The sequence below is a fragment of the Vulpes vulpes genome, chromosome 2 (genome assembly GCF_048418805.1).
Source record: "Vulpes vulpes isolate BD-2025 chromosome 2, VulVul3, whole genome shotgun sequence".
In the NCBI taxonomy this organism is placed as follows: domain Eukaryota; kingdom Metazoa; phylum Chordata; class Mammalia; order Carnivora; family Canidae; genus Vulpes; species Vulpes vulpes.
This window is the reverse complement of record NC_132781.1, coordinates 158403544-158473982: the sequence shown is the minus strand read 5'-3', so window position 1 is coordinate 158473982 and position 70439 is coordinate 158403544. Positions and strand designations below refer to the sequence as shown.

General features: G+C 49.2%; 2 protein-coding genes across 6 annotated transcripts; one reads left to right on the top strand and one right to left on the bottom strand.

Moving 5' to 3' along the window:
* The first annotated feature begins 22145 nt into the window (after positions 1 to 22145).
* On the top strand, positions 22146 to 41670 carry PLA2G5 (phospholipase A2 group V). Of its 5 annotated transcripts, XM_026012057.2 has the most exons (6): positions 22152 to 22394; positions 34112 to 34369; positions 35639 to 35688; positions 37214 to 37358; positions 39535 to 39641; positions 40368 to 41670. In XM_026012057.2, the coding sequence occupies exons 3-6, from the start codon at positions 35649 to 35651 to the stop codon at positions 40490 to 40492; spliced, it is 417 nt and encodes a 138-aa protein (XP_025867842.1). In that variant the 5' UTR covers positions 22152 to 22394; positions 34112 to 34369; positions 35639 to 35648; the 3' UTR covers positions 40493 to 41670. The 5 variants fall into 5 exon arrangements, with proteins under 5 accessions (XP_025867840.1, XP_025867842.1, XP_025867839.2 ...); XM_026012055.2 differs by lacking the exon at positions 34112 to 34369 and having other exon boundaries at positions 22146 to 22394; XM_026012056.2 differs by lacking the exon at positions 22152 to 22394 and having other exon boundaries at positions 33589 to 34369.
* A 15228-nt stretch (positions 41671 to 56898) lies between these two features.
* LOC112929714 (group IID secretory phospholipase A2) lies at positions 56899 to 64024 on the bottom strand. The gene is made up of 4 exons (XM_026011892.2): positions 63943 to 64024; positions 60955 to 61099; positions 60137 to 60243; positions 56899 to 58517 (listed from the first exon to the last, which is right to left on the bottom strand). Exons 1-4 carry the CDS (start codon positions 63980 to 63982, stop codon positions 58372 to 58374), a joined length of 438 nt encoding a protein of 145 aa, XP_025867677.1. The 5' UTR covers positions 63983 to 64024; the 3' UTR covers positions 56899 to 58371.
* Positions 64025 to 70439: the final 6415 nt, after the last annotated feature.

The following is a 70439-nucleotide window of genomic DNA, read 5'->3' as shown; positions in this document are numbered from 1 at the left end:
ATCTGAGGATAGAAGAGCTCCTGGCTTGTCTCTAGAATGGAAGAAGGGCGTACTCTTCTTTGCCAGGGAGCTCGGCTAGGGTAGGGAGTGGGGTGCCAGAGAAGGAAGCTCAGTATTGGGTAGGTAGGAGGCTTCCAGGGTGAGGGTGCTCTCAGCATCCAGGGGCCCTCCCTCTGCACCACCGGTTGTTACCGCCCTGGTGCTTTTTCCTGGAGGCGATCCAGTGTCTTGCAAAACAGTGGGCATCAGTTTTATGGCGTTGACACAGTTGACTCCTACAGTGGTCCTATTAAGTTGAAATTATAAGAAATAAACACTGGATTGAGGGGGTGTTCATGTTCTCTGGCTTTTTGGTGGGAACCCCAGGGGAGAAGACACAGCCCCTGTCTTCTAGAAGCTTCAATCTGAGACAAGTGCCTATGCTTCAGATATTTCTGACTGATGGGGAGATAGAATTCTTGTCCTTGGGAAGCTAGGCCTGGTCTGATGGGGATGCACAGCAGCCGAGCACGGGGACACTCTGCTAAAGGCTTTCCTTGCATCCGTTGTCCTTTCTTTTTGATGACAGCTATGTCCAGGTGCAAACCCCCTCCTTTGCGGGTCATGATGTTGGAGCAGCAGCACGAGTCTTGGCATCATGAGTGTAGAGATGGCCAATACGGTGGAGCAGAAGGTTGGGAAAAGGCTGAGTCCTTGTAGACACGGTTGGGAAGCTGCCCCAGCCTTGGCGCTGCCCTCTTTCCAGACTCCTGTCATGTGAGAATCGGGCTTCCCTGTTGTGCAAGCCTCTTTTTAGCTGGGAACTTTGTCACTTGCAACCAAAAGCCTGTTAAAGATATATGACTCCATGAAGAGGTCGTGATGGGGAGACGTGATTTTTGCTCTTAAGTAACTCAGGCTGTTGGGCAGGAGCCATGCTCGCTCAGGATCCTACTCGTGGATCTGCTATCTGGGGACACTGAGCAGACCCTGCCAGCTACCACCCATCTCTCTCTGCCCCTTCAGAGCCCACATTTCTCCAGGAAGTTGTCTATACTTCCTGTCTCTGACCCCCCTCCCCATGAGCTCCCCTGCCCACTCTATTCTGACCTTGAACTCACCACCCCATGGAAATAGCCGCCTCCAAGGTCCTCCTGCCTCAGTGGTCTTCCTGCCCCAAATCCAAGCATGCTTGCCGGCCCTTATCCTGGAAGACTCGTCTGTGGCATTGGCCGCTGTGGGTCACCTCCTCCTTGCCAATGCCTTGACCTTCTCTCTCATCTCTCCTCCTCCCTCTCTGACTGTCTCTTGCCCTCTATCTCCTTTTTGGGCCTTGAAACATCAAAGGGGTGAGGGCTTCCAGTTTTTAGCTCTGCTGCCCACTCTTGAATCCGGGCCCCCAGTTGGCCCCTCCCGTGAGCCGTGAGCCCCCCGGGAATATCCATATGCCTCCTGCACATTGCCCTCTGTGGGTGTTCTGGAAGCCTCTTCAACTCCACGCTCTAAACAGAACTTTTCCTCCCCTCTCCCACCAGGACCTCCTCCTGGGGGCTTTACCTCAGTGGTTCCATACACACGGTCCTGGACCCACTCAGCTCCCCAACCCTCTGCCCCATCCATTGAGCTCAAGTGCATTTGAATGTCACCATCCACCCCTTCAGTCCTGACCACTCTTGTGGTTTTATATATTGTAATTAATTAATCAAGTAATTAATCATCGATTTGAAATGATAAGTGACAGCCAATTTTTTAGTTTCAGATGTACAAGACAGTGATTCAATATTTCTATACATTATGAAATGATCACCACGATGGGTCTAGTTACCCTCTGTCACCATATGAAGCTGTTACAGTAGGATTGGCTCTAGCCCCTGTGCTGTGCTTTTCATCCTTGTGACTCTTTTATTTTATAACCAGAAGTTTGTACCTCTTTTTTAAAAAATATTTTATTTATTTATTCCTGAGAGACACAGGGAGAGAGGCAGAGACACAGGCAGAGGGAGAAGCAGGCTCAATGCAGAGAGCCTGACACTGGACTCGATCTTAGGACCCCGGGATCATGCCCTGAGCCAAAGGCAGATGCTCAACCGCTGAGCCACCCAGAGGCCCCAAATTTGTACCTCTTAATCCTTTCCCCTATATCGCCCATCCTCCCCCACCCCCTCTGGCCACCACCAGATTGCTCTGGATCTGTGAGTCTGTTTGTCTTGTTTTTATTTTATTTTATTTTATTTTATTTTATTTTATTTTATTCTATATTTTTAAAGATTTTACATAGAAGTGAAATCATAGAGTGTTTGTCTTTCTCTGCCTGGCTTATTTCTCCAAGCATGATACCGTCTCGGTCCATCCACATGGTTGCAAATAGCAAGATCTCATTCTTTTTAACGGTTTGCGTGTATACATGCATCAAATGCGGGAGCACTTCCAGCTCTCTGCATTGCTGCCGATTCCCGAATCCGTGTGCATCGATTCCACGGTATATATACACACACCGCGTCTTCTTCACCCGTTCATCTGTCGGTGGGCACTTCCGTGGCTTCCGTATCTTGGCTACTGTAAATAGTGCTGTAATAAATGTGGGGATGCAGATATCTTTTTGAATCAGTGTTTTCATTTTCTTCAGATAAATAAATACTCAGAGGTGGAATTGCTGGATCTTAGGGTAGTTCTATTTACGAATCCTTGGAGGGGCCTCCTCACTGTGTTCCGTAGTGGCTGCACCAAATGGACATTCCCCCCAACAGTGCAGGGAGGGGGCCCTTTCTTCCATGTCCTCACCAACACCCGTTGTGTCTTGTTGATACCGGCCATTCCAACAGGTGTGAGGTGGTCCTGATGACCACTGTTCGGTGTCAAGCTCTTACTACCTCTTGACTGCTATGGCCACGTGGTTTTCTCAGTGGTGGCCCTCCACCTCCTCTCCATCCCCCCTGTAGCCAGAGTCAGTCCTCTGAAATGCAAATCTGTTTGGGTCACTCCTTTACTTAAGAGCTCTCTGTTGCTTTAGAACAAAGTCTAGATGCCTAAAGGCCCCAAAGGCTGGGCTGGGTCAGCTCCCTTCTCTCTTCCCAGAAGCATCCCTCCCCCCACTGCTCTTCTGCTCCTGCTCCTCACCGCACCCCTGCAGCAGCACACGCCAGCTCCCTCTTGTCCCTTTGACCCTACTGTGCCCTCTTGTCACAAAGCCCCAGCCCTCCTCTTTCCTCTGACTCCCTTAAGACTCAGCTTGGGCGTCACCATTCTCAGGAACCTTCCTTGCACCTCAGGCTGTGTGTTTGGGGCCCTTGCCCTTTGGCTTACCTCCTACTGGAGTCCACCATGTTGTGTTTCATTTCCTTTACTTCCCACTCAGCTCTGAGCTTCTCACAGCAGGGACACTGTCCCTTTGTATGCTGCTCTGGTTCCCAGCACAGTGCTTGGCACAGCAGACGCTCAGGAGAGCAAACAAAGGAGACTGGGTAGTGTGGTAGGACTGTCACGCAATTTGTGTCCTGTGGTAAGCAAACCTGTAGCTCAGAAATTTGGTGCCACAGCCATGTGACTACAGACAGAGTAGCAGTTGTCCTGGAGGGGTGGGGGCAGCAAGACAAGAAGACCATACTGGGGTTTCCCCCAACCCCCAATTGCTCCGGGGAGCCTGGTGCCCTGTGGTCTCATCGCCTTGACCCTGGGCCGAGACTCAGTGACTCTGGAACAGTCTAGAGCAGAGTTTCCACATGCTTTCCATTCCATTCCAGCCAGTACCTCCTGAGGTTCTGTGTGATGGGGCACCCACCTTACGCTTGCAGCTCCTGGGTGTGCTGGGGCCACCAGTGGTCAAAGGGAAGGGATGCCTGGGGCAGACTCCTCCTCTCTCTGCATCTCCGGGGGATCTTTCACTGTTGGTAGCAATTATAGTAGGCATAACTGGGCACAGCTTCCTTTCTGTTGCCAATGGGATCATTTCCAGAAAGCCAGCAGATCCGCAGGCTTAGAAGGAAATCGCCTAGTGATGGGGCCCGGCGCCTGTGTCCTCCCCCTCTGTCCCCCTCTGCTACCCTCCCAACCCTCCAGTGGCCTTTCTCTTCTGCCCACCAAGAGACAGCCTGCTGCCATGGGACAGGAAACTGAGAGGTGAGGGCATGTCCCTCCCCGGGCCAGAGATCCGGGTCAGCTCTTACCAAAGGCCATGCTTGCTGCCAACAGTAGGAGGGTCTTCATGTTGAGAGTTGCATGATCTCCTGGCCCCTCCCAGCTCTACTGAACATCTCATACACATGTAGGCCTCAGATCCATCGAGACCTCTTCACGATGCCCTAATGAGACCGCCATACTCCTCATTTGACTGAAGTTTCTGGAAGGTTGCCACTGAATCATCACAACAGACTGGGGAGATCTCTGAGATCATTGGTTATGTATCCCCCATGAGACACGTTGTAATTGTCCCCACCCTGGTTTCAAGGTTTGGAAATCTCATCCATGGAACTAGGTCTCCAGTGTTTTTTCTTTAGAATTAAAGCAGCACCCTTTCTTTGCAAGACTCTCCAACTCCTTACACATATATATGTGCACAAACACCCCCCCCCCCACATGCATATTCATGAGTTCACACACTCTGGAGCTCACCCACTGGTGCAGACGTCCTTTCATACAATATATCCACATATGCGTACAACACTTATGTGCACACATGCCCTCTCATACATAGCAAATCATGCACATGCGTGCTCATGCTCACATATGCCTCCTTACAAATGCATGCATACATACATGCACACACATGCACAATGCAGCCCCCCTCAAAGACAGCCAGTGAGCCAGGACTCATACTCCTGATGGAGCATTCATTTCTTTCTTACTTTTTTTGTTAAAGATTTTATTTATTTATTCATGAGAGATGCACAGAGAGAGGCAGAAACACAGGCAGAGGGAGAAGCAGGCTTCCTGCAGGGAGCTCGATGTGGGACTCGATCCCAGGACCCCAGGATCATGACCTGAGCCAAAGGCAGACTTTAGTTCAACCTCTGAGCCACCCAGGTGCCCCTGATGCCCAAATTTTAGAGATCATTTAAAAATATGTCCTATGGACCTCGCTCCTGACTGAGTGAACTCCCATGACCTGTCCTGAGAGTGACGGCCAGTCATCTCCCTGGCAGCGCTTGCAGGAGAAGACAGACGCCATCTGCCATTCTCAGGCCAACAGGGCCATGGGCTGAGTGAGGATCACTCTTTTCTTCTGCTAAATGTGGCATCTGGAAATAGAATACAGGGCATTTTGTGTTATCCATTCATTCATTCAATCAATCAATCACTTATTCACAGCAAGTACGTACTAATTCTATGAAGTTCCAGGACACATGTGAGCATCTCAGAATGTGAAGAGGACTTGTCCTGCCTCTGGGGGCCCCAGGAAGGAAGGGGTGGAGTGGGGCAGGTGGCTCCTGCCTAGTGATTTGGGCCAGTGCTTCCACCTTCTCTTCTTGTCCATCTTTCTTCTCTTCCTTCCCTACTCCCTTCCAGAAAAAGCCAGGGACTATCCTAGAATTCCCCCTAAAGTACTGCCTCCACCTTATCCCCAGTGCTCACCTGTTTGCAGATGGGGCTGATTAATGCTCTCGGGAGCCACACAGTGACTCCAGCTCTTATTTTTAAAGAGCTCTTATTTAAAAAAAAAAAAAAAAAAAAAGAATTGGGAATTTTTTCCCCCTGCCCTGCAATACTTGTGAAGAATTGAGTTTCCATGGCCTTAAACAAACACTCCCTGACACCAGTCCCCAAAAATTCAGTGTGGCAGAGGCTGTGGTGCTCACAGACTTGCCACCTGCTCCCCACCTTCTCTAGGTCCCCTTCCAGAGACACAGGCCCGGGGGGACCGGTTCTGGCTGTCGGAACCCCGGTGTCAGTGCTGAGGGCCAGGGCTAGGCTGAAACAAGGTAAAACCACGTGCCACATCTCAGTCTTTCTCTGCCCCTCGTGGCAGAACCAGAAATGAAAGTGGCTTGGGTCCCTGAGCCACGGCCTGGAGGCACCTGTCCCAGAGAGTCCCCTGGACCCTCAGTCATCTTAGCATGAGCCACATGGAGACTTCCACTGTTTTAAGCCACTGATCATTGAGACAGGTGGTGACTGCAGTACCCGATGCGCACCTGCCTCTCCATAACCAATGTTGTGGCTGGACCAGGCCTTGCGGTTCTTACTGTGCTTGCAAGATGCCCTTCAGCAATAACCACCAGGAAGCTTTTAAAAAATAAGGGTTTATTAACTTATAGGACTTGGGAATGACACAACACACCTGGGGCCACGCAGTGAGGTCATGGGTACAGAGAGTGTGTGTTGGCCTGGGGTTCTGCTGTTCTTGGGGCGAGGGCCTAGGTTTTTGCAGGCTCATTCTTCGTGGGTGAATTTAAAATATAAGAGGTGGGAGGGGTGAGAGGGTCCTGGCTAGCTCAGCTGGTGGAGCATGCGACTCTTGATCTCGGGGTTGTGAGTTCGAACCCCATGTTGGGTGTGGACATCCTTAAAAACATAAAATATTAAAAAAAACCCCAAAACTCCCAAATATAAGAGCGGAAATTTAAAGAGCAGAAAGAGAAAGCAAAAAACTACTCAAATGATCAGTTATCCAAAGCAACCAAGATTTCTAGTAGAAAGAAACTGAGAGAGGGGTGGGGGTGGGGGGTGAGTACGGGTGACCTGGCTCTTTAACTAGTCGTGTGGCTGGCAATGTGTTTATGGACATTTTGAGTTAGTCTTTGCAGTGGATGCTTTGGCAAGTAAAGTTCAAGTCAGGCACTTGTGTTATACAATAGAAAACCCGGGGCCCCTGGGTGGCTCAGTCAGTTAAGCATCTGCTTTCAGCTCAGGTCATGATCCCAGCGTCCTGGGATCGAGCCCCACATTGGCAACCTGCTCAGCGGGGAGTGTGTGCTCCCCCCACTTGTGTGCTCTCTCTCTCTCAAATAAATAAATAAATAAAATCTTAAAAAAAATAAAAGAGAGAAAACCCAACTGAGGGGACTCACACTACAATAACCCAATCTGTACTAACAACCCTTAAGCCTGTTTTCATCTCGAGGATACAACTTACTTTGGGTGCTAGAGTGGCTTATGAGCTCGGTTGTGTCCCCCTCCACATTCCTGTGATGAAGTCCTGACTTCCACCACCTCAGAGTGTGACCTTATTCAGACACAAGGTCTTTGCGGAAGTGATTAGTTAAGGTAAGGTTATAGGGATGGACCCTAATCCAACATCACTGGTGCCCTTACAAGAAGGAGAAATTGGACAGAGATGTGTGCATAGGGACAAGGCCGTGTGAAGATGAAGGCAGAGACTGGGGGGATGCTTCTATACGCTAAGGGATGCTAAGGATTGCCAGGAAGCCACCAGAAGCCAGGGGAGAGGCCTGAGACCCCCCCCCCCCCACCAACCCCACCAACCTCTTGACCTCTGCCTCCAGGACTTGACATGATTCTTTCCGTTGTTTGAGCTACTCCATCTGTGGCACTTGGTATCCAGTACAAATCCCTAGCAAATTAATACAACCTCCAGAGATCTCTGTTAGTCTCCTTTGATCTTTGAGATCTGGAATTTTCACTCTGAAAGCCATTTATTTTAAGTCCAAGTCAGGGAGCCGAGGTGATGGGCTTGGTGCTTGGTCTTCTGTTATCTGTTTCAGCTTCTGGAACACTGGTTCTACAGCTGGAAAACTGCCTCCTCCTCGTAGATCCTGGGTGGCCCTTGCAGTCATGTCCTGGCCCCCACACTCAAGAACTCTGGTGACATCACATGTGGCTTCCCCTTTTCCCATCTTTTCGGGATTTTTCCTAAGAATTTAAAGTCTATGATGGGTCCTTCTGTCCTTCATCCAAGGACTCATTTAAACACTTGAAGTACATCAGCGAACAAAACAAACATTGCTACCCTCGTGGGGCTTCCACTCTAGTGGAGAGACAGACCAGAAACTCAAGACACTATAAGGAAATCAGACAGCGTGTGAGCTGGTGATAATGCAATGTGGCAAGAGGGGGTGGCGGAGCTCGCCGTGAGGGGTGGGTTGCAATTTCTTAGGATGCATGTGCTCTAATGGGATGTGCTTTGAGCATGGTCAGCGCTCAGGAAACTTTTCTTAACTTATTAATAATTAAAAGAGTCAGCTTACTGGAAGTGGTGGTTTTCAGTATCAGGATTGTGGTTGAATTTTTCTACTAATTTCTGCTGTTTCCTGATTTTCCCTTGTGAGAAAAAATGACTCCTTGTTCTTTTTTTGGTGGGGGGAAATCCTTTTTATTTTGAAATACATTCGTATTTACAGAAAAGTTGCAGAAGCAGAGCTCCTGTAAACCCCGCTGCCAGCTCCCTGACCGTGAACATCGTCCACGGAGTCACAGTAGGACGCAGAACCCAGGAAATGAACGTGATTCACTCATCTACAGACCTTATTTGGTTGTCTCCAGTTTCCCCGTTAAGTCTGCTTCAGGTCCAGGATCCAGTCTGGGTCCCACACCGTGTCATTTTCGTATCGAGTTAGTGTCCTCAAATCTGTGACAGCTGCATTTTTCTTTGCTTTTCTTGACCTTGAGATTTTGGAAGTGCGCTGCTCAGATTTTGGTGGAGTGTCCCTCAGTTTGGGCTTGTCTGATGTTTTCTCATGACCAGACTGAGATGATGCATTTTTGGCAAGAATATCATGGAAGGAATATTGCGCTCTTCTTAGGGAGTCTTATCAATGGCACATGGTTTTGATCACTCAATCATTTGGTCAAGGTGGTGTCCGCCAGGTTTTTCCACTGGAAAGTTACTATTTTTCTCTTTGAAACTAGTAGGTATCTTGGGGGGAGATACTTTGAGACCATGCAAATATCCTTTTTACTCATTATACTTCCACTCATTAATTTTGGCATGGATCCATGGTTCTTGCCTGCAACAGTTTTTTTTTTTCTTCCAATCCCCTCATTCCTTATACATTAGGAATTCAAATTATGCTGTAAGCAAGAGTTTTTTGTGTATTTCCTTATTCAATTATTTATTTATATTTTATGTACTCATCATTTTCATCTATGGGTTATCACTTAATGCTATCATTATTTATTTTTTTCTTAGATTGTTCCATGTTGGCCATGGAATACACATTCAGGCTAAAACCTATGTCCTTTGGCACACCCTCATCATTTTTTTTTCTTGGCACTTCCTTAATTTCTGACACCACAAGATTTTCAAAGCTTGTCTTGCATAATCAGCCATTTCTCCTAGGAGCCTTGGTTCTCCACCCCCCTTTGAAGATGGTATTTAGAAACAGATTCAGGAGCCAGGGATATTCACTGCTACTGGGGTGTCCCTGCTTCTGGGCCTTCTCAGCAGTCACAGCTGGAAAAAGACACACACACATACACACACACATGCACATACATACACACACTCACATGCCCTCACACAATGAGTTCACACTAATGCCTCCAATTCCAACCTAACACCACAGGGTTCATCCTAACCGCCCCCCCCTTCCCTACTTAGAACTTTTTCTAACAGGAACTTCATTATTCACAACATATTTATGTATCTGTTTAATTCTGGGACAAACATAGTACTTTCAGAATTGCAAACCCATGCCTCTGTGAGAAACAAATATGTGAACTTTTTCTACATATTTTCTCCTGGTCTGTGTCTTGTCTTCCCATTTTCTTGACTGTCTTTTGCAGCACAGAAATTTTTAATTTTAATGAAGTCATCCAGTGTATCTCAAAAGTCATCCAAGCACAAAGTCATCTAAGTTTTCTCCTATTTTGTCTTTTAGGAGTTTTACAGTTTTGTGTTTTACATTTAGGTCTATGATTCATTTTGCATTAATGTTTGTAAAGCATGACTGATTATTATTATTATTATTTTTTTGCATGTAGATTTCCAGTTGCTCAAGAACCATTTGCTGAAAAGATGATCCTTTATCCACTGAGTTGCCTTGTTCCTTTATCAAAGGTCAGTGGATTCTATTTGTGTGGGCTTATTTCTGAGCTCTCTGTTCTATTCCATTGATCCATTTGTTCTTTTAGCAATACTACATTGTCTTGATTGCTATCGCTTTATAGTAAGTCTTTAAGCTGGGTAGTGTCAATTTTCCAAACAAAGTTGTATTGTGTTGATTATTCTGGATCTTTTGCCTCTCCACATAAAGTTTAGAATCCGTTCATCAATACCCACAAAATAACTTAGTGGGATTTTGATTAGAATTGCATTGAATCTATAGAATAATTGGGAAGAATGGGTATCGTAGCAATATTAAGTCTACCTATCCATGAACATGGACTATTTCTCCATTTATTTAGTTCTTCAATTTCTTCATCAGAGTTCTGTGGTTTTTCTTGTATAGATCTTGTACATATTTTTTTAGAGCTATATCTAAGTATTTCATTTTTGGAGTGCTTAAATGATATTGTTTTTAATTTTAAGTTTCAATTGTTCATTGTTACTATATAGGAAATCAATTAACTTTGATAGATTGTCTTCTAATTCTGCAATCTTGTTATAGTTGCTTATTAGTTTCAGGGTCTTTTGTTGTTATTGTTCATTCTTTGGGGTTTTGTATAAAGACAATGATGTCATTTGTGAAAAAATACAATTTTATTCCTTTCTTCCCAATCAATATACTTTTATTTCCTGTTCTTGCCTTATTGCAACAGTTAGGATCTCCAGAATAATGTTGAATAGACATGGTGAGAGGGGGTATCCTTGTCTTGTTCCTGGTCTTAGTAGGAAAGCATCTAGTTTCTCATTTAAGTATGGTTTTAGCTGTAGGGTTTGTTTGTTGGTTTGTTTGTTTGTTTATAAATGTTCTTTATCAAGCTGAGGAAGTTCCCTTCCATTCCCAGTTTGCTGAGAGTTTTTATCATGAGTGAATGTTGGATTTTGTGAAAGGCCTTTTCTGCATCTATTATAATGATCATGTGGTTTTTCTTCTTTAACTTGTTGATGTGATGAAATGCATTAAGTGATTTTCAAATGTTGAACCAACTTTCTATATTTGAAATAAATTCTACTTGGTTATGAGGTATAGTTCTTTTATACATTATTGGATTCCATTTGCTAATATATTTGAGGATTTTTACACCTATGTTCGTGGGAGACATGAACAGTCTGTAGTTTTCCTGTCTTGCAATGTCTTTGGTTTTGGTATCAGAATAATGCTGACCTTATGGAAAACATTAGGGGGTATTTCTTCTGTTTCTATTTTCTGGAAGAGATTGTACAGAATTGGTCTAACTTCTTCCTTAAATATTTAGTGGAATTCACCAGTCAAATGATCTGGGTCTGGCAGTTTCTGTTTAGGAAGGCTATTAATTATTGTTTCAATTTCTTTAATAGATACTGACCTTCACTAGGTAATGGACAATTGGTTCAATTAAACTGAAAGTGAATTCCACATGGAATTACCATATGGCCATGTTGAACTCCTCATGTCATTGGGAAAATAAGCTCAAAGAGGGACCACATCATTGAAAGTGAGGTACAAATATGGGAAGAAGAATGTGTATGACATTTAAACAAAGAGACAGACTATGAAAGATATCTATGGACTGGCTTGTTCAACATCTACTTCAGCTCCTTCTGGTGTATCTTCCTGTACTGTGGAGGCTTGACGGCTTAAAACTATGTTTAGAAGACTTTCTTGCAGCTAAGATTCCATCTATTTTAAGATTCTTCCTATCAGATACACCTGTTTGAGGTCTGAGTGGATGGGAAGAGGGCAGGACATACAGCATCACTTTGCTGGCACAGTGTCATGGTGGAAGCATGGTTCTGTGATGGGACCTGTGACACCAGCTTCATGATGGGTGAAGGAGCGCTAGTCATGTTGTTGCCAGAGCAGCAGCTCCCATGGCAGATCAGTTCTGTGATGTGACTCTGGGAGTTTGCTCGGAAACTCAGCATGCTTTTTGGCACTCCCAGTGATTCCATGGGATTCGCTGCCCTTCTGTAAATACTTTTCTTCTAAATAAGCTAGACTTCAAGCCTGAGGGGTGCCCTAGGGGAAATTTGTGAGGGGCATTCTAGGCAGAGGTGGCTGGGTACAGGAGGAAGTGTGCTGTTGGAGAAAGTGAGAAAAGGTCACATTGGATGAAGCACAGCGGGTAAAGTACAGATGGAGAGATTAGAAGGGCTCAGAAGACTGCAGACCTTCCCGCCTCGTCAGCTCAACCTATGGTTCAGTGAAGCCATATGGTGAACGATGGAATATTATTCATCAGCACTTATCTTCAATCAATTCCATATTTGAGAGAGAGAGAGTTTTGTGACAGATTTAGGCTTGCTAAACAGAATCTCATTTGAGGATAGTTTTAAGACTTACAGGTGAGCAAGAGGCTAGTGTTGGAGCAAAGTTAGGAACAAACCAAGAGCCCACTTGGGGGCTGGATAGAGCAAGTCATTCATGGTAGCAGGGGCTGGACTTTCAATGACCTTTCGTGAACTATACAGCTTGGTGATTCCATTCCTCCCTTCTAACTTGGGTGTGTGTCTCGTTGCTCACATCTCGCTCTGGGATTCGATCCAGGGACACAAATAAAACCACCTTTCCATCTTTGCCAGAGAGCACACTTCATTCTGTTTTCTGCTGTGAAGACTCGGCACCCAGCATGGCCTCCTCACACTTGCCCCAAGTAGGAGTGAGTGCTGCACTCATGCAAATCTCTCAGCCAACAATGAACTGAACAGGGCTTCTCCCCTGTGCTGGGAATGAACAGGGCCTAAAAGAACTCCTCTTCCCACACATTTTTTAAAGATTGATTGATTGATGACACGGAGATTGAGACAGAGACACAGGCAGAGGGAGAAGCAGGCTTCCTGCAAGGAGCCCAATGCAGGACTTGATCCCAGACTCTGGGATCACGACCTGAGCCAAAGGCAGATGCTCTACCACTGAGCCACCCAGGCATCCCTCTTTCCACACATCTAATATCGAAGCACCTCTCCCGGGGGACAGCCTCCTCCTTGCCTTCCCTCGGTAATAAACCAGCCCACTGCTTTTCAATAAAGTGCTATAAATCTTTGGATATTAGTATTTATGTGTCCATTCCATCTGCCAGATGAGGAGGTCTTCAAAGTCTGGGGGCTTTCCAAGCAGCAAGCCATGGCCCCTCTTTCCTTCAGACAGGAGGCTCCCTGCATCTCATATTCCTCTGTCCCCCAGGTCACACTTTGAGAAGCTGTAAAAAAAAACTTGTCCCTTTAATTCTAACCATGCAGATGGTACCAGGACACTGGAAGTGAGCAGGGAAGGCCACTGCAAGGGAAAAGCTCTGTTAGCAGCTGAGAGGCCAAGGAATTGCCCCCTATCCCCTCTTCAGAGCTGAAAACTCAGATGGCACTTGCTGTGGGCTGACAGGGTGAGGTAGTAAATGACCTGCATCTCATTCCCTAGCATGTGGCTCAGGCCCTGTGGAATGCAAGAGGCTCCATAAATGTGTGTTGAGTGAATGAATGAATGAATGAATGGATTATGAATATGTGGATATAGAGGGCCCATCCCAGACACCAGGCCCAATGCCATTAATTCTAGGCCCCACTTTTGGGAGGCGCTGAGCTTGCTGATAGGCAGCTTGTCTGGGTCGTGATTGGCTCACAACTGCAAAGAACTGTGCTCTGAAGTTTCCAGAGCCCCAGGACCCACAACTAAGAAGGTCCAAGGAAGGTTCAGGGAAATGTCTGCTCTTGGCTTCTCAAAGAGTTTGAGTTTGGCTTAAGTCAAGAGTTTGATTTCCTCACAGCAGGTAGGTGTTCTGGTTGGTGCTGGCTGTTGACTCTGTCACTCTCTTAGTTGACTTTCTGAATCTGTCACAACTGCAGCGAAATCTTTGACTCCAGGACAGAAACAGGAAATTCTCCAGCCAGCTGTCCCCAAGGCCATCTGAGGTCAATGGAGACTGTAGGTGGAAGTTGCAGGGGAGAAGGTGCTCTATCTGAGCCCAGGAAAGGCTGCCCATCCCAGAAAGGGACTCTCCCCAAGCTTTGAGATGTGAAGTCAGGCAGCCGGATAGCTGGAGCCTTGTCTGAAGGCTGCTCAATGGACCAAATGGAGAGATGAGCATGGGGTTGGGGCGGGCAGCGATACAGCTAGAAATTTGAAACCCTTGCTGGAAAAAGAGCCAAGCCCCGATTTGGAAGGAACATGCTCAGAATACAAGTAGAGGATGCAGTGTTGGAAAGGCCGTTAATGAGGATGGAGCTCAAGCATCCAAGTTTTACAGATAGGGAAGCTGAGGCTCAGAGAGTTCCTGGCGGAACTGGGACCCCCATCCCCTCCGAGTTGTTGCAATCTGGGAATATGAAGTTTGTAGAGTGCAGCCACCTCCCTCTTACGGTGTTTGCCACCTGACTCAAGACTCTCCTTCCAGCAAGCACCATGTCCTTACTAAACCCAAAATAGCCATTGTCTGGGCAACCCCAGGAGTGACCTTCAAAGCCTCTAGAATGCTACTACATGCACTTGGCTTGTGCATACACACATATTTGGTGGTCCTGTGGGCTGCCATTAAGGTGTGATCCACCTTCGTTTGAATTTCACTCAGGCATAGGAACTTCTAATCTCAGCTGCCTCATGTAGCTGAAACAAAAAGTTCCAATGCCTTTAGAAATGGAAAATACATGTGATTCAGAGAGAAAGGGCAGGGGAAACAGCCTTTTGAAGATGGATGTAAAAATCACCCTGAAAAACACTGATAAGCATTGCCATGAAATTGGGTATTTCTTCTCTCTTATTTAGAAAACAGGTTATAGAGGGTGGAGACTGGGTTTTCTGGTCCCATTAGGTTGTCTGTTTGCCTGTCCTGCTACTCTGGAGTGTAGACCACATGGCAGGAAAACTGGGATCTCCAGGGAGCTTGTTAGAAATGTAAACTCTCAAGCCTCACCCCTGATCTGTGGATCAAAATCTGCATCTTGACAAGATCCCTAGGTAATCTACAGGCACAAAAAGATTTGGGCAGCACTGCCCTAGAACATGAAAGCCAGTCAAGCACTAAACAGGCTCTGCACAAAGAAAGAAAATAAAATCTTTAGCATGTTTGTGTTGTAATCGAGAATGTATGTAACCATATAAAAGCATTTATTGCAACAATGGTTTTTGAAGAATGAGTTTTTTAAAAATGTGTTTTTTAGAAGGGTTTTAGGTTTGGACAGAATTTCCACATACCTCCTTCTAATCTGGATGTGCACATGGTATCCCCTACTGTTAACATCTTGTATTAGCGTGTCATGCTTGTTACAGTGGCTGAATCGATACTGGTACGTTATTACTAACCAAAGCCCACAGTTTATGTTAAGGTTGACTTTTTGTGTGGTATATTCTATGGGTTTTGACAGATGCATAATGTCATGTATCTACCATCACCATATCTTACAGGATAGTTTCACTGCCCTAAAGCCACCCCACATCCTATGCTTCACCTAGATATCCATTCTCCCCCTCCCAAACTGCGGGAAAACAATGATCTTTTTATTGTCTCCATTGGTTTTGCTTATTCCAGAATGTCTTATCGCTGATATCATAGACTATGTAGACTTTTCAGATTGGTTTCTTTCATTTAGTAACCAGCCTTTAGGACTTTTCTATATGTCTTTTTTGTGGTTTGATGACTCATATGTTTTGTCACTGAATAATACCCCACTGTATGGATGTACCATTGTTTGTTTATCCATTTACTCCTGAAGGACATCTTGGTTGCTTCTAGTTTTTGTCAATTATGAATAAAACTGCTATATACATCCATGTGCAGGTTTTTGTGTGGGTGTAAGTTTTCAACTCATTTGAGTAAATACCTAGAAGTACAATTGCTGGATCATATGGTAAGACTATATTTAGCTTTGTAAAAAAAAGTTTGGAAGCCAAAATGGCTTCCAAAGTGGTTGTACCATTTTGCATTTCCACCATCCTCACCAGCATTTACTGTTGTCCATGTTTTGGATTTTAGCCATTCTAATGGGTGTGCCATGGTGGTTGTTTTATTTTGCATTTCCCCGATGACATATGGTGTGGAGCATCTTTTCATCTGCTTATTTGCCATCTGCATGTCTTCTCTGGTGAAGTGTCTGCTCAAATCTTTGCCCATTTTGTAACTAGGTTGTTTGCTTTCTTACTGTTGAGTTTTGGAAGTTCTTTGTGTATTTTGGATACAAGTCCTTTACCAGATGTGTTTTGCAAGGATTTGCTTCTAGTCTGTGGCTTGTGTCTTTCACAGAGCAGAAGTTTTTAATGTTAATAAAGTCCAACTTAACAAATTGCTTTCCATTTCCACATTTGGTGGTGTCATGTTGGTAGCTTGAAATCAGTTGTAGTGGGAACACTTACTATCCTTCAGAACTGGCGAACTCTACACATCCAAGTTTTGTTTTGTTTTTTCCCCCCACAAGAGTTGGTTGTAGAACATTTGCCAACACTCCATTGCCTCTTACAGTCTTTTGAATCATTCCAGTTGTTTTACTACTTTTCTAATGATTTTTTTTATATGTGCCATCGAAGTTTTTCTGTTTTGTGAATATATGTAAAATACTGATATTTTTGTTTTCTTTTTTAAAATTTTTGTTTAATTGCTCTTGATTTTCATCTGTTCTCCATTAACATAGGAGATATGGGGATGGTCATTTCTTATCTGGGGATTTTAATCCTAAATAATATTTTTTTAAAGATTTATTTAGTTATTTATTAAGCTATTTATTTATTTAAAGACAGCAGCGGGAAGGGGGAGAAGGAGAGAATCTTTTTCTTCTTTTTTATATATACATTTATTACCTTTTTAATTTTAATTCTGGTGTAGTTAACCCACAGTGTGATGTTAGTTTCAGGTATATAATATAGTGACTCAACACTTCCATATATTGCTCAGTGCTCATCACAACAAAGGCACTCCTTAATCCCCTCATTTATTTCCCCCATTTCCCCCTCATGTACTTCCCCTCTGTAATCATCTGTTTATTCTCTAGGGTTAAAAGTCTGTTTCTTGGTTTCTCTCTGAGAGAGAATCTTAAGCAGACTCCATGCTCGGCACAGTGCCTGTGCCATCCCACGACCCCTGTGATCGTGACCTGAGCCGAAATCAAGAGTTGGATGCTTAATGGACTCTGCCACCAAGGCCTTCCTACAAGTTTTTTTTTCCTCCTCAATTTTTACTGTGTTATTTATTATAAATGAATTTTATATTAATAATTAGATAAAGTTCTGACTGTTGATGCGTTATCACAAATGATTATTTGTTTGAAAAATAACAAGTTTGCATCTAAAATGAATAATCACAAATAACTTAGTTAAACCAATTCAATAAAGGAGACAAGGAGCTTTTATAATTTCAGATAACTGATTTTTTGAACATACCTAAATGATTCTAAGTGTGATACTTATATTTTGCGAGTTTTTTTGGAATTTAAAGAGTAAGTGCAATTTGACATGACAAACCTATTTTGCTTTGCTGAGTGCTTGGTGACGTGCCTATCATATAGCAGGCACTCAATAAATATATGTTAAAACTACAATTAAAGTCAAGAGTAAGACACAGATACATGCTCTCACACCTGCCATTCATTATTTTACTAGAAATCTTAGCCAACGGAGTAAGATGACAAAAAGAAATAGGTATAAAATTTAGGGAAAGAAGACAAAAAATCATCATTTGTAGACACTATGATTCTCTTTGCAGAGACAGCACTGCTGTCTAAGAATTTGACAAAGTTGCTAAATACAGGAACAAAAACCAAGTAATACTCACATATTACCAACAACCATTTGAAAATGTAATAGGAAAAAAATTCTATTCACAAGAAGAACAAAAAATACAGATTTAAGTAAAAAAATCTACTAACTATATAGTAGATTTTTTTCCAAGAAAAATCTGAAAACTTTATCAAAGAACATATAAGAAGACCCAAATAAATAGTAAGTCTATGCCAAGCTCAGAGTTGGCAGGATGAAAGATCAGCAAGCCATCTACAACATTTAATGTAATTCCAATAAAGCCCCAATAGGAGTTGACATGGAACTTGAAAAAAATTGCTTCTGGAATTCATGTGGAGGAGTAAGGGTTTAACCAAACCCTTTGGGAATAACCAAAACGTTTTCTTTTTACTTCAATTGCCATCAAAATTCTTTTTTGAAAAGTTTTATTTAGATTCAGTTAATTAACATATATGGTATTCTTGGTTTCGGAGGTAGAGGGCAATGATCCATCAGTCTTACATAACACCCAGTGCTCATTATATCACATGCCATCCTTAATGCCCATCTCCCAGTTACCCGACCCCCTCACTCCCCACCCCTCCAACGATCCTCAGTTTATTTCCCATGATTAAGAGTCTCTTATGATGGGCAGCCCGGGTGGCTCAGCAGTTAAGCGCCGCCTTCAGCCCAGGGTGTGATCCTGGAGACCCAGGATAGAGTCCCATGTCGGGCTCCCTGCATGGAGCCTGCTTCTCCCTCTGCCTGTGTCTCTGCCTCTCTCTCTCCTCTCTCTCTCTCTCTCTCTCTCTGTCTCTCATGAATAAATAAATAAATTAATAAATCTTAAAAAAGGAGTCTCTTATGGTTTGTCTCCTTCTCTGATTTCGTCCTATTTTTTCCTCTCTTCCCCTATGATCCTCTGTTTTGTTTCTTAAATTCCATATACAAGTGAGACCATATGATAATTGTCTTTCTCTGATTGACTTATTTCACTTAGCATAATATCCTCTTGTTTCATCCACGTCATTGCAAATGGCAAAATCTCATTTCTTTGATGGCTTAGTAGTAGTCCATTGTATATATACAACACATCTTCTTTATCCATTCGTCTGTAGATGGACATCTGGGCTCTTTCCATAGTTATAACCAAAACGTTTCTAAAGAAGAAGGAAGAAGAGAGACTTTCTTTAGGCTACATGAAGCCTTAAGCAGTAATAGTCATTAGCTAGAGTGATACTAGGGCAAGTGTATACAGGTAGATGAATGTGAAATAATGAAAGCCCAGAAACAGACCTAAGTGTAGGTGGAAATTTATGTCACAGAGTAAATATTAAAATCAGAGGGGAAAGGTTAGATCATTCAACCAGAGGTGTTGAAATAATTGACCTTTATGGAGACATTAAATTCCTGGCTCCTGTCATACTCACAAGCAAACTCTGATAGAAGAAACTGCAGAAAACCATTCTTTTGACCTCAGAGTCATGAGCGACTTTGCAAACAAGATACCAAAGCAGAGTGATAACTTACTACATAAGAGTCAAAAGTTTTTATACTGTAAAAGATGCCATAAATAAAGCTGAAAGACAATTGGCATGTCTTAGAGCGTATATTTGCAACATATATAGCAAAAGATTGATATCTTGCTAGTCTTTTGCTTCCTGGAAGCAGCTGTTATGGCAAGTGTACCCCTCTCAATGTGCCCCTGTCCCCAAATAGAGCTGAGCAGGGGAAGGATGGGGGTGGAGCTGGGGAAAAAGGGGTCAGAAATAACACAGATACAAATGGATCATTCATAAAAGAGGAAGTCCAAACAGCCACTAAGGATATGCAAAATTGCTCAACTGCACTAATGGTGTTGATATACCATTTCATATGCATCAGATTGGGAAAAATTGACAAATACAACATTATGGGGTGTTGGCCATGGTGCTGCTAGGTATGTAAACTGGTACAACCATTCAGAACAGTATTTTGGGGTAACTAGCAAAGTGCATGCACCCCACCTGACCTAGGTAGCATCCTTACCAAACATGTATAATCTGATAACCAAGAAGAAACAACCAGATTAATCTAAACTTTGCAAGACAAATGACCCAGATTTTAAAATGTGGGCACCATTTTAAAATCAGGGGCACCTGGGTGGCTCAGTTGGTTAAGCATCTGTGTTCAGCTCAGGTGATGTTCCCAGGGTCCTGGGATCAGGCCCACATTGGGCTCCCTACTCAGCGGGGAGTCTGCTTCTCCCTCTCCTTCTGCTTGCAGTTCCTCCTGCCAAAAAAATAAATAAAATCTCTTTAAAAATTAAAAAAATAAAAAATGTCAATATCATAAAAGACTAAATAAAAAACTGAGGAACTTTGTAGATTATTAAAGAAGGTTAAATAAGTACAACAGATTGCACCTAAATGCAATGCCTGATTCTTGTTTGGATTCTGGATGGAAAAAAGCAAAAAAAAAAAAAAAAATTAGACATAAAAGATGTTGTTTTGGCAATAAGGGAAAATTGAATATTAGACTTTTTTAAAAAAAGATTTTATTTATTTATTAATGAGAGAGAGAGAGAGACAGAGACACAGGCAGAGGGAGAAGCAGGTTCCATGCAGGGAGCCTGACATGGGACTTGATCCTGGGTCTCCAGGATCAGGCCCTGGGCCGAAGGCAGCACTAAATCGCTGAGCCACCCGGGCTGCCCAATATTAGACATTTTTAATGTCCAGTAGATAATGGTATTATTGTATCAATGCTGAATTTCTTGAGTGCCATGATTATATTGGGTTATGTAAGAGAATATCTTGTCCTTAGATGGTAGGTGCTGAGTTCTTTAGGATAAAGTATCTGCAATCTCCACTCAAATGTGTGTGTATGAAACAGAAGTAGAGCAATTGCAGGAAAATGTTAACAATTTGTGAACGAAGGGTTTATGAGTGTTCACTGTATGCATTTTGCAACTTTTCTGTAGATTTCAAATTTTTAATTTTTCAAAATAAAATTTTAGGAAAAAATACGAATACTCTATGACCCAAGCTTGCCATTTTCGATACATACCGAAGAAGAAATTAGACCCAGAGGGACCAATATGGATTGAGTGAACAAAGCAAGTTGTGGGATGTTAAGTATGCTATCATCCCATTTGTGGAGAAATAAACAACCACGACAACCACAGCAACAAGAAATAATGTTACATATAGTTTATGGATATATGTATGTACCTGGAGCATAAACTGTGCACTGGATATACAGCAATTTCAGAATCCGTTTACCTATGGAAGGAGAAGGAGCAAGGAAGGAGAGAAAGAGATGAGATGGGAGAAAGGGCAATGAGGAATTTCCACTTAATCCATGAGGCAACAATTCTACAAAAAACAAAACCCCAAAGCTAAACTAAAAATAAATAAATAAAAAGAAATAACAAAAACTTGAAACAAACACAAAAGCCAACTTAGAAAAAAACAAACAGGAAGAAAAAGAGAAATTATTCTTACCGGTCATTACCTTGGGTGACTATGAGGAAGTTTCACATTTCTAGATGGCTTTTTAATGAATTTGTTTTCCTCCACTCTGATCATAAAAAAATAAGATTAATATCTGTATTGCGTCACGGACTATAAGCAGTCAAAATAGGAGCTACCAATCTGGACGAACAGAGTCCTTTAAAGTCACGGGAGCCTCTGGTTAGCTGCGTGACCTTGGCCACTTTCCTGGGCCGCCTGTCTGAATAGCACTTTCCCCCCACGGAGTTAATGTCTGTATTCAGTGGGGCAAATCATGTGTTGCACTTAGCATGGTGCCTGGCAAACAGTAAGCACCCTGTAAGCCTTAACACCACCCCTATTATTGCAGTGGCTGCTGTATTATTATTCCTGAGCCCCCACTGGCCAGGGCAGGGAGTCCCTCTCTAGGCTCCTGCTCTGGGCTTATCCATTCCTGCACCTCTGCACTGTTGTTGGTGGCGTGCTCATTCCTGTGCTGTCTCGACCGTTAAACTCCAAGCAAGGAGTCCCCTGCTCCCATTCATTAACCCCTAGGAAATTACTTTTGAGTGAGTGTTGACACCACTGCATTCCTGGCCACTGGTCCCCACTCTCAGAGCTCACTTCTAGTATATTTGCTTCCCCAGTGGCTCCAGTACCTTCCATTCCACACTCTTGTTCTTCCCCATTTGTGTTTCTGAGCATCCCATCCCTGGGCTCTGTGTTCATGCCCCCGTCTCAGCCAAGCCTGAGGACCCCAGATGCTCCAATAGCCATGTTACTTGGCAGATTGTCAGATCCTTAAGAGAGTTCTGAGCTCAGGCTCGAGGTTGGGGGTGAATACTCCAGGCTGGGGGGATTAGCAACCGCCTTGTCAAGCCGGATAAGGCTGTGACCTGGATCACTGTGAACTCAAAGCCACCCCCACTGGAATTCTCTGGCTGACTGCCCAGGCCCCTCTGATAATACCTCCAGCCCCAGGCTCTGGGTTTTTATTGGACTTCCTGCATCTGTGAAGGCTGTTGGGGGCTGAGCAGAAGAATGCCTGGTCGGGTGCAGGCAGACGTTTCTCTCGCCACCTTCAGACCTGTCTTCATCACTCGCTCCCATTCAGGCCTTTAGGATTCCGGAAGCCAAGAGTCTATCGAGATTCCCAGCCTGTAGATCCCAATGTTGTGGCTGGGGGCAGGGAGCCGGCAGGGCCTGGAGCCTGATGGGGCTGCTCCTGAGAGCAGGCCACAGGAGCAGGAGCTGAGGCTGGGCCAGAAAGGTCAGTCACATAATACTGGGAAGGGCAGACCAGCTGGACTGGGAGAGGTGGGAGAGGTGGGGTCTGGAGAGCAAAAAGGGTCCCTGGGGAGGGTGGACAAGGCAGAGGCTCTGCTAGACGGGTCTCCCGAGGGCCCTGTGGTCCCTTTCCTGGTAAGGTGGCAAACCCTGTGAGCCGTGTGGTTCTTACGGAGGCCAGGCCACATGTGAAGGGAACCAGGGGTTTCTACCCAGTAGGTTGTTCCTGAACCTGGGGGCAAAGCCAGGCACAGTTATGAAGAGGGTTAGAGTTGGAATCTGTGTTTATGTTAATCTGAGGCTTTGCTTGCATTTCTTTTGAACTCAAACCACAAGAAAATATTCGTCTTCGGGAAAAAGAATCATCACCAGTTCCTTAACCTTCTCTGCGCATCCGCTGTGTGCAGACACTTTGGTGCACGTGGGAGGGAACACAGAGCCAGAAGATGCCATTCCGGCCCTCTTAGGAAGGCCTCTCTGGCCTCCTCCTCCGGCCCCCTGGAGCCTTCCTCTCCCCACCCCCATGCCCAGTCCCCTCTCTCTGGAAGGTAGTTTAACTTTGAGCTGGATTAATGGAGCCTTGGGGGTCAGACCCATTGGGTTCAACTCATGGCTTTGCTGCTTACCAGCTGTGTGATACGGGTGAGCCATTTCTTTTCCTTTGATCCCTGGTGTCCTAATCTGCAAACGGCCTACGGTGGCAGCGCCCACCTCATAGGATCGCTTTAAAGGGTAAAATGGGGTCAGCCTCATAGAGAGCCTCGCATGGTGTCTGTAAGCCTTGGCTATTCCTGTGTGTCATTCCACACACATTGTTTTCTCAGACCCAGTCTGGGCCAGTGTGCCAGGTGCTGCCAAGCGTAGGGATGAAATGAGACATCCTCAAGGATTCAAGGTCTAGTTTGCTCATCCACTTAGGCGGTCAACAAATGTATATTAAACCCTCTGCTGGGCACAGGGATGTCAAAATAAAAGGCATGGTCCCCCTCCCCAGTTTGCTCATAGTCTTGTGGGGGAGACACTATGATAGAATAGGATTGTCCCGTCATAAGGGAGCTCACCAGATCCAGGGGTCAGAGTAGGGAACTCATCCAGTCTGGGATGGCGGTTCACTAAAAGGCTTTTTATTTTTTATTTATTTTTATTTTTTAAGAAAGGAAGACCTGATTTCCTTATGGTTTCTCCAACTCATGGCCATGCATTTACCCCAGGACCTTTGTACCTGTTGTCCTCTCTGTCTGTGACACTCCTCTCCCGCATGTCCCTGTGGCCTGCTCCCTCACCTCCTCCATCACTTTGCTCTGATGTCACCTCCACAGTCAGACTTTTCCTGGCCACCCTATTTAAGCTGACAAAGCCCACCATCAGGTTCCCTCTCCCAACACACGCACCCAGCACTCCTGTCCTCCTTCCCCGTTTTATTGTTCTCTGGAGCGTTTATTAACCACCTGCCAAACCGTATCTTCTATGCTGTATATTTGGGGAACAAAAAGTGTTCTTCTCAGGAATGCACGGGGGAGCAGGTGATAGATAAGGCAAGGCTGGAAAGGGTGGTCGTGGGGCCAGATCATGAAGGGTCACATGCCTGCGGGGGAGATAGACACCCCTGACCCTGGCAGCAGGTGACACGTGCTGACATAGAGGTTAAGAAGACTGATCCAGGAACAGAGGAGGACATCTGGAAAGGCATCTCAAGGGGGCACAGCCCCTCTTAGGCCCAGGGAAGGAGTTCAAATGCTATTGTAGGTTTATGGGCATGGCATAAGGCCTGTTCTCGTTACCCCATCCTAACAGACAGACCCCGATTCTAAACTCTAGAGTGCAGAGGCTGATGGCCTTAGCTCTGCATTCGTTTTCTGCAGTGCCCAGCTGGCACTCTACCCTCAGGAGTTGCTCTGGAAATGATTGCTGGGCTGGATTGGGATTGGAGACAAGAGGAAGGGCCTGGAATTGTGAGCGTCAGGATCATGAGCCTAGAATCTCCGACACCACGTTGCATCTTGCCAATCAGAGCCTATTCCAGGGTTTCTCCAAGAAAAGAAGTGACATAACAGCGTGAAAAAACAAGTAGGCGTTTACAAGGCAAAAAAGACAACGAACATTCGGGGGGCGCGGGGAACAACAGAAACAAAGACAGAAAGGAAGGCTAGCTCAAAGAAAACAAACAGTTTAGTGGGTTTTTCAACGATAAAACCGAGCAGGTGCTTGCTGTCGACTAGGTGTTTGGAGTTGCATTTTCAGCAAAGTATTTGGGGGAAGTCAGGCTTCAGTTTGTTATTGAAAAATAACCATTACATAGGTAGGAACAGACTGAGCCCAAGATACGACCAGCTGTGTCTTTATTTTATTTTTATTTAAGTAATCTCTATACTTAACTTGGGGCTCGAACGTGCGACCCCGAGATCAAGAGCCACACGCTCTTCTGACGGAGCCAGCCGGGCGCCCCTAAGTGTATCTTTAGCGCAGCCTGCCAACTTAGGGAATGACAAATCCGGTGAGGATGGCTACTCCCTCACATCTTGGTTCATCCCCTCAATTATTCTTTATTCCACAGATAAATATCAGATACCAATATGTATGAGGCCCTGTGTTAGCTGCTGAAAATATGATGAACGAGCCTGACGAGTTTCCTGGCCTCTAGGGGAAGGGGCAGGAGACAGAAATCCTAAACAAGTCAAGAAAGAAAGAAATGAGAGTTGAAGATGATGGTCAGTGCCACAAAGGGGGAAAACAGTGACCTGAGCTTAACTGGAGGCAGAGGAGCTACCTTGGGTAGGCGGTCAAGGAAGGCCTCCTGGAAGAGGTGGCATTTAGGATGAGACCCGGAGCTAATACTATGCTAAGTATTAGTATTCTAGGCTGGGGGGAGCAGTAAGTGCCAAAGCCCTCGGTAGAAAAGCTTGGAGTGCTCAAGGTTCATGTGACAGTGAGCGCTGTCACCAAAGGTCAGAGCTGGTGGGCGCCCTGGAGGTCACCCAGTCCAGATCCCACTCAGTTGATGTTGCTTTTTGCAACAGCCCTGAACATGACCGTGGCATGAATCAATGTCGGGGGTGGGGAGACCGGTGAGGCAAGGGGCACAGACTATTTGACTGCTCTGTTCACGCCGGAGAGCAGCTGAAGGGCTCCTGACTTTTCTGTGCGTTTTTTTTTTAATGTTGCAAAATTATAATTTTTTTTTTTTTACACTTTTGCAGACTAGAACTTATGCTTCATAATTGACTTAGGTTAACTTCATGGGCTTTTGACAGGTCTCTCATGTTCCTAAAACTTAAAGAAAGCCCCCTTTTCAGTGGAATCAAGCAGGGCCGTGCCCCACCTCCTCAGCCCCCATCTTTTGTGCTATATTTCTGGTCTTAATAAAGAAAAAGTGCCTCTGGGGACAGGAAGCTGACCCTCCTCAAGACAGATCATTCTATTTCCAGGACATTTGGGCTATTAGAAAAAAACTTTCTGGGCTTGAACCCAAATGGGTCTCCTTAGGGCACCCTTGCCTGGTGCTGCCTCTGTAGTCTGGAGCCACATGGGACAACCACGGTGCTTTTCACTCTCAACAGACTTTCAGAAATTTGGAGACAGAGGCTGGGTCCCCGAGCCCCCTTCCAAGCGCCAGCCAGCCCCTACTCCCTCTATCTGACAGGCGTCCTGTGACCCAGACACAGGATGTTTTCCAGTTTTCCAGAAATGCTCTCAGGGAAGGGGGGGTCAGGACCAGGCACATCCCTCCCGAAGAGGTCGGCTAGGAGCCCTCGCTCTGGGCACCACAGTCCTGCCATCATGGCAAAGACAGCGCTGCCTCTGTGATCCGAGTGCTACCAGGCTTGGGGACACAGGTCTGATGGCTGAGCTGTGTCATCCTGTCCTGTGCTTGCGTGGTTTGGTTTTGGGGTTCTCGGGTAGGAGTTTCTCATTTCCTGTTGAACTCCTATCATCTTGCTCTTGATCGAGGCCATTCTGGGCCACCACCACCAGGGGTAAAGTCCAAACTCCTCAGCCTGACACTCAAGGTTCTTTGTGATCTACCCCTGTGCGTCTCTTCAGTCAGCCCTCCCCCCATTCCTCATTTCCTACTAAACACGTAGAGAAAGTTCCCTTTTCTGAGAAATGAAGCATGGGTCTGCCCCAGCAAATGTTCGTTAAGCCCCTGCAATATGGGGCTCAATCCTAAACACAATCCTAAACGCAACACAACCCTAAACACCTGCCATGCCTCAGCTCGGAACATTGGGCTGAGGCAGGTAAAATGATTATCCCCATTACTGAGCAGTTCAAAACCTTGCCTAAGGTCACACAGCTAATGAGCAGTGGTTCCAGAACATGGGCTCTTCATTAGCAGGCAGCGTGCCTCACCTTACCCCGTGGTGTGCTCCTTCGGGTACATCTTCCCTGCTCTGCATCCATTGACGTTCTGTTAGGAGCGTGAGATTGCCCACGTGCGAGTGCTTACAGCACAGCAATGGGCAGATGTTACAAGTCAGGGCTCGTCTCCCCCTCCAAGAGCCAGCAATTAAATAGTTACTCGAACATCACTGCCTAATGCCCTCAGCTACCTTGTCCATTTGTAGCCCCCCAAATGAGCCAGCATGACAATGCCCGCGTAGGCGGTTCCTTCCACCTGGGATGTCCTTCCTTGCATCCTTGCCTGGTGAACTCTCATCCATTCTGTTTTTTCCAATTTTTTAAAAAATATTTTGTTTATTCACGAGAGACACACAGAGAGAGGCAGAGACACAGGCAGAGGGAGAAGCAGGCTCCCCCAGGGAGCCCGATGTGGGACTCGATCCCAGGACCCTAGGATCACGCCCAGGCAGATGCTCAACTGCTGAGCCACCCAGGTGTCCCTTTATTCTAATTTTTTTTTATTGTGGTACAAGACACACAACCTCAAATTTACCGTCTTAACCATATTAAATGTACGGTTCAGTGGTATTAAATACATTTATGATGTTGTGTAACCACCATCACCATCCATCTCCAGAACTCTTTTCATCTTGTAAAGCTGAGAGTCTGTTCCCGTTAAAAGCTAACTCTATCCTTTCTCCTGTCCCCTGGCACCACCACCCCCATTCCATTTTCTGTTTCTGTGATGTTGATTACTCTGAGTGTCTCCTATAAAGTGAAATTGTACAATATCTGTGCTTTTGTGACTGGCTTATTTCACTTCGTGTAATGCGCTCAAGGTCCAGCCAAGTTGTAGCATCAGAATTTCCTTCCCTTTTAGGGCTGGATAACCTTCCACTTGTACGTATATAGGATGTATATACCGCCTTTTATTTATCCATTCACTTGTTGATAGACCCTTGGGTTGTTTCCACACTTAAGCTGTTGTGAATAATGCTGCTATCAACACGAGTGTACAGATATCTCTTTGAGACCCTGCTTTAAATTTTTTTTCTAAAGATTTTATTTATTTATTCATGAGAGAGGCATAGAGGGAGAGGCAGAGACACAGGCAGAGGGAGAAGCAGGTTTCCTGCAGGGAGCCCGATGCAGGACTCGATCCCAGGACCCCGGAATCACGTCCTGAGCCGAAGGCAGACACCCAACCACTGAGCCACCCAGGCGTCTCAAGAGACCTTGCTTTAAATTTTTGGGTACATACCCACCGATGGGACTGCTGGGTCATATGGTGATTCTACGTCTAATTTTTGAAGGAATCACCATGCTGTTTTCCAGCAACTGTGCCATTTCACAGTCCCACCAACAGTGTACAAGAGTTCCTTTTTCCTCAACCTGCTTTTAAAGATTCAATGCAGGTGTCTTTTCTTCTAGAAAGCCCTCCGTGATCTCCTCGTCCTGGGACAGGTGCCCTTAGTGTACATTTACTGAGCAACTGCTATGTGCTTGGCGTTGAGCTCAGCACCCGAAACGCAGGTTTGCACAGGAGATGATCTCTGCTCTCATGACACATTTGCTGTCCCATTGGTGCTACCGGGCGTAGAGGATAGGACTCAAGCCTGAGTTCTAGGACAGGCCACTAGAGGGTGCTCCAGGCAGGGGGCAGCAGGGAAGCACGTGGGGGATAAGACAATAAGGAGCGGTGGAGACCAGGGCAAAGCTAAACTTGTGTCCAGTTGATAGGGGCAGGTACTTCTCCACTCTGGCCAGCTGTTGCCATGTAGGAATCCAGAGCCGGGATCGCCAGGTCTTTTAAAGAGAAGCTGGAAATCTGGATTTTTGTCTGAGATCTCTCTCTCTCTCTCTCTCTCTTTTTTAAGATTTTATTTATTTATTCATGAGAGACACACACACAGAGAGAGGCAGAGACACAGGCAGAAGGAGAAGCAGGCTCCATGCCGGGAGCCCGACACAGGACTCGATCCCAGGACTCCAGGACCGCGCTGGGCCAAAGGCAGGCGCTAAACCGTGAAGCCATCCAGGGATCCCCTGTCTGAGATCTCAGTGCTTCCACGTTACCAACTGATTTCAACATTTTGAAAGTCACTGAGTAGGACAAGCATAGGACTTCCTAGGGCTGCATTTAGCTCAGGGCTGTAAGTTTATAACCAAAGACCCAGTTCCACTCATTAAGCAATTATTGAGAATTATGAGCTCTGACTATAGCTCAGCTTTCACTTCTCCATCTAGAGTATGAGGAAGTCATGTGACACTTTGGTCAGGGGTCCTGTGAAAATCACAATCCTTAGATCTTTATTGGGTGTCAATCTCTTTGTGGAGTGGCAAGAAAGTGGACCTGGGGTGACAGGCCAGGCTTTAGGTTTTGGGTCTGCCTTCTGTAGGCCACCTAACATCTGCCCCTCAGTTTCCTTACTTAGAATGGGGTCCCGATGCCCCTCCAAGATTTTGTGAGGATTCAAGATCCCCATCGGTGAACTTGCCTTGTGCCGGCGGCACAGTATGGAGTTCCTCTCTCCTTCCTTCCCAATTGGTCAGCCTTGAAACTCCCTCCAATTGGAAATGCTGGAAGAGGCTAGATGTGTGAAGAGTTCTACAACATTCCAGAGATTGGCAAGCTTCTTGTGAAGGGAGGAGTCAGGGGGCCTCCATATGGCCCATCTGCCAGTGAGCTCTGGGCAATCCTGCTCTATGTGCCAGCCTCCCGGGGGGCAGCAGATCCTCCTCTGATGAGGCCGAGGGCACTTCGGCAGCTCTGGTCTCAGGAGGAGAGGGTGTCCAAGTGTGTCTGGCTTCAGTGGGGCTTCAGCTCTGACGAGCCTGCAGAAAACGGACACAGCAAGTGCCGGAGAACAAGCATGATTATGGGAGGATTAATTTATTACACAGATATTTCTTGAGGGCCTACCAGGTGTCAGATGTTGCTCCAGGTGCTGGGGTCAGAAATGAATCAGAGAAGGATCCTTCCCTCAAGAGTCTTCTACTCAATGGGGGTGGACGTGGTCGGGACAATTTAATCCCTGGAGTGTGAATGATTGGATCCCTTACCGGGGAGAGGGGAGTTGAAAGGGGCTGGGCTGTGAGGGAAACGATGAGTTTGGTCCTGGGGTTCCTGCAGGACACTGAGCTACCCTGCGAGGCAGGTATTTGGATTATAATGATTGTATATATATATATTTAATTATTATATTTGAAGTGTGGGCTGGGGCCATGGGTATGAAGCTAGAGCCAGAGTCATCATGCATTTGCTCGGCAAACCTAACTTAGCACCTACTGTGTGCCAAGTGCCAGGAGTACAGAGGTGAAGCAGACGCAGTGCCTACCCTCGGGGGGCTCTCAGTTTAGTGCAGTGACATACAGCACTGATATTTATAACAGTTATGATTCCCGAGCACCCATAGGGTGCCAGACACCGTGCTGAGAGTCTCTGTCTGCATCGCTTCATTGAGTGATCACAACTCTAGAATGAAGCCGGTTCCATCACTGTCCTAGTCTACAATGGTGGTAAAAGCGAGACTCGAGGAGGCCAGGGGACACCGGTAGTAAGAGGTGACACCCAGATATGAATCCAGTTCTGTCTGACTTGAAGCCCAGACTCTTGGACCTGGCACCGAACCTCCTCCTCCTTCCAGTACTCAACCGTTTGTTCAGGGAGTGACACTGTTGTGTCAAAGCTCATGCCAGATTCTGCTTGGCCGGGCTAGCCTCTGGATATCTGCATAAAATGAGCCCTCAATCCCGGAACACTGCTGAGCTCACCCCAGGAGAGGGGAAGAGAAAGAGAGGAGCAGACTCGGGGGGCAGACCCCGCACGTGGGGGCCGGATGGAGGTGGGGGTGAGCTGCGGAGGATGGATGGCAGAGTGTGGCCTCGCAAGGCTGGAGAGTGAAAGGGTCGAGGGGTGAAGCCCAAGCTTGGGGGGATCCCTGGGAGCCCGTGCAGGGACACAGCGGCGGGTTCAGGCAGCAGAGTGTTTGGATGGAAGTGGGTGATGAGCAGCTGGAGGCTTCTCTGTCCAGAAATATGGCTTTGAGAGGGGAAAAAAAATCTGGAGAGACAGGTCTGAGGAGGCAGGGACATTTCCTCTTGTTTGGTTTAGGATGGCGAGGCCTGTGAGTGTCCGTAGGCGGAGGAAGGACCTGGTGGGGAAGGAGAAAAGTTGATACAGAATAGAGAGGAGATCCCCCCACCCAGGGACATATCGTGGATTTATTCGGTGCTTTACTATCTGTCCCCTGAACCCGAGGGCAAGTGTGGGGGACCGGGCCTCTGTCTTGTTCACGGTGGATCCCAACCCCACTGGCACCTTGCATGTAGGAGACACTAGTTACTTTCGTGTAGAACTGGGGCTCACAGGGTTCTGTGGGGTGCCCAGCCACTAGCTCTCAGGAGGAGAAGGGCTCCTGAGTTTGCCGTGACGGGAGAAAAGAAGTCAAGAGGGAGGAAAAGGAGCTCACACTCACATCTCAGAAAAGTGTGTGCACAGGGGGGTCAGGGACGGGTGGGACTCGGGATGGAGAGAGTGGAGAACAGAGCCTAACATCGGTTGCCTGTGCTCCTCAAGAACATGCTAGAAGGTTACTCTTCATTTACTTACTGGCATTGTTTGGCCACTGCTCTGTTATAAATGCACTCACTTGCTTCATCCTAACAAGGACTCTGTGAGGCAGGCCGGGCACAGCCAGCCCAGAGGAGATGTAGCTTGCACTTGCAGTGGGGAAGTCAGGATTTGAACCCAGGACCTGAAGCTCATCTACATTCTGTGATGTCGACCCCCTGCACCACGCACCTCCCCACTTGGCCTTATTTTATTCATTTTTAAAAAGTATTTTTTATTTACTTACTCACGAGAGGCACAGAGAGCGAGACAGAGACACAGGCAGAGGGAGAAGCAGGCTCACTGCAGGGAGCCCGATGTGGGACTCGATCCCGGGACCCCGGGATCACACTCTGAGCCAAAGGCAGATGCTCAACCACTGAGCCACCCAGGTGCCCCCCGGCCTTATTTTATACAGCAGGCGCCTCATCGTGGGCCTCTGGGGCGGCCGGGAGTCATTATTCTCCTGGATCACAGGAACAAACAGAGGTGTGGTGACTTGTCTGGAGTCACACGGCTCCTGGGTGGCTGAGTGGGGACTCCAGCCTGCGTGGCTCCCACTGCCAGCCGGGTGGGCTCTCCTTCCCGGAGGGAAGGAATGCAGGAATTCCGTAAGGAGTTCAGGTGCCAAAAGGGAGGTGCCAGCTCCAGGGACATTTCACAGCATCCCCAGAGTGGGGCTTTCACGGGCTCCAGGGTCGTCCCAACCCGGGAACCGGGCAGTGTGGACCGGGAGGGTTGGCAGGTGAGGAACAACAGGAAGAGGGCGAGGACAGAGTTGGGGGGGTGCCACCTGGCTGCCCCTGAGTCAAGCCCGAGGGAGGAGCCGTGGGCTGGAGGGCTCGATAGAGACACGCTGTGGCAGGAGGAGGGGGGGCTGCCCCGGAGGGGGAATCCAGCTCTCCGGTCTCTGGTGGGGAACCCTGGACCATAGGTGGCCCAGGCCAGACCCTCCTTGGTGTCTCTCCTGGAACTCACCCGGGGAACTGTGACACGCTCAGGGAATCGCTGCTTTGGAACACAGAGAGGCAGAGAGTCCCCTGGGGTCTCGGGGGGAGAAGCAGGGCTCCTATGTGAGCCATCGGGACGCCTGGAGGCGGCCCAGGCGGGGCGTGGGAGGCGGGCAGAGAGGCCTTTAAAACCCGCAGGCCCAGCGCCTGCCTCTCCTGCAGCGGGTCGGAGAGAAGGGCTCCCTGGTGAGGAACCGCATCTGGGGACTGCCTGGCTTGGAGGTGTGGGGGTGTGCAGGGTGTAGGGAGGGAGAGGGGCTGGGAGAGGAGGCCCTTGACCCTCCCAGAGTCTCCCCCCCAGATGGAGGGGAGGTCTCTCGTGTGCCTGTTGTGCAGCAGGCTTGATGCTGTCCGTCCCCTGTGGCCGGAGACCTGACCTGGGGGTCCTGGAGCGTGGAGGGGGGCTCTGTCCCTCCAGGGACCCAGCCACTCCCGGCCGCCACTCTTTCATGCTTCCGTTAGGCTGTCTGTCTCCACTCTCTCCACCTCCCATGACCTCAGCCACCACTTTACTCCAAAATTATCTCACCGCCGTGCTCATTGCCCTCTGTGGTCGCTCGATAAAAATAGCCAATCCCACATCCTTCTCCTGGGGGCCGGCTCTGAGCTCCACCGATGGGCCACTTTCCAGCCCCTAGGGCGGCTGTGTCCCTGCCTCTGTCACCTCCTCGCTGAGACCTCTCTGCAATCTTTCTTGGACCCCCCTTCCATGGGGCCTCATGCTGTTCCCTGCACCGATGGCCCCGGCCCAAGGTGCTCAGAAATGTGCCTGAGATTTTGGTTCGATTCAGGCAGGTACGGTGAGGCCAGGAGCCGGTTGCCATGGAGAAGACAGTCTGTGACTTATAGTCTCTGAGAGAAGGGGACACACCACACATGTGGGGTCACACCGTGCGGGGCCACTCGGGGAAGCACTGGGGTTGTTGATCCGGAGGCGAAAGAAACGAGAGCCAAGCTGTGCCCGGAGTCTCTCTTTTCTGTGGGAAAGGCCAGGCAGGGGGCAAACAGCTTGGGCCTGGCCAGCTCGGAGGATTTCCGCAGACTCCAGGCTGCAGGGGTGGTGGGTTCCTAGGTCCCTAGCGGCCTGCTTCTGGCGCTGCGGTGATTTAGGGCAGGGGAGAGATTGGCTGGGAGCAGGAGAGTTAGACAGGGGGGTTGGGGGGCGAGTTCGGGACTGGCTGGTTTGCACATATGAAAGCCTTGTCCCTGGGGGGGTCTTGTTATCGCTAGGAATTAGCTACTCCTGGGAGGGGCTGTGTCTTCCCAGCACCCCCTCAAAGGTCCCCATGGGACATCAAAGCCTCATCAAATACGGAAAAGGTACCCCAGGAACAGTACACAGGGGCTGGCAGTGAAGCAGAGTAGGTCCACAGCTCTGGGCTGCAGAGTTGGGCAGCTCACCTCCCCTTCCTCAGTTTCTCCATCTGTGAGATCAACAACTACCCTCCCCTCATTCAACAAATGAGTATGGAAGGGGCAGACACGGTAGCAGCAGGTCTAACAACCGCCACCTGCCAGGGTGCCCGGCAGGCTTACGGAGACAGGGGACAGATCCTGGCACACTGCGGGCGCCCGGGCGTGGCGGCTGGCCTCTTCCTCCTGTCGCGGCTCTGAGAAGAGGCCGGGGATGACCGGTGTGGAAGGGGTAGGGTCTGGAGCCATGTCCCCTGGTCGGTTGGAGCCCTCGAGGCGAGGCCACGGGTGGACAGAACCCTCAGGAATGTTCTTGGAACTCAGAGGAGCTGCTGGACAAAGGGCGGCACGGAGAGGCCCGCCTGCAGCCGGAGCCCCGGGGAGCGGAGGTGCTGTGCTTGGAGCCAGGCCCCAGGGGTGACAGGGGCTCGGGGCGGAGCGCCACACGAGTGACCACTGAACCCAGGGATCAGAGACAGCCGGGCACCGACGGGGGAACCTTGGCAGACCGTCAGCTGCTGAGCAGCTGTGGATAAACACGGACCTTGGGATCCAGAGAGGGAAGGGAAGCAGACAGCGCCGGTAAGGAACCCCCGAGAGGCCAAGTTAGAATCAGGCACTGGCCCAAGCCACATGGAATTTCCTCTGCCTTCTGGGTGTGATTTTTCGGGAGTCAAGACCGGTGATTCATGTGTTTGCCGAAGGCAGGTGCTGGGGAGGGAAGCTGGGGTCTCCAGGCCCGCGGAGTAGAGCTCCGAGGCTCAAAGGCAAGTCACCCCTCCGAGAAGGGAGGCTGTGCTGGGCGGTGAGAGGTGCACAGGCCTGGGGTTGAACCCTTCCTCCACTTCTTACAAGCTGCCTGGCTTCTGGCAAGTTCCATGAGGTCTTTGATCCTCCATTTCCCTGCTGGGAAAAATGGGAGCAGTGATATCGACTCTTAGGAGCCCTCATGAATACCCAGGGTCGACTTATTCTTTACGTAGACACAGTACTTGGAGCTCATAGAAATGTTTTAAATCTAATTGTTTTAGAATCAGGGGGAAAAAATGAATAGAATCGTAACGGACATATCATACTACATCCCGCCTGGATCATATTTGTTTCCATACCAACACAGTTGTAAGATATAACTTAAAAGAATTTTTTTTTTTTTGGAGGAAGGGGCCCATGAAGGTGAAAGTGCCCGGGACCCACAAAGCCACAGCAAGGCCCTGAAGGCTGCTCACATGGGGCTGCTGGCGCTTCCTTCCGGAGGCCCCACTCTGGGCCAGGCCCTACTCTCTGTGCTGGGACAGAGGGGTGAAGCCGCCTCGCTTCTGCCCCCCCCCCCCCCCCCCCCCCCGGGAAGCAGCAGGTCAGACATCCTTGACAACCGGCAGCCAGGGCCGAGAGATGAAAGAACAGAGGACTTAGCATCATCTGCTTCCCTCTGCCTCCCACCCTGACCCCATCACTCCCTCCATCCTGGCTTCTTTCCTCCCTACTTGGTCCTTGGTCCTTCATTAAGGGCCATGTCCAGCTTGTGTCAATTCCCGCCTGTCACCTGTGCCACCAAATCTCCATTAGGAAACCTCTGCCTATTTTAGCCATTGCCTGCAGAGGGGGCAGTTGTGCTGGGGCATCTGTGGTGGGAAAATCCACTCCTGCCTCTACCGGGGACCATACCCCACGAGTGCTCTTTGGCTCCAAGTGACCCCCCCAGGATCAACTCCTTGAGGTTTTTGCCTCTTTTCCAGCTAAGGTCGCCTTTGTGCTGCCCAACAGGAGAGGGTGAGGCCTGGTGGGAACCCAGGGGTGGGGTCCGGATGCGTCTCCTGAGAGGCACATCACAGGATGCATTTTCTCTTCCAGAACCCTGGAGATGAACGGCCTTCTCACACTGGCTTGGTTACTGGCTTGTTGTAAGTGCTGATCCCATGACCTCTGAACTCGTGACCTTCTATCCTCAGGAACAGTAGAGTAGTGGAAAGGAGGCTAGTCTTGGAGGTTGTTGAGACTTGATCTTGAATCTTGGCTCTGCACTTCCTGTGTAGGCGTCAGCAAGAGCCTTTGCCTCTCTGAGCCTCTGTCTCCTCATCTGTGACACGGGATGACATTTAGCCAACTGGTGGGGCTGTGGCATGATTTTAGATGGTGATAGGTAGAGAGGTGATTGTGTGACATGGACCAAATGTGGCTTGCAAATGTGAGAAGCATATTTTTTACTTTGGTGCAAAACAAAACAAAATGAGGCCCAAATGAAAAACTAGACCCTCATAAGTAACTATTCCATCCCGTGGTTCCTGGGTCCTTCTCTGCTGAGGCTGGCCTGGGTCTTCTTGTCTTTCTTTTCTTTTCTTTTTTCTTTTCTTTTCTTTTCTTTTTTCTTTTTTTCTTTTTTCTTTTCTTTTCTTTTTTTCTCTTTTCTTCTTTCTTTCTTTCTTTCTTTCTTTCTTTCTTTCTTTCTTCTTTCCTTCTTTTTAAAAAAGATTTTATTTATTTATTCATGAGAGACACAGAGAGAGGCAGAAACACAGGCAGAGGGAGAAGCAGGCTCCCTGTGGGGAGCCTGATGTGGGAGTCGATCCCAGGACCCTTGGATCATGCCCTGAGCCAAAGGCAGGTGCTCAACCACTGAGCCACCCAGGCGTCCCTGGCCTGAGTTTTCAACACATGCCTTACCTGCCGCCATCTCCCAGCTGGAGGTAACTGCACAGCACAGGGGAGCCCCATGACCCTGTGTACACAACCCCCGACAGCTGTCCTAGTCTCTGATGTCTTGCCAGATCCCTGAGACTTACCGAGGGCGGGAAGCCTAGTGAGAGGAGGGAGTCCCTGGCTCCCTGTGAAACCCTGGACCTTTCCTTCCAAACTATTGTCTCCCAATCTGGAAGGTGAGGTAGCTGGCTTCTATGATCTGGGAGGATCCCACCCTGCTAAAGGTTCTGGGCCTGATGTTCTAGATGGTGTTATTTATGGGGAGGGAGGTGCCCATCGTCAGGAGAGACAGGAAGCACCTGTCTGCCTGCTTCCTACAGCTACCATATTAATTACACTTAATATTTCTTGGTCATTCACTATGTGTCTGCCGCTGTGCTCAAAATTCACACATGTCCTCTCATTTTAACCCTCAGGATAGCTCCAAAATGTAGGCGCTCACTTTAGCCCCTCACCCCCATTTGCAGATGAAGAGGGAGAGGCTTTGGAGAGATGAAGTGACACATTGTGCTGAGAATGAGCAGCAGAGGCAGGATTTGAACCCATGTTCTAGCATTCTCCGAGTCCAGACTTGTAGCTCTTCTGCATGCCCTCCCCTTTCTCGGTCCTGTCCCACTAATGGGGAGAATAAGGAGGAGACACCCGGGTCCCTGCAAGCTGCAGGGCAGGAGAAGGGGCAGGTGCATGTGGGGCAAGTGTGTTCACCCGGAGCCGTGGGCTGCCTTCCAGGTGTGCGTGCTGTGCCGGGAGGCTTGCTGGACCTCAAGTCCATGATTGAGAAGGTGACTGGAAAGACCGCCCTGACGAACTACGGCTTCTATGGCTGCTACTGTGGCTGGGGCGGTCGGGGGACCCCCAAGGATGGCACCGATTGGTGAGCTGGTCATCATGATCATCCTTTGCTCTCAGCCTCTGCACCCGCATTATCTCACATAATTCCACGTCAGTTCTGGAAGAGGAGTATCAAAGCGCCACTTTATTGGCAAGAAAACTGTGTGCCAGGGAGGTTAGCTGACTTGCTCAAGAGACATCTAGTAACTTCTCAGTAACCTAATGTGTCAGTTGTTCTATTGCTACATAACACATCACCCCAAAATGTAATGGCTTAGAGTGAGCATAATCATTTATTTTGCTCAGAATTGGCCTTTTGGGTAGGGCTTGGCAGGATGGCTTGTCCCTGCACCCCTGCCCCTACCCCTGGCTTCAACTTGGGCAGCTTGAATGAGGCCGGACCATCCAGTTTCCAGATGGCTCACTCCAGTGGCTGGCTGCTGGCTGGGAGCTCAGCTGAGGCTAGAGAGGGGTTGGGGGGCTCGGCTCCTCTCACTTAGGCCTCTCCAAGGCTGTTGGGACTTCCCCACAGCACAGTGACTGCTGGATTCCCTAAGAGTGAGTATCCCAAGGTTGCAGGGCAAAAGGGTCTAGCCTCAGAAATTCTATGGTGTCACTTGGTGGAGGCAGTCACAAAGGCATTGAGAGGAAAGGGACCTAGATTCCATTTCCTGATTGGGAAGTGTCAAAGTTCTAGAACATGTGAGCAGAAGAGATTGTACTTTGGAAAATTCTGAGATAACTGATGTGGATAGTGGAATGGGGCCATGAGGCAAGTGGATGGCAGATGGTGGGAGCCAAGTTTTCCACTGCTGGAAGAGGCATTCTCTCCCGCGGTGATGGATTAGATAGAGGTGGAGATGTCAGTATGAACTCCTGTTTAGCTTAATATAGAGGCAGGTAGTTACATACAGAAATAGGTACAGATGTGTTTACTAACATGGGTTAATATGGACACAGATATTTTGCTCTCTCAGCTGAGAGGACCTAGAAGAAACAACATCCAGGAGCAATAAGCAACTTCCAGTGCCCAGATCTGGTCTCTAACACCATTCTCCAAAACAATGAACCAAGGCTCCTTGGAGACATGGCTGATTCTAGGACCAGGACAGAAAATATATAGGAGGAGCCTGGAGTTTCATGTGAGCCCAAAAGATAAGGAAGTATTCAAAAGAACCACCTCCCGCATAGATAGGGATAGGTCAGGGAGCACAAGAGCCAACTGGAAGGGCTCCCAGTGGCCAAAGCTGGAGTGATTAGAGCAGCAAGATAAACCCATAGCCCCAGTCTTATCATGAGAAAAACATCAGACAAATCCCATAGAGAACCATCCTACAAAATACCAGCCCGGCCCTCCTCAAAACTGTCAAGGTCATCAAAAACAAGGAAAATGTGAGATACTGTCACAGCCAAGAGGAGACTAAAGAGACTTGACAACTAAGTGTAATGAGGTGTCCTGGATAGGATCCTTAAATAGAAAAGGACATTAAGTAAAAACTAAGGAAATCTAAATAAACTAGGGACTTTTTACAATTAAGGAATCAATAGTGGTGCATCATGATTTAGCTGATTAGTTATTTAATCTATGATATCAATATCGGTTTGTTAATTGTAACACCTAATATAAGATGTTGATAATGGGAAAAACTGGGTGTGGGGTACAAAGGAACACTCTATACGACTTCTCTATTTTTCTATAAATCAACTTTTAAAAAGTGCCATCTTCCACACCTAGCACACTGGAAGTTTATTTTTTGCTCACATCACAGTTCCTTGTGACTCACATATTAATGCCCGGACCCAGGTTCCTTCCATCTTGTGGCTCTGCCATCCCCTGTGCCCTCAGAGTCCTCTGCTGGGTCATCTCCATCCATCTGAGAGACAGGGAAAGAGAGAAAGAAGAGGACAGTGTGGGAGGGTTTCATGGGTAGGTCTGGAAGTGGTGGACATCACTTCTGACCATTATGCCCCCACCGGAACCTAGTTGTGTGGCCACAGCCACTCGCAAGGGAGGCTGGGAAACATAGGCTCACAGTGACCCTGGGGGAGAGAGCAGGTGAGTGAACCACTAGCCAGTGGCAGGTGGCCCCAGCGGAATAGCAGAGAAGTGCTCAGCCATACCCTTAGATTCTCTCTTTGCCAGAGCTCACCCACCTAGCTGGCCCCCGCTAATGGGACATGCCCCTTCCATCCAGGATCTACGTCTCTTGCGTTGGCAGGTGCTGTTGGGTGCATGATCACTGCTACGGGCGGCTGGAGGAGAAAGGCTGCCACATCCGGACACAGTCCTACAAATACAGATTTGCACGGGGACTGGTCACCTGTGGTAAGCCTGGGGCTTCCCCTTCAGGCCACTGATAGAGCCTGGGTCTTTGCTGGTTCTGAGCTCAGCTGTCCCCGGGGTCAGCCGGCCCGGGCCCGTATCTGGGAGGGCAGAGCTGGGGGCAGGAGGGGCAGGATTATCGCAGGTGTATCTGACCTCTGGGGAAGGGCTGAAACCTCACAGGCGGAGCATTCCCCAGGTGCCAAATGCTTTGCATGCTTCCTCTCACTTGCTCCCCCAAATACCTTTTGGAGTGTGTTCACTCTTCCCGTTTTACGAGTGAGGAAACTAGAATTCAGAGCCTTGCCAGCGAGCACGGCTAGAGCTGGGATTCAAGCTCAGGTCCATCTGAGTTCACGAAACTCCTTCTGGGGGCCGTGTCTCCTCCTTGAGGACTGGACTTTCTTCCCGGCAGAGGCTGTCTCCACCGTCAGAGTGGGAACGTCCAAGGGGAGAGAACGTGTCTCCACTGTCAGACTGGGTGGGAACTCCCAGAGGGCAGGGGCTGTGTCTCCCTGGGCTGAAATCTCTCCAGGGGCAGCAGTTAGACCGTTTCCATCGGATCATGCATTTCCCAGTGTGGAAGCTGTGCCTCCCTCATCGGACGGAGAGCCTCCTGGGGCAGGACACAGACCAGGGAGTCTGCTGAGGATAGAAGCAAGCCCAGGAGGCAGTGTTGGTGGAGCCCCCGTTCCCCTCCTCATTGTGCCTTTGGTGTCCCGTTTGCAGAATATGGGCCCCTCTGCCAGATGCAGCTCTGCACCTGTGACCGGAAGCTCGTCTACTGTCTCAAGAGGAACCTAAGAAGCTACAACCCTCGCTACCAATACTTCCCCAACATCCTCTGCTCCTAGTCACCCTCAGGGAGCTCTTACTTGACCAGGACTTTTGCCCCCTTCTCCTACAACACGGAGCCCACCGACTCTGCTGGGTTCCTGTGAGAGGCCCCCAGTCTTGGCCACGGGGCTTGGGGGAGCCCCCTGGCCACACTTCACACTCCGCAGAGTTCCAGGAGAGTGACTCTGCTCGTAGGACCTGGTAAGGTCAGGGTCCCTGACCCCGACTCATGAAGTCGGCCCCTCTGATGCAGGGAGCTCGCCCCCAGCTCCAGGCCAGCTGTCCGCCCTTGGCCCCAAAGACCGCGTTCCTTCTCCAGGAAGATGCATTTACTTTTCAGTTTCAGCAGTCAGATTAGCCCTATACCCTCTAGAGAATTTTTACTCAAGGTAAAAGCAACATGGACCCCATATAGATATTAAATAAAATCTCTTCTTAAATAAAACCACATGGGCACTTGTCTCTGCTCTTGGGGATTGCCTTGCACCCCTTCTTCCTCTGCCACTGGGGCACTGGACCCAAAGGTACCAGAGACTCTCAGGAATAGAAGGTGAGGATTAATAAATAGAAGGTTTTCTGGGATCCAAGCCTTCTTTGGGGTTCATCTTCTTACACCATGGGGTCCTCTCTGGCCAAGCACCGGGTTCCATTCTTCCTTGAGGAGGTGAGGAGAAGGTGCTTGGCAATCATGCCAGCTTGGGCTTCCGGGCCAGAGAGGGCTGCGTTCAAATCCCAGCACCGGCTTCTCTAGTCGCGTGGTCTCGGGCTTGTTACTGAACCTCTGTGACTTCCAGTTTCCTTAAAAAGGAAACCAGAATGTTTCTTGCAATGCAGAGTGGGTAATCCGGAGGTCATCTTGCTGCTGACACGGGCATGCTGAGGTTCTGGAATTCCGCAGAGCTGGACATTTTTTTTAAAAAAATAGGGTTCAGTGGAGGGGTTTATTTTTACCACGTAAGGATTCTAAAAAACCCACCTCATCTATCAATTCATAAAAGAAAGGGTGATCTAATACCAAGACTGCGGGAAGAAAGCGCACATTCCGAAACAAAGGAGAGTCCTTTCCAAGAAAGGACCTTTGGCTTCCTTATGCGGACAAACCCCAAAATAACCACATGATAAATGGGATCTATATTTAAAAAAAAACTCCCAACACTGAACACTTTTCAAAATAAAATGTAATTTTATGAGACGACTCTGAATGTACTAGTGCCTTGGAAAAGTGATACCGACTTGAGTCTATTTGACTGTGTTGCATAGAATGGAGCTCACGTGTCCCATTTACTCTTCAAAAAATTTAAAAAAAAATTTTTTTATTTATGATAGTCACACACACACACAGAGGCAGAGACATAGGCAGAGGGAGAAGCAGGCTCCATGCACCGGGAGCCCGATGTGGGATTCAATCCCGGGTCTCCAGGATCGTGCTGTAGGCCAAAGGCAGGTGCTAAACCGCTGCACCACCCAGGGATCCCCCCAATTTTTTTTTAATCAAAACCGTTCCCCAAGTCCAATGTGAAATAGGCACACAGGAGAGTCAGAAGCTTCACTTTGATGCCATTTCTCCCCAGTTAAGAGTTCCCGAATGATGGAGAGGAGACCCCAGCCCCGTCAGGGACAGGTGGCGGGCAGGGGTTGTCTTGCCGCTGGGGTTCTGCAGGAGGGGCTGCGTGCAGGCTGTCCTCTCCGGGCATCCCAGCCCAGGGCACCTGCATTCACACAGGCACAGGCAGGCATTTGTGGACAAGGGAAGCTTCGAGGTTACAAAAGCAACAGCACAGGCTGAGATGAGCTTGAGCTGGAGGGGCCTCTGGGGAACTTTTATTTATGTACCAGGAAATGGAGGTGCAGAGAGGCTGGGAGATTTTCCCAAAGTCACACAGCACAGCAACAGCAGAAGTTAGAGGTAGATCTCAGATCCGGGTTCTAAACCCTGGGGCCTGACTACTAGCCCGTTGTCTTCAGCTCCAGCGCACGTAGAGAGAAAACAGAAGCTGGGGTGGTTTGGGGGTTCATCCATAATAGGGGTTTTCAGGAGGATCCCCTGGATTCCATCCGAGGGCCAGGTTCCTCTCTGCGCTAACTGCCTTGGATAGCAGAGGCCGTCCCCGGCTTGTTAGTCTGGCAGGGGCTCTGGCTTCATCCTCTGTAGAGGGGTACCCCACTGAGGTCCTCCACGGAGGCTGCCCTGGACCCCTGTCATGGCAGCGAACAGCTCTGGGGAAATGATGAAATCCAGGAATCGCCAAAACCCAGGAGGAGGTGGTCTCTTTGACTCTGTTATTTGACCAACTCTTGGGTGACAAGAGACCCATCAGGGGGCTCATCTCTCGAAATTGCATGGTCCCCCAAGGGGTGCACTGTCCTGGATCTATCATGTGTCCTTTAGCTACACGGAAATTGCATTTCCCAGAAATTCCATCCCCGCAGAATTCCAGGCTGGTGTGGGTCTCCGGAGATGTTTGCATGAGATGCGGAAGCAGATGTGGAGTAGGAGTGGTAGGATTTTTACAAGCAGGGTTGGAGCGGGGCACGAGAGGCTGTTGCGGGTGATGCGTGTGGGCCCTTATCTACTGGCTCACCGTGTGGGTGTCGGGGAGCACCTGAGCCGCAGCCACTCCAGGTCCTGCCAGGCCACCTGCTTCAGCTCCTTCCGTTGGAGGTGATGAGATGGTTAAGGGCATTCTGGGCTGTCCTCGTGGGTTCCACTCATCCCTGCCGGTCCAATTGTCCTGTCGCTTGGGCCACAGCATTTCAGGCAGCAGCACCAGCAGAAAAAGAAACAGCATCTCACAGAATGCTTGCTTTTTTTTTTTTTTTTTTTTAACTGGCTTCCACAATCATGGAAGCCAAATCCACATAAAAATCCCTTATTTTAGGGCAGCCCGGGTGGCTCAGCAGTTTAGTGCTGCCTTCGGCCCAGGGCGGGATCCTAGAGTCCCAGGACTGAGTCCCATGTTGGGCTTCCTGCATGGAGCCTGCTTCTCCCTCTGCCTGTGTCTCCCTCTCTCTCTCTCTCTCTCTCTCTCTCTCTGTGTCTCTCATGAATAAATAAAATAAAATAAAAGTCCCTTATTTTATATGTTGGGATCTCCTAGCCGTTCCGAGGCTCCGATCAAAACCTGATTGATAAAGCCGGCTTCCCGGTGCCTACCAGTGTGCTTGGCACACAGCAGGTGCTTTACAAGTGTTTGTTGACTGAATGAGTGACCGGATGGGCAGATGAGTGAACGAGACAGTCCCTGCCCCCAGGGTGTTCATGGACCAGAGTGGAAATAGGTCTGAGTTGCTGGGCAAGGAGGAAGGGCAGCACAGCGGCTGCTGGTACAGTCTGGATGAGCGCTGGTTTGTCTTTGTCCCTTTGGCCTCCCGGTCCCTGATGCCTCCCTGGCCTGGCCAGCGCTGAGTGAGGGGACAGGCCTCAGGGGCCAGGGGAGACAGCTCGGTGCCCCAGTGTCTATCAGGGGCATGGTCTACCTGCATGGCTTTCTCGAAATGAGGTTCCAGCCTGCTGTGTGTGTCCAGAGCCTGCTCTGACACAAGGCCAACTTCTGGTCACATGTGCACATCTTCTGGCACTTGCTCCCGGGATCAGCTCGGGAAGGAAACCAGAGTGCTCACCTCCGGGGCAGTCAGAGAGATCCAACTTATCCCACTCAGGTGGCAAGAGCCTCCCTTGGGAGCCTCAGAAATCCCACCGCCTCCTGGAGGCCTCTCAGGATGGTGACAACGTCCTTCCCTGCTGAATTCAGAAAGCCCACGACTATGGCGTAACTCAAGTCCTGATGGAGGTTTGCTGGTCCTCGGTCCATCCTTTCTTTCACATACTCCAACTGTACCTCTACAGGCGCTCCCTTCCTCTAAGGCTTCCCAAAGTCACACAGCACAGCAACAGCAGAAGTTAGAGGTAGATCTCAGATCCGGGTTCTAAACCCTGGGCCCTGACTACCAGCCCGTTGTCTTCAGCTCCAGCGCACGTAGAGAGAAAACAGAAGCTGGGGTGGTTCGGGGGTTCATCCATAATAGGGGTTCCAGTGGCTCCCCGTTGCCAAGTTCTTTTTTGTTTTTAAGATTTTATTTATTTATTCATGAGAGATGCAGAGAGAGAGAGGCAGAGACACAGGCAGAGGGAGAAGCAGGCTCCCTGCCAGGAACCCGATGTGGGACTCGATCCCAGGACCCCGGGATCACGCCCTGAGCCAAAGGCAGACGCTCAACCGCTGAGCCACCCGGGTGCCCCTCATTGCCAAGTTCTTCAGCCTGACGTTCTAGCACTTTCTGCTGCCAGCTGTGCTGCCCTTGCACTTGGTCTCCCAATTGTTCCCCACTTCCCCAAACCTCTACTCCTCCCGTCTTGCCCGGTGTGTTCCACTCTGCCTCTCTTCTCGCTGTTTCCTCCCTTCTGGGATGTTGTCCCCTCTCCTTTACCTGTGAGTTGCTTTTTTCCTTATCGGTAATGATGACCGTAAAAGCTACCACTTACCGCCTGCCTGCCACGTGCCAGGGACTCCTCCGGCTTATGTCGCTTTGTCCTCCCAACAGCCGACAGGCAGGTGTAATTATCCAGCTTAATGGGTGAGCAGATGGAGGCTGAGCATGGAACCTCGGCCACACAACCCGAGAAGGGCAGAGTGGGGACTTGAACCCCTGGGACTGTGCGGATCCAGAGCCTGAACTCCCTGGGAGCAGGGTCTGTGCCTCGCTGGCACTGCAGTGACACCAGGGCAGAGACACCAGGGAACAAGCAGGGCTCACATCTGCATCTTCTTGGGAACCACAGCCCAGAGTCAGAATCAGGTCAATACAGAAAACCTGGTTTTGGGGAAGGGGGGCAGCTGGCCACCGAGACTCCCACTGGCTCAGTGAGAACCGACGGCCACAGCCGTGACCCAAAGGCACTGCCATGCTTCAGATGCCTCCCCAGCACTCAGAGAAGTAGGTGGCTGTAGGCACTTTGTACCCCAAACCATACAAATACCTCGTCTACACTGAACTGAGTTAACATTCTATAAATTGGGGAAATGAGAAGTATTGGGAACTAGATATGAGGTTCTGGTCCTGACTTTGCACACATCTTGGATGACCTTGGGCAGCTCCCTTCCCCTTTTACAAGAGCAGGTTTGGTGGATAATTTTCCCTGTAGCCATGGCCCATGAGTGAGTCATGAAGTCAGTTTAGAGGGTTGCATATGACGTGTGTGTATGTCGTGTGTGTGTGCTTATATATGTTTATGTATCACAAGCAGTAAAGTGCTGCTTCAGCAAATTGTGTCTCTGTTGTGAGTGTGTGTATGTGTGTGTGTGTGTGTGTGTGTGTGTGTGTGTTGGGGGGCTAACTGGGTCCAGGCATGAAATCTATTATATTTTGTGGGTTGCTGTCAAGAGGATTTGAGAAGCCATAGCTCGCATGACCTCTCAGGGCCTGCCTGGCCTGCCTGTGCTAAATTGCACAAACCCCCAAAAGGCGCCCTGGGGCCCAGTTCCCCTGGACCCCCTTATTCTCCTCAAGCGTTAGATCAGAACAGGGCTTCTGACTGTGGATCTCCAAGCCTGTGATCAGCATCAGTCCTCGAACGTCCTAGAACCACCCAGCAGAGGAACTGGACATACACACAGTGTATGTCACTGGGACACTGAGAGCCAAGCCACGAGTTTTAATCCTGAGGAGCCAGTGTTGAAGAGTTTTGGACCAGACAGAGGCTCAGGTGGTAGCTCTGTGTATTTTTTCGCCCTGTGATTCCAATCTCCAAGCCTGTTTCTTGGCTGTCAAACGAGCTAATAACACCTTCCTCACTGGGCTGTTGGGAATGTTTGATGATACGATGCACATAAATTACCTGTTGCAGCACCTGACAACAGTAGGCACTCAATAATGGCACCCATTGTGGGAGAGGACCATCAAACCCAAGCCCAAGACTCCAATGAGTTGGCTCTAAACACAAGGCCTAGGGGCCGAGGTTGGTGTCCAGGGTGGAAGGTGGCACCAGGTTGGCCCTTGAAGCACTTACCGTGTTGGATGTGGCTGTGGTGACGCTTTGGTTGTGGTGATCCCATGAGGAGCATTGGCGAGCTCTCAGACGGGAGTAGAAGCACCCATAGGTGAGGTAGCACTTGTGGGGAGCCCCAAGCTGGGCCTGGGGCAGCGGGCCGTGCATCCGGTCAGAGGCTGCACATTTTGGCACCTCCAGCCTTTATTTGTGAGGACCCTGTGCCACCTGTTGACCCACCCCACCAGCTAAATCCCTCCCATCTGCCCAGGCCAGCTGTGTGCTCCCTCCGAGTGACATCTGTCCCAGCGTCCCCACCAGGGGCCATCGTTCCTCTCCGGGCCTCCCATGGAGTACATGTCATGTGTCCACTCAAGTGCTCCCATCAGGGCCTTCCCTGCCCATCAGGGTGAGGCCTGAGGACACAGAATAGCAGCAACAACACAATACAAATCTTTCCCTCAAGCAGCTCAATGCAGGGAAGGAGACAGGGGCTCCCCACCATGGCAAGAATGAGATGCCCGAGATGGCCGATGAAGGGGTTTTGAGTTGAATCAAGAGGCTACTGTCTAAGCAGGAAGGTGGTGGGTTAGACCGCAGATCTCTGGGTCTGGCACCGACAGCTGTACTCCGTCTCCACCAAAGCCAGCAAAGAGCACTGTGCATGAAGGCCCCAGTTCGTGCGCGCTCAGGCCTTGGGCAGGTCACCAGGCCTCACCACTGATACAGGGGGACCTTGTGACTCCACCTCAATCTCCTGGCATCGTGCATGTTCTCTGCTGGAATAGAAAGGGTTAAACATTTAGTCCTAGTGGAGCTGGGAAAGCTCTGCCCCAGGGTGCCAGGTGCATCCCAGGACTGCCCTCTAGCCTGGCAGGTAGAAGGGCTGCTTCAGAACTTCCTGTGGTTGCAAATACACATCCTCAGGCTAGATCACAGCTTCTGGTTGAGGACCAGAAATCTGTATTTGTAAACAAGCTCCCGGGATGAGCAAAGCAGTCAGGTGTGGGGAGGCTGTGGAGGCACAAAGCAGTCAGGTGTGGGGACACTGGGAGGCTGCGTGGGTCACAAAAGATGATCAAAGCTTATTTATATGCTTGCCTATGTCCGTGGGGATAGCCCGTTGACGTCCACAGAGACTCCGTAGACCCCTGGTCCTGGCTCTAATTTTATACATTTCTAAATTCAGGGCGGTGCCCCCAGGGGTAAAGGCGTAGGAGGTGTGCCCTCCTAATAAATATGGAATGGATTATATATTACCATCCTGGTCCACCTAACCCATGTCCATTTTATAACTTTCCCTTGGAATGAAACAATTTATTTGAAACATTTTTCATTTCGGGGGGCGCCTGGGTGGCTCACTCAGTCTGTTAAGGATCTGACTTTTGATTTCTGCTTAGATCATGATCTCAGATTCCTGAGATGGGGGGGGGGGCTGTGCTCAGCGGGGAGTCTGCTCCAGATTCTTTCTCCTCTCCCTCTGCTCCTCCCCACGCTCTCTTTCTCTTTCTCTCTCAAATAAATAAATAAATCTTTAGAACATTTTTCATGATAGAATGTTTTCTTAAAACGTGTTAATTTTAACACATTTCTGTTGTTTAAGCCAAGAACACCCCGGTAACTTTGTTACTGCAAAGGCTCTGCTTATCCAGACTTTCCCCAGGCTCCTCTACGCCTTTGTTTGACTGAGCCCTGTCCCTGAGTCTCGTCCCCAAGGGCAAGAATCTTGCTAAGTCACTTCAGCGAGGATCATGAGAACATTGCTGGGTCTTTAACGTGGCATTTTCCAGATGTAATGAACTGCCTTATCCTGTCTTGTAGGTTGTCTGTGCTCATAACAATTTAGTAGGCTCTACTTTTGTAAACAGAAATGAAATATTTATGTGTTCTCCTTACCTGCTCCCTCCAAAGTTCGGGAACTCATGTTGAGTATTCTTATTTCCATGGCAATATAGCTATTTGCTTGAGTTCACTAAGAATCGGTTCTCCTTGCAACAGATCATCGGTGGAAACATTGGTGATATAATCAAGGCTCTGACGGGAATATCTGAGAATGATGTGCATAGGATCAGCTAGGACCAGACAGTTTTAGGGACGTGAGGTTGACTTTCTGGAGCCAAAGCTCACAAAGCCCTCTTGATAAAAATGGTTTGGTACCTGGCTTGCAGGTGAGCAAGGAAGGTCACTTCCTGGCAGACCTAGGGAACGTAGGATATCTTGGGGACCTTGAGAGGAGAGGAAGTCCCCCAATCTATAGATGTACCCAGAGGTGTGCCTTCCTAGTAAATACAGAATTATTTAAGTGGCTTCTTAAGTGTCTAATCTGAAATTCCCAGTGAAAAGGTTCTAGGAAAGCAAACTCAAAAAGGCCTATGGGGTCAATCTTCATTTTTGCGGCCCTCACGTAAATAGTCGTACCAAATCAAATGAGACTGGAATAATTATTTTGTAAATAAGAACAGCCGTACTTTGATTATCTTTGGTCAGAAAGAGGGGTGACTGTAGAGAGAAATTTTGTGTTTTAATGGAAAACTAGAGCCCACCATTGGGGTTCTCCAGTATCTGACTATAATTCTCCAGATGAAAGTTTCTAATCTCCCACCTCCCTGACTCCACATCACTGAGAACTAATACTACCCTTTTCCCGATGCCCCGTAAACAGAAGCTGGCTGACTTGAAATAAGCTTCAGAGAAGTCACAATAGATGGCGTCTGCTGTTGTGTGAGCCACTCAGAAAGTTTACCGGGACACCGATGCCGTCACCAAGGACGTCGAACTGCAAGTCAGCAAGTCTGTTGGGTCACCACTGCTTTCCTCACTCCATCATGTAGGTGCCTCCAGCTCAATATCTAGAAATTTCCCGACTTCCGCCCTTAGAAACTGGGTTCCCAACGACTAATCATTGCCTTCCTATTATTTTCATAGAAATTCTCCCATTCAGGGCCCCACCGCTCACATTGGCAGCTAGCAAATAGCCACTATGACCAAGTCCCAAGCGGTGGGTTGGCTGATCCTTCATGAACAAAAGGCGACCAAAGGATAAATGGACAAATGGACTCCTGCTGTTCAGAGGAAAGAATGTCTCTTCTTTCCTTGGACAGGAAGAGGGGCTGATGAAAACTCTCCGCAACCAAAATGAGTGAGGTTCCTCTAAGATCTTTTTTGATGCAGCCTCATCCTTAAGAGCAAGAATCCTGTCAAGTAGGTTTAGCCAAAACCCTCACCCTCCATATCTGATAACCCTGATGTCTAATCAAATTCCTCACCCCTCGTCATCCTCCAGGTGGTGTTTGATCACCCAGGCCTGCCTCTGGCAAGAATCCTGTTGGGTTGGCTTAGCCACGATCCCCCTCCCTTACCCCTGATGTATCCTCTTAGTGATTTCCCATCCCCACCTGCTCTGTAGATCTACAGTCGTAGATCTTCATGTGTCCACGCTGTATTCTGAACCGAGCTCAGTTGTCTCTTGTCTCTCATTGCAATCATTCCTGGTTGGGATCTGCTTTTAACCCTTTAACTACTGCCCAGATCTGGTTTTTCCTTTGACTTAACCCTTTCCTGGAAGATTCCTGGTCCTTGTGGTCATTCCTCTGCACCCAGCAAGGAGCAGGGGGGAAAAGGGAGATGGGTCTTTTTTTTTTTTTTTTAAAGATTTTATTTATTTATTCATGAGACACACACACACACACACACACACACAGAGAAGCAGGGACACAGGCAGAGGGAGAAGTAGGCTCCATGCAGGGAGCCCGACGTGGGACTCGATCCTGGGTCCCAGGATCAGGCCCTGGGCCGAAGGCGGTGCTAAACCGCTGAGCCACCGGGGCTGCCCGAGATGGGTCTTTTAGACAGAAAAGTCACTCCTCAAACCCATCGATCCATCAAGACCAAAATGATAGATTGTGGGAATTGGTAAACAACTCATTTATCAAGTCTGAGAGCCCCTGAAGCAGAGAATCTGAAAATTGTTTGGTTGCCATGTCTAAAAACTCTTTGAGTCATCAGTTCTAAACAGCTGATTTAATAAATCTGGAATGTTGCACAATTGGTTTCCTATAAATCAAAGTGAGCCAGCTGCCGGACGCTGAGATTACTCAGGTTTCAAATAAACTTGTTGGTTGTAAACCTTGAACCTCTTATTATCTTCTCTAAGGATCTCTTTATCTTGGGACAGATGTGCTATCACATTGAGCATCCAATCAAAGTTCTAACATGCTTCAGCCTGCAGACTTCCTTTCTATGTAGAACGCTCTGGACCTTTTTAATATTTTATGCTTTTCTGAGTTTCGTCAAATCCATGACCCAATACAGCCTCAAAACATCTCATTTCGCAGAATGGGAAACTGAGAGAGACAGAGAAAAAATGTCCTGCTTGGGGTCCTGCCCACGTTAGTGGTGCCAGGGCTTGAACCGGCTTCTCAGATCCTAAAGTCTGGGGGAATCTCCCCTTCATGGGAACGGGGACCTCTTGGGGGCTGGGACTGGCACTCCTCTATGAGCCCCACTGCCTTATCTGGTGCCTGACACGATGGAACAGATCCCAGTGTGGACAGTATCCTAAGTGTGCTTCCCCACGGTTCCACTGAATCCTCATATTAACCCACGGAAGTATTACGAACACCCTGTCCTGTGTCTGAAGATACCGAGGCACAGAGAGGTCAAGGAGCTTGCCCCAGGAACCACAGCGGTAAGCAGTGCAGATGGGAATGAACCCCGGAGCCTGCCCTCTTCACCCCGGACAGATGTGCTGACTCTGTATGGCTGTGCCCTCTCAGGATGACGCCCAGACAAGGTTTCAGGGCAGACCTTGGCCAGACCTGTGCTGCCCCAGGAGGGGAGAATTACCAGTGGCTGTCATCCATGGGCTGCCCTGGACCCCCGAGCCACAGTGACAGGTGGCTAAGGAGGGGTCACCTCTCCATGGCCTGCTTGCTAATGCCATAGAGCTCCGACAAGCAGGCCCGGTTGAGCATGAGCCCTGGGGAGAAGGAAGGAAACATCAATAGAAGAAAGATGGAGATGCTGCCACCATGGCCATGACCACGGCTGCTGACGTTCCTTCAACCCTGAGCAGGACGGCAACTGCTGTGTGTTCTGCAGGCCGATCTCTACCTGCCGGACGGGGTGCAAGGTGCCTTCCGGGGGTCTGTCATTTACCTCTCACAACACCTTGTGAAGACAGTATGATAATTCCCATCTTACAGGTAAAGAAACTGAGGCTCAAAGAGGTTCAGTGGCTTGTGCCTAAGATCCTACATCCAGGAGTCAGGAGACCCCAACAGCTGGCAGATCCTCTGTGCAGGACCCTGGGCCCACACCTTTTTTTTTTTAAGATTTTATTTATTTATTTATTCATGAGAGACACACAGAGAGAGGCAGAGACACAGGCGGAGGGAGAAGCAGGCTCCCTGCAAGAGCCTGATGCAGGACTCGATCCCCGAACCCGGGGATCATGCTGAGCCGAAGGCGGATGCTCAACTGCTGAGCCACACTCTTGCCCACTATGTTAGACCATTTTTCCAGCCAAGTTTCCGTGTAGTACATTTTCCCCCATAGACTCAATATGGACATAGTGTTGTACATCTTATTTTATTTACTGTTCCATTTAATAGGAACTTTCCACCCTGACCATGTTGGTACCAATGGAAAACTGCAGGTCAGTGTTGGTGAAGAAAACTTTCCCTCTACTCTCTTAGATGTTTTCCATGGGGGGGCTGCAAATTAAACTAACAAAGGATGGATTAGCAGGAGAAAAGCCATGTGGTATTTATTAATATTGACATGCACAGGGGTTCACCGAAAAGAAGTGAAACTCAAAGAAGTGGTGAGACTCAGAGGATTCATTTTTTTTTTTTTTAAGATTTTATTTATTTATTCATGAGAGACACAGAGAGAGAGAGAGAGGCAGAGACACAGGCAGAGGGAGAAGCAGGCTCCATGCAGGGAGCCCGATGTGGGACCCGATCCCGGGACCCCAGGATCATGCCCTGGGCCGAAGGCAGGCACTAAACTGCTGAGCCACCCAGGGATCCCCAGAGGATTCCTTTTTAGCAAAGGAGAGACGGTTTGGACCTCAAGGAATATAACTTGTGGGGAAATGACTAAGAGCTACATGGGGGATCTAATGCAGTAACAGAAGCTGGCTTGGCCTGGGGGTCTCCTAGCCCCCAGTCCAGCACTCCGTGACCTTCTTCCCCACTGTGCTTGTGCTCCCCAAGAGCAGGCCCTGTGCTCCTCCTCCCTCATCTCTAGAACCTTCCATGACATCACCCAGCTGGTGCCCCCCACACACCTCCAGCCTGGTTTGGGACTCTCCAGAGAAGACAAACAGGGCTGCTCACAGAGCTCATGACTTGCTCCCTATCTAGTTCCTTCCAGTCCTTCAGAATATGTTGAGGCGAAGGCGGTCTCCACGTGGAGCCTGGGGGTCCTCGGCACCCCTCCCGTGCTTGCTAGCTGACCCAACTACTGATCGTGCACTTCTCTCTCCAATAAGAGTTTTATTTTCATTGCATTTATTTTTATGGTCATTTTCCGTTGACGACAAGTGACACTGGTTTTTCACTCTACCAGAGTGGAATTAATTTCCTGCTTAAAAAAAAATTATTTAGGTTAAGAAAAGTGAAGAAGAAGAAGAAGAAGAAAGTTGAAATCTTAAACCAAACATCTGGAAGGTGATATGTGAAAGGCTGGGGTTTGGGGGTTTGGGGGTAATCCTCCCCCCTCCTACCTGGCAGATGAAGCAGTGGCCTGATAGAATGGGGCTCGCATGGAGTCTGATCTAGAAGGTGGGTCTCCAATCTTTCAGCTCAATGAGCTGTGCTGGCACAAGAGGAACAAATCTTGGTATTTTCTTGCTGAGTGAGTTACCTGGGGCGAAATATTTTACTTATCAGAGCTTGGATCCTCCCCCGGAAAAGAAGGGCAAAGTGCCCAGCTGGTGGGGGCCCGTGTAATGAGGTGTAAATGAGATCAGGTGTTTAAGGTTCCTAGCCCAGGGAAACCCTGAAAAATAGGATCTTTTCCCATCTCCCTCTTAAGAAACCAGAGGCCACCTGGCTGAATTATTTCCTCTTCCTTCTGCTCCGTGGTTCCCGGACTTGGGGTTTTGGGGACGGAGGAGGGGCACTTACCTGCAGGCATCGACAGAACCGGGCCCTGTGGCAGCCTCATCTTGGGGCTGGATCCTTCCAGAAGAGGCAGCCCACCGTGAGAATGACCTTTGCCTGCAGGGTCTCCTGCCAGTAGGGGAGTGGTCTTGGCAGAGGGAGGCGGCTGGTTTCTGATAGTTCGGAGGGAGGGGCTGGGAGGTGATAAAGCAGGTGCGCTTCCCAATCTAAGATATACAAAGGGCTGAATGAGTCAGTGATTAAGAAAACCCACAGAAAAGGTAAGCAGAGAATTGAAATAAGGCAGGGAGACAGGGTGAGAGGTGGTTGCTTTCTGCTGGGAGGCAGGGACCTTCTCTCAGGGGGTGACTGTCTCCTGAGCCCTGGATGACCCAAGGGGCCAGTCTTGCAAGGAGCCCAGGGCAGTCCATCCAGGAGAGGCCCCAAAGCCAGCGAGGCTTGGCCAGGAACCTAAAGCAGAGACAGAAAGGAAGGAAACTCCGCCGCCTTGCCTTTTCTGACTTGCTTTGAGTTTTCACCAGCTACTCTAAAATCTCTTCTTTAAGTGAAAAAAAGATAAAGAGGACCCCCCCCCCCCACTCTAGAGCCAGCCAGGCCCTCCCATCCAGGCTGTCCCAGTGAGGTCGGCTCAGGCTGACCTCGGGAAGAGCGGGGGCGTTGTGCACCCCAAGTGAATACCCCCAGTGGGCACTGACACGGGGGCGGGGTGCAGAGGGGAGGACAGGACCCACCGCCCCACCGCACAGCGCAGCGATGGGGAGAAGCGTGAAAGGAGCATGGACATTTGGGAGAGGCTCTGCTGGAAAAGCAGGCAAAGTCATGGAGAAGGCAGCTACCCATTGTGCCCCCCCCCCAGGTTGGCCCCTCCCCGCCCCCTGGAGGTGGCCCATGGGGTTCAGGTGGCCTAGGGACTGGATTCAGCCAGCTGTGAGATGAAGGGCTCCCAATGTGAGGACGCTACTGTTAACGGTGGGTGCAATTATTACCCGCCACCCTTCTGTCCGAGCTGCTTCCTGCCTGGCCACCTGCCCCTGCCTCACCTCCTCGTCCCTGGGGGAGGCTCTCACCCACTAAAGGGGCACCCAGGGCTGACTCACCAGCTGTCCCAGGAAAGAGTGTGGGAGGTAGGGTGAGACACGGCCCTGGAGCAGAGAGAACTGGGTTCGATTCCCAGCCCTGCCACTTAGCAACAACTGACTCACCCCGAGTTTCAGTTTCTGCAGCTGGAAGAGGCAGGTGACATTACCAAGCCCCAGGGAGGTGAGGGGAGTGGGCGAGGGGGCACCACAGGTGCTCAGTGTTGACTCCACCCGCCCCCCCCCGCCCCGTGGTTGTCCCTTTGTGATTCCTCCCTGACCCCGGGAGGAATGGGGAGCACCGTGACTGTGTCCTCTGTCTGCCTCCTACATCCTCCAGGCTACTTGAGAGATGGGCGTGGAGAACAGAAGCTGCCGGTGAGTCTCTCCCTCCTTGGTGCCTCTTACCCAATCCCAGAAATTGGAAAAGGGCCCAGAATGAGCACTCACAGGATGGTGGGGAGGGGGAGAGGGTCTTGCCTCACTCTGGGGACTCAGCCCTGGCTGCCCTGAGATCCCATCTGCCAATCCCACCTCTTGGTCCAAAGTCCTATGACTTGACCAACCTGGGATTCATTCATTCATCATTCATTCATTCATAACAAATAACTATTGGTCACCTACTCTATGACCAGCAGGCCCTGCTCTAGGTGCTTAGCTCAGAGAGAGGAGTGCTTTAGGCACTGTCCTCCTCCTGATCCAGCCTTGGACTTGCTCACCCAAGGCCATCAACAACCCCCACAGCTCTGGTTGCAGCCACTACCCACCACTCAGGGACATTAACTCTCTCCTCTCCAGGGTAAGGAAAACCTGAGGAATTGAAACCAACCAGAGTGATCCCGTCACCTTGAAGCACTATGGTTGAAGGTGGCGTGTCCTTGGGGGAGATGTGCCAGGTGGTGGCAGTAGGGCTCATTGAAAATAGACACGAAAGGGATGGCATGTTCTCTGGTGGATGTAGTCACGTCCAGGTTTGAAGTCTGGCCCACAGCTGCAATCTGGAAGCTGGGAGGAGCCACCCAGGGGGCAGAGCAGCACAGCAAGGGTGGCCAAGAGCAGGAGAGAACACCCGGTGCTGAGGACATCTCCAGGCCACGGGAGAGCCACTTTTCCCCTGGGTTTCTCGTCATGTGAGGTCATAAATACCCTCATTGTTGGAGTCCATCAAGTCATAGGAAGTGTCCTGATCGGTACAAATGGGACAGGGTGCCAGGGAGCAGAGTGAGGAGAGTCAGGGTGGGACCCTGGTTCTCCCTTTTGCTGGTTGTGGGACCTTGGACATTGAAGTCCCCGATCTGAGCCTGAGGTTGTAAAATCGGGATAATAATGCTCATATCTGCCAACAGATGATGATGTTGTCACCATCACAGAGCCTGGCACACAGAAGCTCCAACAGAGGAGTGGGGGTGGTCAACTCTTGAGTCAATGATCACCGTGCCTCAGGATCTCACTGACCCAGCTTGCACGGTCCTGTGGAAAGGACAGAGGAATTGGGTGGAAAGGAGGGGGACATTGATTAACTATTTTCCCTTGATTTATCTTGATTTCAGATGCGGTCATTATATAACAACAAGAACAAAAATGCTACAGGTAACATGTAAAGAGGCATTACCAGGTGCCTGGGCGGTGCAGTCAGCTATGTTTGGTTTCAGCCCAGGTCATGATCTCAGGGTCATGAGATCGAGTCCCGCATCGGGCTCTGTGCACAGTACAGAGTCTACTCCAGACTCTCTCTCCCTGCTGCCCCTCTCCCCTGCTCTCTCTCTAAAGCAAATAAATAAATCTTTAAAAAAAATAAAGAGGCATTATCATGTGTTAGGCACTGCACTGACCTCATCTTATTTTCTTCTAACTTTCATCTATACACTGGAGGAAACCCAAGATTCCTGAGGTGAGGTTACATGGCTAGTCAGTGGTATGGCTGGAATTTGAAACCAATGCCCATGGTTCTTAATTCTTCTACCCTGCCTCACATGAGCCACTGAGCTTTATGTAGAAGTAGGATAAGTGCTTGGTCAACTGTTTCACTTACACATGTCACAGGCTGGAGGGTGTGAGTGGCTCTAGGTCCTCCAGCCCTGTTGCTGGAGACACAGCTAATCACATACAAATGATAGATCATGGATCCTTGTGTGAAGAAGCCACCCATCCATCCACCTATCCATCTATCCATCCAACCACCCATCCATCCCAAGTCAGTTTTTCCAGAAGCTGAACCTGAGACAGGATTCTTGTGCAAATGGGTAATTTACTGAGGGCGTGCTCACAGGAGAAACCTGTAAGGCAACAAGTGAAACAGGCCAGACTAGGGTATGAAGCTAAGCAAAGAGGTGTTCCAGACGTCTGGCCTCAGCCTGGTCCCAGGAGGAGCTCTGGGACATGCAATGTTCTGCCCAGGGGGTCCTGCATGGAGGCAGGGGCTGGGCAATTACTCCCTTCTGGTATTGCAATCCCTAGACACAGGTTAGAGGTGGGCAGGGTGGGAGACGTGGTAGCTCCCAGCAGACAAGGAGAAGGAGATGTGGGCACACAGCAGCCAAACATCTGGCTTAGCTGGAGATTGGGGGACTGGGCTGGGAGGGGATCTGGGTGGGGCCCCAGCAACATCTCCCACAACCTCCATCCATCCATCCATCCATCCATCCATCCATCCATCCATCCATTATGGGCTCATTGGTCCATAAGCATTAATTGAGCACCTATTATTTCCGGGAGCAGAGGAAACAAAGATGAGAGATGTAGCCTCCGTCCTCCAGCAGCTCCAGTCTAGTTGGACACTGGGAAAGTTCAGATACTATATACCACTCAAGATAAAACCTGGTAAATTCCAGACTCATAAACTACTCTGCAGGTTTGGAGGAGGGAGCAAGAACCCAGGAGGAATCAGCCAGGGGAGGCCTCTGTTCCAAGTAGCCCTTGGGCCCTTGGTGGGGCTCAGCTACCTGGGGACAGTAAGCGGAGCACTCTGCGGAGGTCCCAGCCTGAGAAAACTCCTGGAAGCAGGAAAGGACACACCGCATGTGCATGAGGACCTGGGCCTAGAGCAAGAGGACGAGGCAGCTTCACTTGGCCCTTAGCTTGAGAGGGATTTGTAGAGTCCCTCTTGGTCCCAGGTACTGCTTCGGGTGCAAGGATGCACCTGATTCCACGGTGGTCATGGGCCCTGCCTGCAAGGACCTGCCAGTCTAGTTTGGGAGAGTGACATAGCGCAGGACACTGTGGGTCCCAAACACCGTGAGAGGTCCTACCCTGGGGTGGCGGAGGGCTTATGGGGTCTTAAGAAGTAGAGCCACGTGGTCCTTCAGAAAGGCCACCCCGGCTGCAGCTTGGACAGCGTGATCGGAGGGGGCAAGACTCAGCAGGTGGCCTGGCAGGTGGCAGCGGCAGGGAGGACCTGCCACACCACGGCCCCCCCAATCCCCACCCCTGACCCCTGCTGCTTTGGCCCAAGTACTGTCCCCAAGGGGCTTCCTGGCCTTGGCTTTTCCTCAGATCTCGATGCATCCTCGGAAGAGATAGCTGCTGCCTCGGGGTGGAAAGATTTAGAAGGTCCAAGAGCAAGAAGGCAGGTGGGGTTAGGTGGAGACACCCCCAGCTGGTTCCGGGGGTCGGACCCTGGGTAGGAGTGTCGGCAGTCCCATGGGACCCTCAGCTGGAGATGCTGAGGAACAGGGCAGGGAGCTGGGACCGCCGGGGGGCTCCTCCTAGCACATTGGGGTCTGGCCGCGGCAGTGGGGCCGCCAGTAGTATCGCAGGTGCCTCTGGTAGGAGTCCAGGTTCCGCTGCAGGCAGAGGGCCATCTCCTTGTCACAGGCGCACAGCTGCTGCTCACACCAGTTCCCCTTGTCAGCTGCGGGGTGGAGGAGAAGGGAGCTCAGCGTCTGTCCCTTCCTGGGGCAGAGCCTGGGTGGCTCTGGGGTCCCCGGAGGCAGTTCCAGAAGGCAGCACAGTCCTTGCTGAACTTTCGAGTGCCCTTCCCAGCTGCTTCCACCTGAGCTGCAGGACCTCGGGCTGGACTGCGACCTCGCCCGTGTGCCATGGCTCCTTTATTTCTTTATTCATCCACTTAATAAACAATTAAGCCCCCACCCTGCAGCAGGCCCTGGAGGGACAGGGCGGGCTCGAAGGGACGTGGCTCGAGGGGACGTGGGAGGTTCGCACTCCCGTGGGGGCGGCAAATGTTGGAGAGCCACAGAAGTGAAGATCGCGGCCTGCTCCCCATGGAAGTAAGGGATGATACAGGGGCTGCAAGATGGTGAAAGAGGGGGACCGGACTTGGCATCGAGAGCCATCTGAGCTGAGTGGGAGGGGTCTGCTTCCCCTGTGGAAAGCCGCGGTGGGTGGTGGAGGGGGGTGTTCCAGGCAGATGGAACAGCATGTGGGGAGACTGAGGCCAAAGGGACCTCGGTGCATGGGTTTTGTGATCTGTACTTGGGGTGAGGGTGAGTGCTGCCTTGGGGCTGTTGAGGGTACTGAAGAAGCAAAGCACTCAGCCTACAGTAGGTGCTGAATAAATGCTGGCTATTATTGTCACCATTATTATTTTTTAAGATTTTATTTATTTATTAGGGAGAGATAGAGAGTGCATGAGTGGGGGTTAGGGGCAGAGGCAGCGGGAGAGCAGGGGAAGCAGACTCCCCACTGAGCAGGGAGCCCGATGCGGGGCTAGATCCCAGGACCTCAAGATCATGACCTGAGCTGAAGGCAGATGCTTCACCGGCTGAGCCCCCAGGTGCACCTGTTGCTATTACTATTAAGCCTTCGATGAACAGGGACTGATGGGATGAGCCCTTGATTCCCAGCCCTGGGAGCTGCCCCCTGTCTCCAGGCAGGGGTGGATGGAGGGCAGGGGTGGGAGGGGGCTGGGGACCTGAGTTCTGACCCAGGTTCTTGTCACTTGCAGCTGGCTGACCCTGGGCAAGCACCTCTTCACTCTGGCCTCGCTGTCCTTGTCTATACCACGGAGGTCATCGAGATGGTGCCGCTCCTGGCTGGGCTGCTCTGAGGCCCAGGAACGCTGCAAGCTGTGACGGGGATGTCGTGCCCCAGGTGGTTTATCGAGCATGCGCCTGGTGGCGGGCATGTGCGAGGATCATTCTAACTCTCATTTTAGTTCTGGAATTAATGTTAGGGAGTAGAATAACTGTGATCATCCTGAGTTTCCGGATGAGACCACCGATGTTCAGAGCGGCTAAGCACTGTGTTCAAGGCCACCCAGCTGGTTGATGGTGGCTCTGGGATCCAAGCTGAGGCCTGCCTGCTTTCTAAATCCTAAAGGGCTCAACACCCCTGTTGGACCTCTCTGCACTCCCAGCTCCATTCCTCCACAGCCCAGCTACGGTCACTGGACACATGGGAAAGACAGGGAGGTTGGGCGGCTCGTGCACTGTCACACAGCCCACAAAGGCAGTGAGTTCCAGAGCTCCCTTCCTCAGCCTCTAACTCCAGCCCCGAGGCCCGGGCACTCACAGCACTGGATGTCCCCGTGGGAAAAGGTGTAGTCATAATGGTTTGTGTGGGTACGGCATCGGTGCAGTCTCAGGTGCTCATAGCAGCAGTCATGGGTTTGGCAGCACCTGGAGGGACAGGACAGGCGGTGGGACAGGCAGGGAGCACAGCTGCCCAAGGGTAGAAATGGAGTGCCCACCTTGGAAGTCAAGGCCGGCAGGGTTGTAGCCTTCTTTGCTGTCATGCTAGCTGACACCTACTGAGGGCGGAAGCCCTGTGAACCACGCATGTGTTTTGTCTGTGAATATTCCCTTGATCTTCACTACCACCCTGTGACGGAGGCACTGGTATATCCCCCATTTCACTGATGAAGAAACAGACTCAAGGAGGTCAGGCCACGTGCCCAAGAGCACACAGCCTATAAGTGGCGGATGAGGGAAGTGACCCTGGGTCTGGATGGCTCTCATCAGCCCCCCTGGCTGATTCCCCGGGGTACGGGGTTGGGGGGGCTGCTGTGAAGATTGAATGAGCCACTGGTAAAAAGAGGTAGGAATTTGAAAAACCAGCATACAGTGGGAGCAGGGAGTGTGTGTGGGGGGGTACTCTAACTAGATCAGGGGTTGGAAGTGCAAAGAGGCCTTCAGAGACTCTGCAGAACCAGCCAGAAGGCAAGGGCCAGGAGGCCTGGAATGGGACTGGGCCTCAGCAGAGTTCCTAGCACACGGGACAAAACGAATTTACAGAACAAATACATGGCGGAGCAGGAAAGGGAAGAGTCCCGGGGCAGGGGGCAGGCAGGGCAGGACTGGCACCCGTGGCCCTGCCAGGGAAGGCCTTACCAGTCCGTGGCATCTTTGGGTTGGCCTCTGCCTCCAGGTCCACAGTGGCAGCCGTAGAGCCAGTAGGAGAAGATGGGTGTCTTCCTGGTCACTTGTTTGATCATCTTGTTCAGGTTCATGATCCCACCCTGGGTTGGAATCACACCTGCCAAGGAGTCCAGCAACAAGGAGAGGACATGAGCTGAATATCAGTGGTGGCCAGTGGCCCACATCAGAATGACCTTGGGAAATAAAGTGACAACAACGATCATGGCTAATAAAAATATATGATGGGGCACCTGGGTGGCTCAGTGGGTTAAGTGTCTGCCTTCAGCTCAGGTCATGATCCCAGAGTCCTGGGATCGAGTCCTACGTCAGGAGAGTCTGCTTCTCCCTCTCTCTCTCCTTCTGTCCTTCCCCCTGCTTGTGCCCTCACTCACTTGCTCTCTTTCTCTCTCAAATAAATTAATTAAATCTTTAAAAAATATATAATGATAGTGAATGCTTATTATGTATGGGTCTTTCCATGTAGTAATTCATTGACTCCATTCAACCCATGAGATACTCTTTTTTCCCCCCAATAACTACTCTTTTTGTTTTGGTACATTCTATATATACAGAAAAGCCACAAGGAGTTACGGAGAGTTCTTGTACACCGCTCACCTACTTTCCTCTGATGTTATGATCAGCTTCAATAATTACAGGACACTTATGAGAACTAAGAAACTCACATTGATACAACAAGAACTACATTTAATGCCCGTTTTATAGATGAGCAGATTGAGCCCTAGGACCTTGCTCCAGGTCACAGTGGCTGGTACATGGAGGAGCCACGATTGAAGCCCAAGGCAGTTGGGTGCCATTCCCTGCCTCTGCACCAAGTTCCCATTCTGTAACAGGGAGACTTTCCCCTGGACCCCACCTGCCCCTCGCCTCCCTTAGAGAAAGCTGCAGATTAAAGCACTCACGTGGCTCACCTGGGAGGCCGTGTGATTTAGAAATCAATGATTTTCATGGATATTTTTCATTCTAGGCATAATTGCTACTGGTTAGAATGGATGCTAAGGGGCTATTATTTTATTGGGGGAGAAGAATGTTTAATGCTGAGATAGGAGAAATAAAATATATGAAGTCAATGAATTCAGGGGAGGGCCTGGGAGGACCAGACAAGATAAGGAGACCCAAGTATACATGTGTGCAACCTCGAGAGACGATTCGAGAATGTAGATGGACCTGAATTTCAGGGAGACGTGGCCAGGTGGGTCCCTTTGAGTGACCTCGTTATGCACCTCCCCTTCCCTCCCCAGGTAAATGGTGTTATAATGAAAGTTCTTCATGCCATTAAAGTGAATAGCAAAATGAGAGTGAGCCCCAAATTGGGGGAGGTGGAGGTGGGAGGAGGGGATTTGGGGCTCGTGCAATGGACCACAGGTGAGATCCTGAGCAGGTTGCCTTGGGCTGCAGCTAAAAGGGACCGGTGGTATCTGGTACTTGGAGGCCTGCTATGTCCCCACCCGGTGTGTCCCCTTAATGGGCCGGAATCCATGTTGCCACTCCTGTTTGCCAGGGGTGTTTGAGAGAATCCTTGCTAAGCCTTGAGGGTACTAATGACTGATCCCAGGACCCCCGGAATCCCACATTCCGTGATAAGGAACCCGGAGGCAACCCACGGCAGGGAGGGTCATCCCCACCTTGTGTGCAACTAGGGACCTGAATTCAGACTCTTGCCTTTCTGTGTACCTCGTCCCTCTTTCTGCCCCAAGTCTGGCCCTTTCCACGTCAGCTTAGCATTATACAAATAAGCTCATATCTGAACGATGCAGCTCGCCCTTGCCAGGCAAACAATATATTTAACTTGGGTTCAGAAAGCTTTTGGATGGTTGCCTCCTAATAATTTTCTAGTTGAGGCGAAATGAGCCCTGAAACACCGCAGAGCTTGGCCTGTGGTTATGTGACCTTTGGTGAACTGGCTTAGCTTGTCAGTAATTCCTGGTAGCTCTATCATCCTTCGCTGCCACCGAGGGGGATGGACCCCTTCACCCCGAGAATTAGCACAGCTACCGCCTCATCACGCCTGTGCTGGGTGTTAGGCTGTTGTTTCCTCGCTATTACTTACACTTGCTAAACACTCTGGATACATTTTCTCATTAAAGTCCTAACAACCCTACGAAGAGGGTGCTATTGTGTCCATTTTACGGATGAGGACACAGAGAAGTAGGGTGACTTGGCCTAGGTCATCCTGCCAGGAGACAGGGGACCAGCGTTCGAATGCAGGTTTATCTGCGTATTTTATGTCTACAGTGTGTTGCTTCTTTGTGTCTGGGAGAGGAGTTGACTGCAATTTTCCTAACTGTTGCCACAGTAGCCCAGGAGATGTGTTCCTCTAAAAAATTTGGTAGTCCCAGGACAACATAAAACCGCATCCGAAAGTACAAATCCTTTCTAACACTACATACTTTGAGACGGATCGAGAAACAAAACCACTGATTTGCTAACAAGCACTTTTTTATATTTGGTCTGCTGAAGATTGAATGGAAACCGCCCCGTCTCCCACCACAGTCAACAGGACCCTCCTCCCAGGTTCAAGGGAGACAACGAACATGAAAGGAAGTGTTTTAAATGTACAGAGTGCTGTGCGTAAATGAAAGATTGTTATTATCTGGTCAAAGAGACAGAGGGGAGCAGAAGGAGGTGGGAGATCCCTTTCTGTAATTTGTGTCCAAAATACCGTAGGCATCTGCTCAGCCAACCGCAGTGTCTGAGCCCCTCCATGCTCAGGCTCACAGCAGACCAGAGGCACGCTGCACAGCGTGCAGAGCCAGAGCTCCCCGGCCGAAGCCAGCATGTTGGGGACCGGCCGCTGCTGCTGGCTCGTGGCAGGGACGGAAGGGTTGAGGACTGGGGGACCAGAGCAGTGGGGATCAGAGCAGAGGCTCAGTCTAGGAAGGAGCTATAGCACCTACTTACATCCCGCCTTCCCTTCCCCACTGTGGGTCCTGCCCCACTCACCAGCAAACACCAGCAGGGTGCACAGCAGGGGAAGTTCCATGGTCCCAGCTGGGGGGCAGGACAGTCGAAGCAGCTGCTGGAAGTCCCCGTCCATTGAGGCAGCCTCTTATATCAGGGTACCCCCCACTCAACCCAGCCCACCCCTGTCCTTCCCAGTACTGGCTCGGGTGTCCGCTCTATTTCCTGTTTCTGGCATTGGGGGAATTTTACTGTTTTTATTTTTAACTTTTGGATTGCAGAAGGAACACATTCAGTGTAGGAGATTTGAACAACGTAGACAATAAAATAACTTAAAATCACTTGCGAATTCAGTAAACACTATTCACTTCTTTTGATTTTAAATAGATTTGACATGTAACATTGTGTGAGTTTGAGGAGGTGTACAACCTGTTGAGTGGATACATCTATGTATTACACCGTGACTGCCAGTATGGCAATAATTAGTACCTCTATCACGTCGCATAATTATAATTTCTTTTTAGTGGTTAGAATAAAGATCTAATCTCTTAGCAAGCTGGATGAGTATAATGCAATATTGTTGTCTATATTCACTAGACTGTGCATTAGATCCTTGGGATTTATTTTCTATTTGCAAGTTTGTACCTATAAACATCTCTCCTATTTCTGCTCCTCCCTGTCCCCTGGTGACTATCATTTTACTGTCCATTTTTATGAGTTTGGCTCTTTTTTTTTTTTTTTAAGTGGGCTCCATGCCTAAGGTGGGCTTGAACTCACAACCCTGAAATTGAGAGTGCATGTTTTACTGACTAAGCTAGCCATACATCCCACAAGTTTGGCTTTTTTTTTTTTTTAACACTTCACATATAAGTGAGATTAAACAGCATTTGTCTTTCAGTCTGACTTGTCTCATTTAGCATCATGTCCTCAAGGGCCATCCATGTTGTCACAAATGGTGGGATGTCCTTCTTTTCATGGATAAATAATATTCCATGTTGATATCTATATCACGTCTTCTTTATTCATCCATTGAGAGGCACTTGAGTTGTTGCCACTATTGATGTTTTGGTGTATGTTCTTCTGGTTCTATTGTTGTATGGATCTTTCCACACGTTTCCCATTAGAAAAATGATGCAAGTAGTACTTTATGGGGTGTCTTTTCACTTACCCATATAACTTGAACATATTTCTACATCATTAAGGATTCTTCTGTGGTAACAGTTTGCAAGGCAACCCAAAATCCCTTGACACATCTATGCTGTTCATTTAATGAATCCCCGATTGATGGACATCTGGGTTGTTTCCAATCTTTTTTTTTTTTCAACTATTCTAGTCCATATACTGGTACAGTGAAAGATATCCTTGAGGCTAAATCTCACTTTGTGTCCAGGATTATTTCTGTAGGATCTATTCCTAAACTTGAGAGTCCAAGCACATGCACAATTTGAAGGCAATTGATGTGTGTTGACATCTTACGCTGCAGGTCTGGCTCAGTTTGCATATGGAAATCCTAATGAGGCAGAAGGTGGGACCCAGCCTAACTAGGGTAGAGATGCTGGTGGCAGGACACACAGGCATTATAGACATGGTCTCCCACAAATGCTCCACTGGTAACCTTTCAAGGTTTAATGGAGGATCCACTGGTAGCAGAGATTGGTTTTCTCCCATACCCATTAGATGGCTCTTCAAGGACATAGTGCACAGACTGGCTTCTTTGCCACCAGCTCACCCAAAAAAGTGTGCCAGCAAAAGTCACTGCTGAGAGGTCTCTCTCTAGAGTCTAATTTTCCCTTTGCTACTTGACTCATTCACCAACCAATCACCTCATCTGTGAGAAAATAATCTGCATGCAAAATAATTAAGCAGCAGGCAAACTATATGTCCCTGGCATAGTCCTTGACATGCCTCCCTCGCATGTGCCTTGTGGTCATTCTCTTATACTCCTCTCAGTGTGGGACTTCACTGCACAGTTTTCCAGATCTGGGCTCCTGATGGGGCACATGGGTACCTCCTAGAGTCCCAGCTTCTCCTGATCTGGTTATCATTTGGGTAGAAGCAAAAGTAGCTGGGACCACAGGTCCTTTGTTGATTCCAGAAGGCTTTCCCTAATGGGAGAAAAGATACACCATTCATGCTACAAAGAGGCCTTGGAATGGGCTGTTCTCAACACATCCCAAGACCCCAGGGCACACCTGAAAGTCTAGGTTTGGGGCCAGAGGGACCTGCTTCAAACTCTGGCTCCTTCTCTTACCAACTATGGGACCCTGAGCCAATTGCTGCCCCTCCATGAGCCTTGGTTTCTTCATTTGCTGGTGGGGACAATAGTCATTCCCTCCTATGATTGTTGTGGGGTTTAGAGACCACAGGCATCCAGCACAGTGTACCAAGTCTCACCCATGGGAAGAAAGCCATCACAGTGACCACAGCTTGGGCCGTGTAGCATTCCATTGAGGTGAAAAGGGTGGGAGGTGGTGTTCAAACCCAGACCACCTGGGTTTAGGCTGGCCTCCTCTGTGCTCTAGCTACTTCACCTGGAGGAAGTTTCTCAGCTCTGTCTTACACTTTCTCATGTGTAAAATGGGGACAATGACAGTACCTACTTCATAAGCCTGTTGCAGGAATTAAACAACATGGTAGGTGACCAGGTCTTGGTCCATAGCTAGAGATCAACAGACGTTAGCTATGATTGTTCCCATCATTGATGCCGTCTGTTTGTCACCATTACTGCTTGTGATGAACAGAAAACAACTAGCTTTTTCTTCTGTGTTGTCGAATCTTAGTCCTGTCCACTGTTCCTTTCCTCTGAGTATATTTGTTTTACCCTAGAAATTTGATCTGGGTTAAAAAAAAAACTTCTATGTTTCTATTTACCCCACTCAAGCTTTCCTCTCTCTTAAACATAGAATAGTAATTGTAAGTGTTCTAATAGCTTTATATACTAATTCTATCATTTGGGTCATTTCTGGGTCTGTTTCTATTGATTGTTTTTTTCCTTATTATGACTTTCAGGTCACCTCTGCTCATTATTATGGTTAATGCTGGGATGATAAAGCTTTGTCTATGTTTAAAGGGTGGTTGCTTTAAAATAGATTTCCGGAAGTGAAATTGCTGGGTTGGACCAGAGAAAGGTTTTAAACTTCTTCCATTCTCTGAAGTCTGTGAGAATTTAGAAACTCCCTTGCTTCTGCCTCCATCAGCATATATAAGTTTCCATTGGGCCTGGTCGTCCCTCAGGACTTGTCAGCAAGCCTGTGTGCTTTTACTTCCCTGGAAATGGTAGGAAAAATACTTGCTGATACCTTTAGGCCACAGTCCGTCAAGATCTCCAGATGGTGGGTGGTAGGGGGCAGCAGGGGCTTAGATGCTGGAGTGCAAATTCTATTAGGAATGGTTGCCTTTGGTTGAGCTTCTACCACATGTCAGGCACTGAGTTGTTGTCTCATTTAATTCTCACAACCACACCATGAGGGAGATACTGCTATTCCCATTGTTCAGGTGAGGAAAGTGGAGCTTGGGAAGGCTAGACACTTGCCTAGGATCACACAGCAGGTACACAGCAGAATTTGGGTTTGAACACAGACCTATCAGAGCCACCCTTACCATGAGCTGGGCACTGCTCCAAGAGTTCACACATAGTAACGTAAGGTAGGTCCTGCCCTAATCCCCAGGTTACAGATGAGTCATTGCACCCAGGGGCTCTGCCCTCTTTTCTTGCCCTCCCTACACAGTGGAGGTGGGAGTGAAGAGAGCTGGGAGGGTCTAGAAACCTACTGCCTCAACCTCATTGCAGAAGAGAAGAAAGTGGACCTCCCCTCATCTTCTAAGAGGTACCCCCACGGGGGAGAGGAGGTCCTTTTAGCCAATGATAGAATCCTCCCCTCAACCCATCTCTCCCTACAAAGCTCCACTCACTGGGATGGTCCCATGGCCTGGGTTCCGTCCATGGGAACCTGCAGAGGGTATTAGAGAGGAAGCTCGGAGTTACAGAAGATTGGCAGGAGAGGGTCTAGTAATGGAGCTGGCTTCCCCCAGAGGCTCTGGGCTTCGTCTCTGATGTGCTGGGCAGGCTGGGTGTTGGCTACACTGGTATACTCACATTGTGGAAACTCCTTCAACAGCTTTGATATCAGACAGATGTGGCTTCAAATTCCAGCTTAACAACAGCGTTACCTTGATTCCACTACTTCATCCCTCTGAGCTTCAGGTTTTCCATCTGATAAATGGGGCCACTGATGCATCCCCTGCTGGCTTGCTGTCACGAGTACGGGTGCAATGATGGGGAGTACAGGCATGCAGGTGGTGATCAATAAATGTATGGCACCTGGTGACCCCTCCTCCAAGGGAAAGAGTCTAAAATTCTGACCAAAGCAAGGGCCTGGGCAAACTGACCTCCCCACAAGCCTGAGACCCAGAGTCTCTTGTTTCTAAATGATGCAGAGCTGGTCAGACATAGCAGGGGGATTTCCACTTTGACCTCTCGGTTCATTCAGAGTGACCTAAACGCAGACTAGTGACCATGGAATGTATTTTCAGAATCATTCGAAATCCCCCACAGCCAGCAGCTTCTTGATGGTCATTTCCCAAAGGTTCTTCCATTCTCAGAACCCACCCAGCTCCCCTGCTGCCTTCCTCAAGTGTCACATCAGCCTGAGAGGCCTCAGAGCCTAAGCATTCAGAAGGAAGTGGGGCCAGACAGGCCTGATGTGGATTCTCACCAAGCATCTGTTTCTTCATCTGTTATATGAGGTGGAGGAAAATGAGAATGCCTTCCCCAACCCCAGGGTTTTTATAAGAATTCCAAGGGGCATATATGGTGCTCAGCTTGTATACTGTAAGCACTCAATAATGGCAGTTAGTATTGTTATTAATATTAGCTTAAGGGAGGGACACCTGGGTGGCTCAGATGGTTAAACATCTGCCTTTGGCTCAGGTCATAATCCCGGGGTCCTGGGATCGAGCCCTGCGTCAGGCTCTCTGGTCAGTGGGGAGCCTACTTCTCCCTCTGTCTGCCCCTCCCCCTACTAGTGCTCTCTCTCTCTCTCTCTCTCTCTCTCTCTGTCAAATAAATAAATAAAATCTTAAAAAATATATTAGCTTATGGGAGGCAAAGACCACACTTTAAAGAAATCCTATAGGAAGCCAGCAAGTGACTCCATTTGACAGGGATTTCCTGAGCACCTACTATGTGCTAGCTGCCAGCAGGCCCAGCATGCTGCGTAGGGTGCAGAGAGGAAGGACTAAGGCAGATCCTCACCAGGAGCTTATGATGTCCCCAAAGCAACCAGACACTTTTGAGCTGGTTGGAATCTGGGCTGTGCAGACCCCCGGTGCCCCCATCTCCAGGTGTGGGTGGGGGCCTCACACCAATTTGCATGAGATGATTTGCATGAAGTGGATTTATCTGCCTAAGCAGTCAGAATGGGGGGGGGGTGACTGTGGACACCAAGCTATTCTTTTGCTGGATTTGGCTGGAGCCTCGTGGAGTGGGCCACATAGAAGCTTCAGGCATAGGCTATCTATGGTCACCAAGTGGGGCCCAGGAGACAGAAGGGAGCATGGCACAGTGTGGGGCCGGAGGCATGCCCCATTCTCTGTGCAGAGCAGTGTGCTCACAGAGGCTGAAATGTAGGGTGATCCCACTGAGCCTGCAGCTTTGGGGTGCTGAGGCCTCCATGAACAGCTGTAGAGGTCACACGGGGAAGTAGAGAAGATTGGAGACACCTGGGGCTCCCAAGGCTCCTACAGAGACTCCCAGAAATGACAGCAAGACTTTATTTGGGAAGTGGGGGCTCCAGGGGGTTCTGACTTACATGGGCCAGATAATAAGCCAGAGGCATTTCTTACTCTTAATATGACCTCCCTGCCTCAATGGCCCACCACCTCCGTGAGACCCGGGGAAAGGGTTAGCCTAGAGGGATACACCATTAGTTCCATGGGAGATAACAAGTACTTTGCCTTGCACAAAGCCTTTGTTCTCACTCCCTCCTCAAAGCACAGTTTATTTTTTTTAATTAATTTTTATTGGTGTTCAATTTACCAACATACAGAAAAACACCCAGTGCTCATCCCGTCAAGTGTCCGCCTCAGTGGGGAATATAAATAATAGTGAAAGGGAATATAAAGGAAGGGAAAAGAAATGTTGGGAAATATCAGGAAGGGAGACAGAACTCAAAGCACAGTTTAAAAGGTAATATTATTTGCCCCACTTACAGAAGGGTTAGTGGGACTTTAAAGGGTCAAACCACTTAGAGGGCCAACCTGACCCAATGCCATTCCTCAGTCTGGTTTTTCCCAGCTGGCTGTAGCCGTGGGCCATGTGGACAATGGGTGCTGTTATGCGCTGAATGGTGCCCTCCCTCAATGCTTATGTCGAAATCCTAGTCCCCTGGTACCTCAGAATGTGGTCTCTGAAGATGTAATTAAGTTAAAAGAAGGTCATTAGGGTAGGTTCTAATCTAATCTGATTTGTGTCCTTATAAGAAGGGGACGTTGGGACAGGGACAGGGAGCGAGGAAGGACCGACCATGTGAGGACCAGGG

Coding starts and splice junctions, on each gene's coding strand:
- LOC112929714 (XM_026011892.2), bottom strand. CDS start 63,982: ATGGAACTTCCCCTGCTGTGCACCCTGCTGGTGTTTGCTG. Junction 61,100..63,942: donor CACCCTGCTGGTGTTTGCTG/GTGAGTGGGGCA, acceptor ACTCCTTGGCAG/GTGTGATTCCAACCCAGGGT. Junction 60,244..60,954: donor CCCAAAGATGCCACGGACTG/GTAAGGCCTTCC, acceptor CTGTCCCTCCAG/GTGCTGCCAAACCCATGACT.
- PLA2G5 (XM_026012054.2), top strand. CDS start 22,295: ATGTTGTGGCTGGGGGCAGGGAGCCGGCAGGGCCTGGAGCCTGATGGG. Junction 22,395..37,213: donor GCTGAGGCTGGGCCAGAAAG/GTCAGTCACATA, acceptor GCTGCCTTCCAG/GTGTGCGTGCTGTGCCGGGA. Junction 39,642..40,367: donor ACGGGGACTGGTCACCTGTG/GTAAGCCTGGGG, acceptor TCCCGTTTGCAG/AATATGGGCCCCTCTGCCAG.